The 72089-nt window shown below is 39.9% G+C and overlaps 3 protein-coding genes across 4 annotated transcripts; 1 reads left to right on the plus strand and 2 right to left on the minus strand.

The window, feature by feature from the left end:
* Positions 1–1840: 1840 nt before the first annotated feature.
* LOC104121419 (tubby-like F-box protein 7) lies at positions 1841–6626 on the plus strand. The gene is made up of 4 exons (XM_009633415.4): positions 1841–2332; positions 3392–3479; positions 4202–4331; positions 5861–6626. Exons 1-4 carry the CDS (start codon positions 1940–1942, stop codon positions 6435–6437), a joined length of 1188 nt encoding a protein of 395 aa, XP_009631710.1. The 5' UTR covers positions 1841–1939; the 3' UTR covers positions 6438–6626.
* A 34865-nt stretch (positions 6627–41491) lies between these two features.
* On the minus strand, positions 41492–44558 carry LOC104121418 (multiprotein-bridging factor 1b-like). Its single transcript, XM_009633414.4, has 4 exons — positions 44287–44558; positions 42760–42843; positions 41951–42033; positions 41492–41796 (listed from the first exon to the last, which is right to left on the minus strand). The coding sequence occupies exons 1-4, from the start codon at positions 44420–44422 to the stop codon at positions 41677–41679; spliced, it is 423 nt and encodes a 140-aa protein (XP_009631709.1). The 5' UTR covers positions 44423–44558; the 3' UTR covers positions 41492–41676.
* An 827-nt stretch (positions 44559–45385) lies between these two features.
* LOC104121417 (uncharacterized) lies at positions 45386–49437 on the minus strand. 2 transcript variants are annotated; one of them, XM_009633412.4, is made up of 5 exons: positions 48737–49437; positions 47988–48155; positions 47791–47895; positions 47367–47471; positions 45386–45709 (listed from the first exon to the last, which is right to left on the minus strand). In XM_009633412.4, exons 1-5 carry the CDS (start codon positions 49349–49351, stop codon positions 45635–45637), a joined length of 1068 nt encoding a protein of 355 aa, XP_009631707.1. In that variant the 5' UTR covers positions 49352–49437; the 3' UTR covers positions 45386–45634. The 2 variants fall into 2 exon arrangements, with proteins under 2 accessions (XP_009631707.1, XP_009631708.1); XM_009633413.4 differs by having other exon boundaries at positions 47988–48140; positions 48737–49434.
* Positions 49438–72089: the final 22652 nt, after the last annotated feature.

A 72089-nucleotide genomic window follows, 5' to 3' on the forward strand; every position in this document is an offset into this window, starting at 1 on the left:
CTCAAGAATACTTTAAAATTTTTATTTTCTCAATTGGACGTCCGAATCACGTCAAATCAACTCCGTTTCTCACCAAATTTCACAGACAGGTCTTAAATATCATAATGAAACTGTACCGGACTCCAAAACTAAAATATGGACCCGATACTAACAATGTCAAATACCAATCAATTCTTAAAAATAAATAATTTTCAAACATTTAATTTTCATCAAAAATTCATAACTCAGGTTAGGGACCTCCGAATTCGATTTCGGGCATACGCCTAGGTTTCATAATTCGATACAGACCTACCGGGACCGTCAACGCACGGATCCGGGCCCGTTTACCAAATATGTTGACTGAAGTCAACTAAAATCAACTTTTAAGGCAAAAATTCTTATTTTCATTAGCTTTCCAGAAACCTGTCCGGATTGCGCACGTAAATCGAGGAGGGTAAAATGAGATTTTTAAGGCTTAAGAGCGCAGATTCGAGTTCTAAAACATAAGATGACCTTTTGGGTCATCACATTTCATCTAGCCAGATTTTTGACAATTTCATCCGTTTAGGCAAACAATTTTCATTATCTCATGAAAAATGATTATTCCCGTTTGGACTATTTCCCGTTCGTCATCATAAATATTTTACGAAATATTAATTTTAAGGTGTAGTGCAAGATTTTTTTGTCTCACTTATAATATAAAATTTTGCTAATCAATATAAGTACCTTGAGCACGAAAATATTTTACAATATTGTGTTTTGAAAGTTATATCCTATTTATTGAATTTCGACAGTTGTAGATAAACTACTCATAAAAAAATTTGCATATATCGTGCCGTCAGGGAATAAAATTTTGCTAATATGCTCAACCCTTATTTTTAGTTCAAAATTTTCTTTTGAATCTATATTTGATATTAATATGTAAATATGTAAATAAACTTTTGTTTGGTATTATAAAAAATATGTAAATAAACTGCACTTAAACATTGGGCAAACTTTGAAGAATAATGGGGTATGTTGTCCAACTCATGTGAACCTAATAAATTTTTTAAAATGTTCAATCCTTATTATGAGGTGGAAAAAATATTACTCGTTATGAGTTCAAGTCTATATTCAAAATTTAATTTTTTGTTTAATATTCTATGCACTTTTATTGATAGTGTAAAATTCAAGTTCACTAAAACTAGGGAAAAAAAGAAGGTAAAGTGTAATCTGAATTACTTCGCCCTCGACGTAAGAAAAATAAAAAGGTAACACAAAAAAGTTTGGTAAATAACAAGGATTATTAAACAACTAACTAGAGTTTTTTTGTGCGTATAAGAGATGGAGCCATCTAATTTTGACCGATTCAATTATACTTAAACAAGAAAAAAACATAGTCAAACAAGAAGTAGTCTTTCTTTCTTTTAAAGCATTAAATAAACTATCATAACCCACTAATCTGACATGCGAGTCCCATCTCACATGGCTAAACTTTACAATTTGTTAAGATTTTGTACTTAAAGAAAAGATCGAACCAATAATTTAGAAAACAGAATAATCCAGAGATAGGGTTTTCAAAATTTCACACACATAATACTCTCCAATAACATTTTCAAATTTAAATTTGATTTGAAATAATTTATGTTATGTACAGACTATATAGAATATATTTATATAATTAAATCATTATAAATATTTATAATTAATTTTAGATTTAGAAATAGGTAACCTAATAAAAATTACTATAATTATTTCATTGTCATAAGTTTAAATTGATAAATTATGTAAAAAATTGAGATCCAAATCCACACGCCCATGACTCGTCAGCCAGTGATGTTAGCTTAAATTAGCTTAAACTGACAAACGGTTACTTTATCTTTCCCTTCCCAAACCAAAATCTCTGGCCTCCCTTATTTTCTCAGTCTCTCTCATTTACAGTTTCAAAAAAAGGAGAAAGAAAAGAAAAAATAGAATCAATATGTCACAGCGTCGTTCATTTCTCTCACGAAGAATCCTTAGTCGATCCTTTACATTTTCTAAATCCTTCAAAGAATTCAAACTTCCAGAAACTTCTACTCAATCTGATTTCGCTCTTCTTAGCGGCGGTTCGAACAAATTAGTATTCGGAGGTGAAAATGACGGCGCCGTCGAATCGGATTCCGGCGATGCCACGTCATCGTGGTCAAATATGTTGCCGGAGCTGCTAGTAGAGATTATACAGCGAGTGGAAGCTTCTGAGGACCGTTGGCCACTCCGTCAAAACGTTGTCGCATGTGGATGTGTGTGTAAGAGATGGCGGCAACTTACTGAGGAAGTTGTTGAGTCGTCTCTTCAGGCTGGAAAAATTACATTCCCTTCTTGCCTTAAACAGGTGCTAATTGCTTTTTTTCTCTCAATTTTTGTTGTTTAATGAAAAAATTAAAGTGGGTTTTTAAATATTTTCTGTGATTTTCCGTAATTGGGGGTTCAATTGGATATAATTTTATGTCGTTTGAGCTTTAATCTGTGGTTACTTCGTGAGGAAATTTGTTGTGAGTAAATTTTTTATGTTGTTGTATAGTTCTCATTGTTGCATAAGCTTAATTGTTGTGGTGTTCTGATAAATGAAGCATTGAGGAACGGGAAAGGAGGAAAATTGTGGAGTTGGTACTTGGGAGAGGGGGGGGGGGGGATGGGCCTGAGTAGAGCTGAATAGAAATAGAGGATTCATGTAGCCGTCCAAACTATTCAGGGTCAACACAAAGTTGATTGATTGTAGTTCCGTAGTCGATTGGACTTGTTGCTTTGGAGCCGGGAGCAAGAAACAGATCCAGGATTTAAGCTCTATGGATTCAACCTTTAAGGTTTTAGTGTTGGACCCATTGTCTTTTTTAAATTGTGTTGCAATTTTAGTGGATTTTTACGTAAATATTTGCTACGCGTCGAATGTGCTGGGTTCAAATGAACCCAGTGCCGCAACATTGCATCCGCCTCTGGCTGGGATTTCAACGGGACTTTCTTTTAGGCGTTTGGATTGTCAGTGTTGGCTACATGTTAGTCTAAATCAAATTCTTCCAGAGAGATTAGTTGGTCAATTTTGATTATGGTGTAATTTCAGCGAGCTGAGTCCATTCCGAACTTGATCAACTCATACTACACAGAGTTTCCTGTATGTGCAAAAGCTGCGCCCATACTAGTTCTGATAGAACATAGAAGAAGCAATCCCAGGGGAAAAAAGGGAAATTATTTTACTGTTCTTTTCGAATACTGGGTTTGTTTTCGTAATTATTTCAGTTGAAAGAAATATTGTAGCTTGATCATCTGTGTAATGTATGTAATTAGGAGCTTAGTATACCTCATTCTTGAAGTGAAAATTCTCTATGCATTTGTTGTTTTTAATTCTATAGTATTTTAAAGTGATGTCTTTTCCGTCTCCAATTTTCTACTGCAGCCTGGGCCTCGAGACTCTCCTCTTCAATGTTTCATAAAACGTGACAAGAAAAACGCCACATTTTACCTATACCTTGCTCTTTCACCCGGTGAGTTCTTACTTTGACAAATATTATTTTCAGGAACCTAACTTCGGGAAATTGGCTGCTACCTGCAATAATAGATGCTTGACTTGATGAAAACATGATGGTTGGACTGTACTTTAGGTGTTAATTAGCAACTGAACAGTCATACTCTTTAAATTACCTTTGATTTTTTCTGGGTCAACTGACTTGGTCTGTGTTTTCTTGTTAGACTTTATCTCAGCAGAGACTATTCAACTGTGCATGTGCTATTGACTTATCAATGGAAGTCTCAATTGTCTATTGTCTACGTGCTGACACCTATCTTTATCGTGCTCCCAACTTTCTTTTGTAAAGATTTGAAAGTTTTCCTAATCCTCTTTAATATCTTAATCTTTTTATTAGTATAGTCGAAAACATTAGCAAGTTTCCCTTGCTTAGCAGTTTACAGAGTCCACAGACATTCACCTTCTTTAAGATCTGTTTTTACAAGTACGGTAAAGAAGAATCATTATGCTTGTTTATTTTGTTTTCACATGTTATTAAGACTCCTTGTAATAAAAGGCTGTTGTATTACTGCTATTTTACTTAAGCTATCAGCTTGAAGGATGCTTTGAGTCTAATACTCCATCTACCAATACATATTCTTTTTCAAAGACATATAGAGTCGCCAGTTATAATATGTTGCTCTTAGGTGTTAGAAATTTCTCTGTTTTTTGACTTTTTTTCTCGGTATTTATCTTTTGCAGCATTAATGGACCAGGGGAAGTTTCTCTTAGCAGCTCGGAGGTACAGAAATGGTGCTCACATTGAATATATAATATCTCTTGATGCAGATGATTTGTCTCAGAGAAGTAAGGCGTATGTTGGGAAGTTAAGGTAATAATTGGTTGACCCCTGAAACTGAACACTGAGGAAAGCAATTTCTTTTTTGTAATATGTGCTCATCTTTGCCAGGCTAAATGAGTCTGACGGGCTAAAGCTATGCTTTATCCTAAAATTCCTAACGATCAAAAATATCAAAATTCTCAGTAACATGTCTAGTTTCATATATGTAGCTTGACAAGATGCTGATCAAGGACTTAGGAGAATTGATATTTGTACAAAAATATAACATGGTATGGCTAGAACACTGTAGAGTAAAATTGAAAAATTACATAATTATTTTGGTTCTTTGAGATTGACATAACCTAAATTCGAATGAAAGATAAATAAATATTTATTGTGGTTAAGAGTATCATGTACAAATTGATTTTGTTTCATGAATCACAAGGCATTTCACCCTTCTCTTGCTTCTTCTTATTGCATGTTTTGCTGATCCTCTAAGGTGTCTTTTCACAAAAGAAAGGGGAAATAGTGAAATAACAAACCTTCAAAGTCTGATCCACATAGATGATGTCAAATACTAAAAGATGTTCTAGATGCGCAACATGTGTCAGTAGTATCAAATGTGTTTTTTTCACGATGCGTCTGTTAGATACATACCTTGTTTTCTTGTGAGATATTTGGGGGTCACAGACTAGAACCCTAAAGTGTGAACCCTAAGTTGTTTTTTTGACCTTAAAAAGATTAATTTGGTGCTATTTACTCCTCTCTGTTTTTCAAGTATTACAACTTCAAGATATCCAAGTCTCAGAACACAAAATTGTTTGGTATATAGATGTTTACCCATCTTTGCTGCCATGTAATGGAGAACTCTAATCTTGCCGGTGTTTTACAATGCATTAGTTTTCTGAGTATGTGCAATCATACATTCATACTGCTTCTGATTATTCATACATGGTTGACGTTCCTGTTTAGTTAGTTTTTTCATGAAACCATTACTTTAATAGAAATATGACACATTAATGACAAAGGAAATCTACACTTTCCTATTATAGATTGTCATTAAGGAATCTGTTCAATCATGGATATAGAAATTGATGACGCGGTTAAATACACAGCTTCCCCCCCCCCCCCCCACTTCCCCTTAACGGAAGTGTGCTAATACCCTTTTCATTTAGTGGCCCCAGAGAAGGTTCTTAAAGATAGCCCCGTTAATTGTAATTCTTTCTTTAGGTTTTTGTCCTGGGAGGAGGTTAGAAAGTTGAAAGCTTTACTTGGAGCTTTTTGTTAAGTTCGCTCCTCTCCATGTTTTTTAACTAGATTTTCCATCAGGTCTTGTGTTCAACGTTGGTAGCTGGAGAAACAAACGTAACATCAGTGGAAATACCAATACAACTAAGCATGTCATGTCACTTGTCTGCTGGCGAAAGCTTCTCTTTTCTTTAACTTGCATACCCCACCCCAATACATGTATTTACCTGTCGTTATGATATTCGAATAAGGGGAGAAGAAAAGGTGTGTTCTGATTTTCGTTTTAGTTTGTTCATTCATGTTCTAACAATCCCACCGAATCCAACTAACAGGTCGGACTTTCTTGGGACCAATTTTACCATATATGATAGTCAACCCCCACACAATGGGGCAAAGCCATCAAGCGGCCGGTCTTGTCGTCGTTTTGCGAGTAAGCAAATTAGTCCCCAATTACCAGCTGGTAATTTTGAAGTGGGACATGTTTCCTACAAGTTAAACCTGTTGAAGTCAAGAGGGCCAAGGAGGATGGTATGTTCACTCAAGTGTCCCTGCCCTGGAGAAGCTGTTATGGACAAGTCTCAGGATGCTCTGAACAAGAAGCAGCCTGGTTCTGCAGAAACCAGCGGCACTGTTTTGAAAAATAAAGCTCCAAGGTGGCATGAGCACTTGCAATGTTGGTGTTTAAATTTCCACGGCAGGGTCACCGTTGCATCTGTTAAGAATTTTCAGCTAGTTGCAACACTGGACCAAAGCCAGCCTGGTGGAAAAGGCGACGAGGATACAGTAATCCTTCAGTTTGGGAAGGTAGGAGACGATGTTTTTACAATGGACTACAGGAAGCCTCTGTCTGCCTTCCAAGCGTTTGCAATTTGCCTGACCAGCTTTGGCACAAAGTTGGCCTGTGAATAGATTCTTACTCATAATCGTTGCAAGCATGCTTGTAATGCACAACGGAACGCTTTTCGTTTAATTTAATATTCTCTACTTTTTGCTACCTGTGTAATTTAGTTTTATAATGTAGTAGATGTGTGACGATGTTAGTGTAATCTAACTTTCATGCGAATCCCAACATAGTGTAACAAAAGCTCGATCATTCAATACTGGTGTTTCTATCTACTAATGACAATTCCTTGAAACCCATTCGTGGTCACATTAAATTGTTTCTTTTAATCTGTGGAAACTCACTTTGATCATAATTCGCTGAATTATTAACAAATGAAGTAACAAAAAGATTGTTGCCGGCTGCAAGGAGTTCGAGCTGTTCACTTGTAGCCCATTTTCGGACGCTTCTGAGGCTTAACATCTCAGCTGCTTACTTTCCATTCCGGAGGAAGTGCAAATATACTTGATTTTTGGGTCATCATTGAAGTCTTAACATCTCAGCTGCTTACTTTCCATTCCGGAGGAAGTGCAAATATACTTGATTTTTGGGTCATCATTGAAGTCATACACAGATTGCACAAAAATTTGCAAATTACCCACTTTGGAACACAAAGGTTTCGAAAATTGGCGTATGAGGTTGTCGAAGTGCAATCTCCAGACAATCGGGTCTGGTATTTTTTTCGTAGTGCAAACTTAGGATGAACTATTTTAAAGTTACAAATTTCGGTGTGGATCCATCATAGTATAAACTTTAGAAAAATCAGAGTTTGAAGTTAGTCCGTTCAAGTGCAAACTTTAGATAATCAAGTCTGAAATTCCGTGGTCTGAAGTTTGCTGTCACGACCCAATTTCATTACAGGCCGTGATAGTGTCCAACACCGCTGTTAGGCAAGCCATCACTAATAATCTAGTGGTTTCCACTTTTAATAAGTTTGCACATTGAGTAGCAGTCCTCATTAATAAAAGTTTTAGAAGTTTACAGCTGTTAAGTGATTAAACAAAGCAACTGAGTGCAAAATCGAAGTCATAACAATAACCCAAAATCATAAGTCTACTAGTGTGTGTGTCAAGACCTGGTGTCACAAGTATTCGGGCATTCTAGTAGAATATACAAAAGAATACTAGTCTACTGTCCGAAAGAAATAGACAGAAATAATGATCCAAAAGAGAGACTCCGGCTGCTGCTGAACGGCTCGAAGGGGCAGCTCACCGAGTAGTCTCGTGCTAGAAGTCAAGCATGCGCGACGGACTGGTAACTAGATGCACCTGCCTCAGATCCTGCACATCAAGTGCAGAAGTGTAGCGTGAATACATAAACAACATGTACCCAGTAAGTATCTAGTCTAACCTCGAAGAAGTAGTGACGAGGGATCGACTTTGACACTTACTAAGGGTCAAAAACATAATATTATGAAGTTCTAATTAAGCATGTAATATACAATAATAATAGAGCTCAACACGAAGTAAGTAAGCAAATCCTTCTTTCAGGTAAGAAGCAAATCATTCCTCTTATCTATTCCTTTCACCTTTCAAGTCCGTGAAACATTATTAAATATAAAAAGGGAATTTCGGTATCTCTACGCACGAATTATGTCGAGTACGTACGGCCCGATCCAAATATACATAATAATATACTGTGCACTGTCGAGGGTCGAACGGCCCAAACCATATAATATATCAATAAATTCTGTCGAGGCGAACGGCCCGCTCCCATGAGAGTAGTGAAAATTTACCCCGCTCGCAGAATATATTTGCTAAGCGGTTGACATAGATGTTCTCGAGTTGTCATAATATTTCTCAATATCTTTTGAAATAGAAAATTCAACTTGTAACCTTAAAATATTGAAATATTCATCCTCCACTTTAAAACCAACAAGTAGAAAGCGTAATCAAGCAACGATATCAACAAATTATGGTGTAGGCCTAAAACTACCCGAACATAAGTATGAATAGTAGCTACGCACGGACTCTCATCACATTGTGCGTGCGTAACCCCCCCACAAATAGAAACACATTATGGTTTAAGTTCACCTAAGGGGTTGATTCCCTCTTACAAGGTTAGAAAAGAGACTTACCTTGTTTCAAGGTCTACATTCCGGTCCAAGATTGTGCTCACACCCTCAATTCGGTGCCGAATCAACCCAAAGCTAATCAAATAGTATATTAACTAATCAATACATACTCAAAAGTTTGTATTCCAACTATTTAAGAGGTTACCCAACCCAAAATGCAAGGTTCTTAAAAATTCACCCCGGGCCCACGTGCCCGGATTTTAAAAATTTTCGAAGAAGTTGTTACCCATAACCTTAGGAACAAGAATATATGATTTCTATCAAATTCCATACCATTTATGTGGTCAAATCTCATTTTTACCCAAAACCTAGGTTTTTATCTAATTTTTACATGTTAATCTACCCATAATCTATGTATTTAACTCATGTTGTATAGAAATTACTTACCTCAAAGTGCTAGGTAAGAACCCCCTTCCAAAAGCTCCAAAAATCGCCCAAGAGATGAAGTGAAATGAAATAAATGGCCTAAGTCCCGCATTAAATGAGCTGGGCACATGCCTCTGATGTCGCATTTGCGACACCAAGTTCGCAAATGCGACAAAACGCTCGCAAATGTGAAGCCTGGCCCCAGCTGCTAAGGTCGCAAATGCGGCGGAGAGGTTGCAAATACGATCACTGTTGAGTTCGCAAATGCGGCTGAGGCGTCGCAAATGCGAAAAATCCCCGGCTGAGCTTCATCGTAATTGCGAAGCTCATCTCACAAATGCGAAGTCCGCATTTGCGAACTATTTCTCTCATTTGTGAGACCTGCAACTAGTGCCAAGAAACACCAGAAATCTGGTGTGTTTTTCATCCCTTCCGCACATCCGAAACTCACCCGAGCCGTCGTGGCTCCACACCAACTACCCACACAAGTCTAATACCCTCATACAAACTCATTCGAGTGATCAAACACAGAAATAACATCAAAACTACGAATCGGACGCCAAAACGCATGAATTGACTCATGAATTCAAAAACTTCCAAAAAGACTTCCGCTCGTCCGATTCCTATCAAATCAACTCGGAATGACACTAAATTTTGTGTGCAAGTCTTAAATGACATTACAGAACTATTCCCGGTCTCGAAATTCCATTTTCACCTTGATATCACCAAAACCCATTTCAACCCAAATTTCAAAGAACTTCAAGAACCAACTTTTGATATTAGGCGCTGAAACGCTCTCGGGTCATCCAAAACCCGATTCGGACATAAGCCCAACTCCGAAATTATCATACGAACCTATTGGAACCGTCAAATCCCGATTTCGAGGTCGTTTACTCAAAGTGTTGACCAAAGTTAAACTTGGACTTTTAAGGTCAACCTAAGGAACTAATTGTTCTGATTTCAACCCGAACCCTTCCAATTCTCAAACTAACCATCCCCGCAAATCATAAAACAGTAAAAGCACATACGGGGAATCTTATTTAGGGGAACGGGGTTCTAGAAAGCAAAACGACCAGTCGGGTCGTTACATTCTCCACCTCTTAAACAAACATTCGTCCTCGAACAAGTTTAGAATCATATCTGGAGTTCTTAACAAGTGAGGATATCTACTCTGCATGTCCTCCTCGGACTCCCAAGTCGCCTCCTCGACTGGTTGGCCCCTCCACTGGACTTTACTGCGGAGATCCTCTTGGACCTTAACTGGCGATCCTGTCAATCAATAATGGCAACTGGCTCCTATTCATAACCTAGACTCTCATCTAACTGAATCGTGCTGAAGTCTAACACATGTGACAAGTCAGGATGATACCTCCGGAGCATCAACACGTGGAAAATCGAATGAACTCCTGATAAGCTGGGAGGTAAAGCAAGCTCATAAGCAACCTCCCCAGCTCGCCTCAACACCTCAAAGGGGCCTATAAACCTTGGGCTCAACTTGCCCTTCTTTCCGAATCTCATAATCCCCTTCATCGGCGAGACTTTCAAGAGAACCTTCTCGCCCACCATAAATAATAAATCACGCGCCTTCTGATCCGCGTAACTCTTCTGTCTGGACTGTGCTGCGCGAAATCACTCCTGAATCAACTTCACCTTTTCCAAGGCATCCCTCACCAAATCAGTACCATATAACTTAGCCTCGCCGGGCTCAAACCACCCGATGGGAGAACGGCATCGTCGACCATATAAAACCTCAAATGGAGCCATCTCGATGTTTGATTGATAACTGTTGTTGTAAGCAAACTCGGCCAAAGTCAAGAACTGATCCCACTGTCCCCTAAAGTCAATCATGCATGCTCTGAGCATGTCCTCCAAGATCTAAACTGTCCGCTCTGACTGCCCGTCGGTCTGCGGATGAAATGTAGTGCTAAGCTCTACACGAGTCCCCAACTCACTCTGTACGGCTCTCCAGAAATGCGAAGTGAACTGAGGGCCTCTATCTGATATGATGGAGACAGGCACACCGTGCAACCGAGCTATCTCCCGAATATATATCTGGGCCAACCTCTCTGAAGTATAAGTAGTTGCAACTGGAATGAAGTGTGCCGACTTGGTCAACCTGTCAACAATGACCCAAACTGCATCGAACTTACGCAAGGTTCGCAGCAACCCAACTATGAAGTCCATAGTAATGCTCTCCCACTTCCACTCAGGTATAGTGATCTGCTGGAGTAGGCCTCTTGGCCTCTGGTGCTCATACTTAACCTGTTGGCAGTTTAGGCATCTAGCTACATACTAAACTATGTCTTTCTTCATCTGGCACCACCAATAATGCTGCCTCAGGTCACGATACATCTTCGTAGCACCTGGGTGAATGGAATATCAAGAACTGTGCGCCTCCTCTAGGATATTCTCCCTCAGGCCATCGACATTAGGAACACATAGATGACCCTGGAGTCATAGAACATCATCCTCGCCAATAGAAACCTCTTTGGCACTACCCTGTAGTATCGTCTCTCTGAGAACCAATAGGTGCGGATCATCAAACTGCCGAGCCTTGATCTGCTCCAATAGTGAAGACTGGGCGACGACGCAAGCAAGAACTCGGTTGGACTCTGAAATGTCCAATCTCACAAGTCTGTTAGCCAAGGACTGAATGTTCAAGGCTAGTGGCCTCTCCTCTACTGAAATGAATGCCAAGCTACCCATACTCTCTGCCTTCCTACTCAAGGCATACGCGACTACATTCGCCTTGCCCGTATGATAAAGAATGGTGATATCATAATTCTTTAGTAACTCAAGCCATCTACGTTACCTCAAATTGAGATCCCTTTGCTTGAACAAATGCTGTAGACTGCGATGATCAGTATAAACCTCACAAGACACTCTATATAGATAATGCCTCCAGATTTTAAGAGCATGAATAATCGCGGCCAACTCCAAGTCGTGCACAAGATAATTCTTCTTATGGGACTTCAGCTGACGTGAAGCATATACAATAACTCGCCCCTCCTGCATCAATACACAACCCAAACCAACGTGTGAAGCGTCGCAATATACAGTATACATCCCCGAACCGGAAGGCAACACGAAAACTGGTGTTGTGGTCAAAGCTGTCTTGAGCTTCTGGAAGCTCGCCTCACAATCATCGGACCAACGAAACTGAGCACCCTTCTGGGTCAATCTAATCAATGGTGTTGCAATGGATGAGAAGCCCTCCACGAACCGGCGATAATAACCTACTAACCCCAAGAAACTCCCGATCTCTGTCGCCGAGGTAGGACGAGACCAACTCTGAACCGCCTCAATTTTCTTAGGATCTACCTTAATACCCTCGCCTGATACCACATGCCCCAAGAATGCCACAGAATCTAACCAAAACTCACACTTGGAGAACTTAGCATAAAGTTTCTGTTCCCTCAAGGTCTGAAGCACCACTCTCATATGTTGCTCATTCTCCTCCATGCTACGTGAGTAAATCAAGATGCCATCAATGAAGACAATAACAAAGTTATCAATATAAGGCCTGAACACCCTGTTCATCAAATCCATAAATGTCGCTGGGGCATTAGTCAAGCCGAAGGACATCACTAGAAACTCATAATAGACATATCTATCACGATCTGGCGGCATGCCCGGAAGGTCAGAAGGAAACACATCGGCGAACTACCTAACTACTGGCACTAAATCAATCGTCAAAGACTCTGTGGTAGTATCCTGAACATAGGCTAGATAAGCCAAACAACCCTTCTCGACCATATGTCAGGCCTTCAGAAAATAGATAACCCGATTAGATGTACTGAAAAACGAACCTTTCCACTCCAATCTAGGCAACTCTGGTATCGCTAAGGTAACAGTCTTGGCATGGCAATCAAGGATAGCGTGATATGGAGATAGCCAGTCCATGCCCAGGATGACCTCAAAGTCAGTCATATCAAGCAATAAAAGATCTGCTCTAGTCTCGTAACCACAGAATGTAACCATACAGGACCAATAGATTCGATCCACAACAACAGAATCACCCACAGGAGTGGACACATAGACAGGAGTAACCAAGGACTCACGAGGAATATCCAGAGAGTGAGCAAACAAAGATGACACATACGAATAGGTAGATCTTGGATCAAATAATACTGAAACATCCTTACCGCAAACAGAGATAATACATGTAATCACGACATCTGAGGCCACTGCATCTGGTCTGGCTGAAAAAGCATAAAATCTGGTTGGAGCGCCACCTGGCTGGCTTCCGCCCGCCTGACCCCCACCTTTGGGACGACCTCTACCCACTTTCCCTTCGCCTCTGGGCGGTTGGGAAGCCGGTGTGGCTGATGAGCTATAATCAGGGGCTGCTGACCCTGTTGCATCGCCTTGCCCCGAAGTGTGGGGCGGTGTCTCTTCATGTGACTATGATCCCCGTACTCATAGCAACCTCTCGGAGCGGTGGACTGCTGCCCTGATGGCCTGAATACCCACCGGAAGAACCCTGAATAGCTAGTGGGTGGTATGAACTCTCTGGCATGGCGCTGAAGTAGGCATTGGAAGAAGCCTGATGACCGGAGTACCCACTGGAAGAACTCTGAATAGCTGGTGGCCAGTAAGAACTCTCCGGCATAGCACTGAAATAGGGCCACGCCGGAACACCTCGAGGAGGTGGTGGTGCTGAGTATGGGGGTCTGCTGGGCTTGACCCCTCACAAAATGACCTCTGCCCCCAGCTGGGGCACCTCTAAACTCTCCAGAAAAATGAGACCTCTTGTCTCGCTGCATCTGGTCCCTACCCCTCTGACGGTAGCCCTCAATCCTGTGAGCAATCTCCACCACTAACTGATAGTGAGTCCCCATCTCAACCTCTCGAGCCATGATAGCCTGAATACTAGAGTGCAACCCTTCAAATAACCTCGGCACTCGCTCTGCCTCGGTAGGGAGTATCATAAGTGCATAGCGAGATAGCTCAGAAAACCTCGCCTCATACTCGGTCACTGATATCTGACCCTGCTCGAGCTGCTCAAACTGACACCGCAACTCTTCCCTCTGGGAGGGTGGAATATACCTATCCAAGAATAACTGTGTGAACTGGTCCCAAGTCATGGGAGGAGAATCTGTTGGTCTACCTAGAAGATAAGACTGCCACCACCTACGTGTGCTGCCCTCCAACTGAAAGGTAGTGAAATCCACCCCGTGAGACTCTAATATGCGCATGTTGTGCAGTCTTTCCCTGTACCTATCAATAAAGTCATGAGGATCCTCATGTCGCTCACCCCCAAATACCGGAGGGTGAAACCTAGTCCATCTGTCCAAAAGCTTCTGCGGCTCGCCGGCCGCAGCTAGTCTAGGCTCAAGTACAACTGCTGCTACTGGCTGGGCTCCGCCCACGGGAAGAGTGCCCGGGGTATGATATACAGCGGCTGCATGCTCAAGAGCCTGAACGGTAGGGGTTTGTGCCCCACCTCCCGCCTGAGATGTGACCGGGTCTGCTGGAAGTACACCAGCCTGAGTTATAGAATTCATGAACCGTAGCATACGGCCCAAGACCTCCTGGAAGCTCGATGCTGTCATGAAGTCGGCCGGGGCTGGCTCTGCTGCGGGCACCTCGCCCTGCTCCTCAACTATAGGATCCTCCACTGGATCGGCTGGCGGTGCAACTGGGGCAACTTTGGGATGTCCTCGCCCCCTTACCTCAAAGTGCTATTTGAGAACCCCCTTCCAAAAGCTCCAAATATCGCCCAAAAGATAAAGTGAAATGAAATAAATGGCCTAAGTCCCGCATTAAATGAGCTGGGCATAAGCCTCTGATGTCGTATTTGTGACACCAAGTTCGCAAATGTGACACCAAGTTCGCAAATGCGACAAAACGCTCGCAAATGTGAAGCCTGACCCTAGCTGCTAAGGTCGCAAATGCGACGGAGGGGTCGCAAATGCGATCACTGCTGAGTTCGCAAATGCAGCTCAGGTGTCGCAAATGCAAAAAATCCCCAAGCGGAGCTTCATCGCAATTGCGAAACTCATCTCGCAAATGCGACGTCTGCATTTGCAAAATATTTTTCACATTTGCGAGACCTGCAACTAGTGCCAAGAAGCACCAGAAATCTGGTATGTTTTTCATCCCTTCCGCACATTCGAAACTCACCCGAGCCCTCGGGGATCCACACCAACTATCCACACAAGTGTAATACCCTCATACAAACTCGTTCGAGCGATCAAACACAGAAATAACATCAAAACTACGAATCGGACGCCAAAACGCATGAATTGACTCATGAGTTCAAAAACTTCCAAAAAGACTTCCGCTCGTCCGATTCCTACCAAATCAACTCGGAATGACACCAAATTTTGTATGCAAGTCTTAAATGACATTACAGAACTATTCCCGGTCTCAGAATTCTGTTTGGACCTTGATATCACCAAAACTCATTCCAAAGCAAATTTCAAAGAACTTCAAGAACCAACTTTTGATATTAGGTATCGAAACGCTCCCGGTTCATCCAAAACTCGATCCGGGCATAAGCCCAAGTCCAAAATTATCATACGATCCTATTGGAACCGTTAAATCCTGATTCCACGATCGTTTACTCAAAGTGTTGACCAAAGTCAAACTTGGCCTTGTACGGCCAACCTAAGGAACCAATTGTTCCGATTTCAACCCGAACCCTTTCAATTCTCAATCTAACTATCCCCGCAAATCATAAAACAGTAAAAGCACATACGAGGAGTCTTATTTAGGAGAACGGGGTTCTAGAAAGCAAAACGACCGGTCGGGTCGTTACATTTGCGTTGCACTGATGCAAACAAACTTCAAACACATTAGTCTGAAGTGATGCAACAGATACGAAAAAAATAGACACAGTAAAATCAATGGAACTCCAATCAACCACACAACTCCGCAACTAGAAGATTTAGAAGAAGAAGCTGAAGTAGAGTCCTTTTTTGGGGAGTGTTTTGTTACTGCTAGTCACTAATATCAGTACTTGCACTAAAGACAAAGCATGTGTTTTTCTCGTGATGAGATGAGATCACTTTGTTCGACTTTGTGGGTACATTGAAAGCGAAAGAAGCGGCCACGTCTTGGGGAGACTCAAATAGACCATGATGTAACAAATACGAACAGAATATGGAACTTTAAAGGAGTCCAGAACGGTTATTTTGGACTCAAGCAACACAAATAGATTAAAAACAAATTGGACACCATTTTATATATAGCGTGGTTATTCACCGCACTATACCTTACGGTGGTTTTATCCGTTAAGGTATAGCGCAGTGAATAACCGCACTATATTTGAACTTAAAATGGGCCGGAGGTATAGCGCGCATATATAAGGTACTATACTATAGCGCCTTATATATGCGCTAATGTTTGGCTAAAAATGCATATATTTAACCATTATTGCCTCATATTTTAGTACTTTTAATCGTCTTTTGAGTATTAATTATATTACTTTATACTTAATATTATATTTTAATTGTGTAGGAATAAAGCGGTGTTAAGATAAAAAGATTTGGAGCAAAATTAAACAAAACACGGACGAAAAAAAAAGTAAATTAAACGAATTAAAAAAGAGGAGAAAATGGGGGGACACCCTTTAGTGTTTGTCCCCCAAGTGGAAGACAAAGAAATGCAATTGAAATCAAACAACTAAAGAAGACCTGGCAGCGCAAGAATTGAAGGAGATGAGGCGTGAAACGCTACTGCCTCCAATGCCAGGGCCAGCGCGACGCGCTGCCCTAGACGCTGAGTGACGGAGACTTTTCCTAGTTTTCTCTTGGACAAGGTTATTTCGGTTCTATACGGTCCCAACTCGTATAAATGGAGTCCTAAACATAATTTGGAGGGGAGCCAACATACTTTGAAGGAGAATTCACGTAGAGGAACACACACCACGCTTTGGAGGAGGCTTCTAATTAGTTTTTCTTCTCTTCTCTTCCTTTAATCTCATAGCTTATTAGTTCTAAAGTTTTGGGTGCTACATGAAGGTTATAGTTTAAAGCTTGAATTGTTCTTATTATTTTATCATATTGGTTTATTTATTCAATCTTGCACTTAATTATTTGATTGCTTGATCACCAATTGAATACTATCTACGAATCTAGGATTGAGCTCGGGAGAGGGAATTCTAGATTGCATATAATATTGAGTAGAGCGAGATCTTGAACCTGATTAACGGGGAACAGATTTGCGGTTAGGATAGGGATATACCTAATCGCCTTGTTTGGTTATTATATGGAAATTATAAATGCGTTTGTTAATCCTAATTCCATAGGAATATAGGCCTTAAGTTAACTTGAATAGGCGAGTAGTACTTCGGAAGAAGGCTACGAGTAATATTAACCCTGCTAATCAATAAACTAGATAATTTAATTAGATAATTTAAGTGGAAGACTCAATGGGGTTGTTAGCTAACCCATAACTCTAGAATATCGCCTCTCATTGAATTCATGTCTAATTGCGCCAAATTATTCCTTTAATCTCTTAGTTTGTTACTCCAGATTAGTTGAGTTAATTCTTCATACTTAGGTGTCACGAACCCCAAATCCACTAGGTGTGATGGAACCTAACCCAATCCGCTAGGTAAGCCAATTAACCACTAACTAATTCTAATAACAATTAATAAAGCGATTAAGTAAAGAAACATCTGAATCTTATACATTTTTCAAGGACTGGTAGAACAAATCATGAGCTTCTAAGAATAGAGTTTACAGTAAATACATCATCTATTTGAAAATTACATTAACAGAGTTTTATAGATCTAAGGCTACCATGAACAATAGGCAGCTACAACCGGGACGCAGGTACATCTTCAAATCCATCTCCCATCGAACACAGCAACATCAACAGTCAGTATCTGCATGCAAGGTGCAAAAGTGTAGTATGAGTACAACCAGCCACATGTACTCAATAAGTAATAAACCTTACCTTAGGTTGAAAGTAGTGACGAGCTAACACAAAGGTCGGGTCCAACACCAATATTCCACAACAATTCATAACAGCATAGTACAAGTAACAAAAGAGGTATCTCAAAAATAAAATGCTCAGTTCGTTCACAGTACCAGAAAGATAGGCATTTCTTTTCAAGTATCTCAGTGAAACTCAAATCTTTTACCGAAACGGCCAAAATACGAGTAAGTTTGAAAACTGTGATTTTTCCCAAAAATCCTTTCAACAATAAATAAGATGTTTTATTTTCCTTTCAGATAGCAAGTGTAAGATGTCTCTCAATGCCTATATGTAAAAATGTATGAGAAGTCATAAATGACGTGATAGTATATAGCAGGAGAAAAAATGCATCTCTATGCTTGTATGTCAAGTATGCATGCCAAATACGATGCAAATCAGTGATAAAGATCATATGCATACTCTCAGAGTATCAATTCACTCAGTCCTCCCAGTCACTCGGCACTCGGCGCTCAGTACTCGGCACTCACACTCGGCACTCGCACTCAGTAGTTACCTGTGCTCACTGGGGGTGAACAGACTTCGGAGGGGCTCCTAACAGCCCAAGTACTATAATCTGCACAGACAACTCACGTGCCATTATATCAATATCTGGAATCGCACGGACAACTCACGTGCCCAATCTGACCCGCTGCGGCGTACGGACAGCCAGGCCCTCGGCCTCACTCAGTTATCAATCTCTCCAATCTCTCGGGCTCACAATGTCATGATACTAGCCCGAAAATAATGATAAGCATCAATAAATAACAACAGAGACTGAGATATGATATGCATGTGAATGTGTATGACTGAGTATGTAATGCAATGAAAGCAGATTACTCAACAACAGAAATGACCTCAGTAGGACCCAACAGGATAAGCATATAGCCTAGACATGGTTTCTAATACAATCACAGTTTGATAACTCTAGTCATAGATATTTCATGATTTCAGACAAGTTCAGGTAACTACACAGTACCACAGAAATAACGGAATCACAGCTCACACGGTGCACGCCCACACGCCTGTCACCTAGCATGTGTATCACCTCAACACCAATCACATAACACATATAGTTAGGGTTCATACCCTCAGCCCCAAGATTAGAAGAGTTACTTACCTCGAACAGGCCAATTCCAACACCGAGCAAGCCAAGCGATGCTCCAAAATGCCATCACGCACGTTCCGACCTCCGAACTGCTCGAAACTAACCAAAAATAACTCAAATGCATCAAACAATGCTAAAGGAACAAATCCTGATCGAAATAGATCAAATCTTGAATCAAAAGCCCAAAATCGGCCAAAGCCCAACTCGGGCCCGCGCATCGGAACCCGATAAAATTTATAAAATTTAACAACCCATTCAATTACGAGTCCAACCATACTAGTTTCACTCAAATCCGACTCTAATTCGATATTCAAAACTCAAAATTTCATATTATGAAACTTTAGGCCAAAACCCCCAATTTCCTCTATAAAATTCACAATCCAATTACCAAAACCGAAGGTAGATTCGTGATATAAGATCAAAAATGAGTAGAAAACACTTACCCCAAGTTGTGTGGAAAATTTCCTCCCCAAAGTCACCCAATCCGAGCTCCAAAATCTGAAAATGAAGATAGAAACCAAAGACCTCGAATTATAGGTTCTGCCCAGCGATTTCCGCATTTGCAGAAAATTCGTCGCACCTGCGACAATCGCTTTTGCGGAAAAACATCGCATCTGCAAAAATGGCCTTGCCCAGCAACCCCGCACCTGCGGTATCAAACTCCGCATATGCGAAGACACTCGCACCTGCGCTTCCACTCGACGCACCTGCGCATCCGCAACTGCGCCCTTTTCTCCGCTTCTACGGGCCTACTCATCCAGCTCACATCTCGCATCTGCGACGCCTTTGTCGCTTCTGAGGCCATCGCACCTGCGCAAACCAGCCGTAGGTGCGATCATACCGGAATCCAGCAGCCTTCAGCAATGCAACATGAAGTGAAAATGATCTGAACCTCGTCCAAAACTCATCCGAGACACTCGAGACCCCGTCCGAATATACCAACAAGTCCCATAACGTAATACGGATCTTCTCGAGGCCTCAAATCACACCTAACAATATCGAAATGACAAATCATACCTAAATTCAAAATCAATGAACTTTGAAACTTCAACTTCCACGACCGATGCCGAAACCTATCAAATTACGTCTGATTGACCTCAAATTTTGCAAACACGTCACATTCATCATTACGGACCTGCTCCAGCTTCCAGAATCGGAATCCGACCCCGATATCAAAAAGTCCACTCCTGGTCAAACTTTCTAAAATTTTAACTTTCGTCATTTCGAGCCAAATTAAACCACGGACCTCCAAATCACAATCTGGATGCGCTCCCAAGTCCAAAATCACCCAACGAAGCTAACGGAACCATCAAAATTCCAATCCGAGGTCAAATGTTAAAAACTCAAACTTGGTCAACTCTTTCAAATTTAAAGCTCCCTATTTGAGAATCATTCTTCCAAATCAGTCCCGAATAATCTAAAAACCAAAATCGACGATTCACACAAATAAAAATACATCATACGGAGCTACTTATGCCCGTAAACTACCGAGCGAAGTGCCAATGCTCAAAACGATCGATCGGGTCGTTACATCCTCCCCCACTTAAACATACGTTCATCCTCGAACGTGTCCAGAGTTGTTCTCAAATCCATCAAACTGCCGTATAACCTTACCATGCACATACCCGGGGATGATCCCACGTCACCCTATCCCATACAGGTCTGATAACACTACATAACTAATATTTCTCAATTCAACCTAGCCCACAAGCCTTAGAATCTAACTTCTAACATCCGTAATTTCTTATAAGATCTGAATCTTGCAACCTACACCCTGTATAAGTCTGAACAAGCAGTACCAAGCCACAACCATAACCCAAGATACAATCGCATGATATATCACATAACACAGATACTTGTAGCAATGATTTCTAATCACAGTAGCTGCTCAAAACAACCCAATATCGGTAATAAACCTCATATCAAATAAGACTCTATTCTAAAACCTTTGTACACTGCCGATGATGAAAGAAACACGCAGAACTTATAACATTCATCAGATCAACCAGTCATGAAACTCCCTCTCCTTCGACAAGAACTATAGCAAATTTCTAAGCCGACTTTCGATATTATCCTTCCAACCATGTTGTAATCTATTCCGATAGTATCCATTCTAGGTCCAATGACCTCATCTCATCCAACACGACCACACTAGTGACATGACATACCCATAAAATCTAAAGCCACAACCCGTGCAATCCGTGCACCAATAAGCAACATTCCAAATGTACCCAATCATGGAAAACTGACTCAGACGGGAGAACTGTCCCGCAATCTCAACAAGTACCACCACAACGAAATGCTAAGAACCTATCACACACCGTAGAACCAAAACACGTGAATCTAACACAAGGGGTCATATCTCAACATAACTCCGCTCCAATACGTGACCCTATCCAAACACCGATCCATATGAAATACCTTAGCCACCATGCTCAAAATCAATAATCACGCGCAATCCGACATCAAGTACTCAAAGTGAATTACCATAACTATGGATAAGCAGATGACACAATGTCACACAAAACCCGAAAGAACATAACCCATACGCCATCAACCATGCAATACCCAATTACTCATCTACCTCAAATTATGCTATAAAGCCCAAATAGAACCGCACTATGTGTGCTTATAACCAACGAATCACAATTCCTCGTAGCATGGAAGAGTAACTCACAGATCATTTCAGAACACGAATAAGTTCAATAACAACCGAATGGTATATCCCTCAATAATAGCAGTATGGAGCCAACTAATCCGGCTCGGTGTAGAATACACATCCAAATTGGGCCTACCAATGGACCCCCAAGTCAACTCTGGTCACCCAACAATAGATAAATAACCCTCCGAAGGTCCACAATGACTGAATCATAACACATACTATCATCTGGCTAGCTTCGTCCATGACTTCACAGTCTGCAACCATGAAACAATATGTTTTTGAGAACCCTCAGTCTCCAACTCCATAGAATACACGAATCACCATATTTGATTCCATCTCCACCGCCCGAATGTCTAACACATCTCTCATACACGATCATCCCACGAGGAATACTTCTAAAATTCTTCTGTGCCACCTAGAAAAATTTGAATATCAGCAGTCGATCAACCAGGAGAGTGCCTCAGTATCCGTGAAGTATCCATAAATCAAAACACATTGCCCCTTCTGAAATGTATACTTTCATCAAGCCATGCCGATTAGTAATATCAGTTACCTAGTCATCTGAAACCGTCCATGCTGCCTACGAATCTATGCCATTCCCTTCCAAACTGACTTGTGACCTTGCACATGCAAATCTCAATCCCACACAATACCGCATCTACCATGCCATCCTGTGAAGAGTACAAGAATATCATAATCAACTCTAAATCACAAGCAGAATACATACCCAATCAGTCAGAAACCTTCCATTTGATCTCATCCGAAGAAATCCCAATACGCAATATATTCCTTACGCCGGTAGGAAATATACTCCTCGAACCGTGTTAAAAACCATTGAGAACTCTTCGAAACCCATTTGCACACAACCAAGCTATCACAACTGAATCTTTCTAACTCAACCCAGCCACGCAGGTCGCCAAAACACAAGAGCATGGCCATGAAACACCTGTGGAGGCTAGCCACATCATAAGTACCCAAAGAACCGATTATATCCGTTACCGTGCTGATCCAACCTACTACCACGATGTCCTATTTCTTCAAGTCCCTTCCAAATTACTTTCAAATTGATACTTCTCCTTGCTGGAATACCACGACCCTTAACCAAAATTCACCACACAAGAGATCCTAGTATAAAACCACAACGCCCTAATGCCATATGCCGCCGAATTCCCTTTTAAGTACCCCAAAGCATCACAACCGAGACATCCACTCCGAAAGACCTTATGTGAATTTAAAATTGTTCCTCTTCCCTTTTCTTATACTAAAATGTAGAACGCATAGTCATACAGAATTACCGCAAGTCTCGACACCATCCAATGTAACTCTCAATTTCTAGCCATATACACATCTTGAAAATTCCTAATCGCTACATATAAATCTTGAATCCATTAGAACCATTCTCAAGAGTCATCGACTTTGCTCAAATCTAAATTTCACCGCCCCAAATGGGTTAAAAGACACGTGCCCCACTAGCACAATAACACCCAAAGAAGTAACCCTGCCTTAATACCACCGATCAAATTCATACTCTATGTACACTACATCCTTCGCGAATAACCACTCAATTATTTTATGATTCTCATGATTTTCATATACTCCTAAAGTGCCATAACCCGTATCCAAAAATTTCCTTACTCGAGTCATTCTTGAACTCAACCTTGCAAGTCATAACTAATCCACAAGTATGCCTCAGACCAAAATTAAAATTTAACACATAACCATGAAATCAAACTGTCAATAGCAGGCTCCCCCACTTGTCTCAAAGCCATAAATTAAAACACTCCATAATTCTCAATACCCATACTTTATTACTACCATAATACCGCGGTGAGATTAAACTAAATCCTTCATCGGCTCATGCAACACAAACCATCTAGTACCTCAATCATCTGCAATCTCGCATTCATCCTTGTGATGGTTAAGCCAACTTCCGCAAGCGATCTAAACTCAAATTGCAACATATATCATTCACTAGTAAAGGAGAACTCTCTACAAATCATCATAGGGATCACACAACCTCAGGACACCTCGCATGAGACAACCCACCTGCTTTGCCTCAAACTGACATCTCCTTATACCCTTCCACAGTCACGACTACTACACAATCACTTTATCTTCTCGCTTCTGAACTCATCAACAAGACATGAGAATCTACTTTACTCCATAACTAAAAAACATGAGAGATCCCTCAACACACCCAGAACTCGAGACCATATGCCAAATCAAGACAGGAATCAAACACCTAATAGTCCTTGCTACATATCAAGTAAACTCTTCTCATCATAATCGTACAATCTGAACACATCTCGCAATCACATCATTCTCACCACATAGTCATCCAATCATAAATTCCACTAATGGGGACACCAACGGACCTATAAGTCCCAAAAGCACGTGCTCACATAATCGAAATCTTCGTGCTCAAGCTACCATCAAAACTCGGCCTCAAGTCCTCCAGACTGGCCCATCATCACCACGCCAAAATCATATCTCGCACCTCAACTATGGAATCACAAGCCACCTGCGCATAGCCGATACTGAGCGCTCACATGTGCATATGAATGCGTGGAAGGAATTTAAAGAGTTACGCTTAAAGCTAAATCAATGTTGCACGATAAGGAAAGAAAAATGGGAAGTATATCCTAAATGTCATGTAGCCTCTCGAAGATAGGTATGGACGTCATCACACCGATCCGCAAGACTCTACTAGACACTTGCTCATGACTTGTAGAACTTATGAAACTAGAGCTCTGATACCACCTTGTCACGACTCCCAAATCCACTAGTCGTGATGACACATAACCCAACCCGCTAGGTAAGCCAATTAACCACTAACCAATTCCAATAACAATTAATAAAGCGATTAAGTAAAGAAATATTTGAATCTTATACATTTCCCAAGGACTGATAGTACAAATCATGAGCTTCTAAGAATATAGTTTACAAAGCGGAAATGAAGTAAATACATCATCTGTTTGAAAATTACATTAACAGAGTTTTATAGATCTAAGGCTACCATGAACAAGAGGCAGCTACAACCGGGATGCAGGTATATCTTCAAATCCATCTCCCATTGAACACAGCAACATCAGCAGTCAGTATCTGCACGCAAAGTATAGAAGTGTAGTATGAGTACAACCGACCCCATGTACACAATAAGTAACAAACCTAACCTTAGGTTGAAAGTAGTGATGAGCTAACACAAAGGTCGGGTCCAACACAAATATTCCACAACAGTTGATAACAGCATAGTACAAGTAACAAAAGAGGTATCTCAGAAATAAAATGCTCAGTTCGATCACAGTGCCAGAAAGATAGGCATTTCTTTTCAAGTATCTCGATGAAACCCAAATCTTTTACCGAAACAGCCAAAATACGAGTAAGTTTGAAAACTATGATTTTTCCCAAAATTCCTTTCAACAATAAAGAAGATGTTTCATTTTCCTTTCAGATAGCAAGTGTAAGATGTCTCTATGCCCATATGTAAAAATGTATGAGAAGTCATAAATGACGTGATACTATACAATAGGAGGAAAAATGCATCTATATGCCTGTATGTCAAGTGTGCATGCCAAATGCGATGCAAATTAGGTACCTGCGCTCACTGGGGGTGTGCAGACTCCGGAGGGGCTCCTAACAGCCCAAGCGCTATAATCCGCATGGACAACTCACGTGCTGCACGGACAACTCATGTGCCATAATATCAATATCTGGAATCGCACAGACAACTCACGTGCTGCACGGACAACTCACGTACTACAGTAAGCCAATCTGACCCGCTACGGCGTGCAGCCCGATCCCATAATCATCCTCACAACCAGGCCCTTGGCCTCACTCAGTTATCAATCTCTCCAGTCTCTCGGGCTCACAATGTCATGATACTAGCCCGAAAACAATGATATGATACATCAATAAATAATAACAGAGACTGAGATATGATATGCATGTGAATGCGTATGACTGAGTATGTAATGCAATGAAATCAGATTACTCAACAACAGAAATGACCTAAGTGGGTCCCAACACAATAAGCATGTAACCTAGACATGGTTTCTAACACAATCACAGTTCGATAACTGTAGTACGTAGAGATTTCATGATTTCAGACAAGTTCAGGTAACTACACAGTACCACAGAAATAACGGAATCACAGTTCACATGGTGCACGCCCACACGCCTATCACCTAGCATGTGTGTCGCCGCAACACCAATCACTTAACACATATAGTCAGGGTTCATGCCCTCAGCTCCAAGATTAGAAGAGTTACTTACCTCGAACAAGCCAATTCCAACACCGAGCAAGCCAAGCGATGCTCCAAAATGCCATCCCGCGCGTTCCGACCTCCGAACGGCTCGAAACTAACCAAAAATAACTCAAATGCATCAAACAATGCTAAAGGAACCAACCCAGGCCTGCACATCGGAACCCGACAAAATTTACAAAATTTAACAATCCATTCAATTACGAGTCCAACCATACTAGTTTCACTCAAATCCGACTCCAACTCGATGTTTAAAACTCAAAAATTCATATTATGAAACTTTAGGCCAAAACCCCTAGTTTCCTCGATAAAATTCACAATCCAATTACCAAAACCGAAGGTAGATTCGTGATATAAGATCAAAAATGAGTAGAAAACACTTACCCCAAGTTGTGTGGAAAATTTCCTTTCCAAAGTCACCCAATCCGAGCTCCAAAATCCGAAAATGAAGATAGAAAACCAAAGACCTCGAATTATAGGTTCTGCCCAGCAATTTCCGCATTTGCGAAAACTTCGTCGCACCTGCGACCACTACTTTTGCGGAAAAAAATCGCTTATGCGAAAAATGGCCTTGCCCAGCAATCCCCGCACCTACGGTATCAAACTCTGCATCTGCGAAGTCACTCGCACCTGCGCTTCTACTCGACGCACCTGCGCATCCGCACTTGCGCCCTTTTCTCTGCTTATGCAGGCCTACTCATCCAGCTCTCATCTCGCATCTGTGATGCCTTTGTCGCTTCTGAGGCCATCGCACTTGCGCAAACCAACCGCAGGTGCGATCATACCAGAATCCAGCAGTCTTCAGCAATGCAACATGAAGTGAAAATGATTCGAACCTTGTCCAAAACTCATCTGAGCCACTCGGGACCCCGTTTGATTATACCAACAAGTCCCATAACATAATACGGACCTTCTCGAGGCCTCAAATCACACCTAACAACATCGAAACGACGAATCACACCTAAATTCAAAATCAATGAACTTTGAAAATTCAACTTCCACAACCGATGCCGAAACCTATCAAATTACGTCTGATTGACCTCAAATTTTGCACACACGTCACATTCAACATTAAGGACCTGTTCTAACTTTCGAAATCGGAATCCAACCACGATATCAAAAATTCCACTCCCGGTCAAACTTTTCAAAATTTTAACTTTTGCCATTTCGAGCCAAATTCAACCACGGGCCTCCATATCATAATCCGGACGAGTTTCTAAGTCCAAAATCGCCCAACGGAGCTAACAGAACCATCAAAATTTCAGTTTGAGGTCAAATGCTAAAAAGTCAAACTTGGTCAACTCTTTCCAATTTAAAGCTCCCTAGTTGAGAATCATTCTTCCAAATCGGTCCCAAATAACCTAAAAATCAAAACCGACGATTCACACAAATCAAAATACATCATACGGAGCTACTCGTGCCGTAAACTACCGAGCAAAGTTCCAATGCTAAAAACGGCCGACGGGTCGCTACATTAGGATTCGCTGGAATAGATTAATTGTTTGGGTTTAATTTAGTTGATAGATAATCACAAGTCCCTGTGGGTACAATATCTGGACTTACAATTCTATATTACTTGTACGACCACGTATATTTGCTTGTGCGTTTGGGAGCAACATGCGCGCTATACCTATATAAAAAATAGTTCCATCTCCTTCCCCCACCATACGCGAACCAGCAGACCCCAAAATGTAGTGCACGTAATTGTAATCTAGTGCCCTTTAGCGTAGTAAAATGTAGTGTCCTTTAGCGTAGTATCTTTGTAGTTATTGAAATTAATCATTTCATTATCTCTTAACCCCAAGAATATTTGAAAAAAAGATGATAGTTCAAACACAAACTCTCTCGAATGTTCGTCAACAAATATAAGAAAATAACATAAAAACAACAATATTTGTCAAACTAAGTATTTTTATATCAATACTTATTAATTATATCATGTATAGTTATAAAATAATAAACTAACATATAAAATAAGAAACAAACATAGAAAGTAATAAACAAACATATAAAATAATAAACAAACATATAAAATAATAAACTAACGTATAAAATAAGAAACAAACATATAAAATAATAAACTAACGTATAAAATAATAAACTAACATATAGAATAAATAACTAACATATAAAATAATAAACTAATATATAAAATAATAACCTAACATATAAAATAATAATATAGAAAATGTATCAACTTAAGTAATAATATAGTAAAAATATCGATTAAATATTAATATAAAAGATATTGGAATATATTTAAAGACGTTAAGCAATCAAAAAGAAAAATACTTTAATTAATATTGTTCAATTTACAGACATCGTCATGGAGGTTTCCCTTGTGCATCCCGGGCCTGCATCTCGAGAGGTACTGTTGCTACAGGGCAACCATAGGTCTTCATATATCTGGGATGGGCAGTGTTTGTCCCGGACATTTCTCCCCAAACGTATAGACGATATGTGGGAGTTCATTAGGGACCACCCACTCCATCCCCGTATAGTTAGACGCCTTCAGGATACGGGTTTCTACAGGACCATAGAGATCGGCCGGTTGTAGTTCGACTGGGCGTTGATCATGGCTATGATAGAGCGGTGGCGACCGGAGATACATACGTTTCATCTACCCATCGACGAGGCTACCATCACGCTTGAGGACGTGGAGGTTCTCTTCGGGATGTCGGTTGATGGATTACCTGTAGCTTACCCGCATGCTCTTAGAGACTATAGGAGAGTGCATTACCTGCATATGTTGCAGCGACTCACCGCTTTCTAGCCAGTGGAGGAGACTGCATTGAGTGGGGCGAGTCGATTACAGCTGACGCCCGTCCGGCAGCATCTGGCGGCGATGGATGCGGAGATTACGGATGATTTACCGGCGGAGGATATTGACCGGCACACGAGATTGTTGTTACTGCTAATGTTTGGTGGTGTAATGTTCTTGAACACTTCGAGAAACCTAGTCAGCTTGATATTTCTACATCATCTGGAGTGGCTAGATGATTTACCTTGTTACAGCTAGGGTGCAGCTTTTCTAGGTTACCTGTATAGGCAGATGTGCCAGGCGTGCATGTCACATCTAGTTGCCCATGCACGCCCGGCACATCTGCCTATACATGTAACCTAGAACAGTTGCACCCCAGTTGTAACTAGGTAAATCATCTAGTCGCTCCAGATGATGTAGAAATCTCAAGCTAACTAGGTTTCTCGAAGTGTTCGGGAACAGCACACCACCAAACATCAGCAGCAACAACAATCTCATGTGTCGGTCGATATCCTCCGCCAGTGAATCATCCGTAATCTCCACATCCATTGCTGCTAGATGTTGTCAAACGGGCATCAACTACAATCGACTCACCCCACTCAATGCAGTCTCCTCTGCTGACTAGAAACTGATGAGTCGTTGCAACATATGCAGGTAATGCACTCCCTTATAGTCTCTAAGAGCATGCGGGTAAGCTATAGGTAATCCATCAACCGACATCCCGAAAAGAACCTCCACGTCCTCAAGCGTGATGGTAGCCTTACCGATGGGTAGATGAAACGTGTGCATCTCTGGTCGCCACCACTCTATCATAGCCGTAATCAACGCCCAGTCGAACTGCAACCGGCCGATCTCTATGATCCTATAGAAACCCGTATCCTGAAGGCATCTAACTATACGGGGATGGAGTGGGTGGTCCCTAATGAACTCCCACATATCATCTATACGTCTGGGGTAGAATGTCTGGGACAAACACTGCCCATCCCAGATGTATGAAGACCTATGGTTGCCCTGTAGCAATAGTACCTCTCGAGATGCAGGTTTGGGATGCACAGGGGGAACCTCCATGACGATGTCTGTTGATGTTTGGCTATAATTATATATTTTTAGTGCATTACTTACCTTATATTTTAGGGGTTTAATTCTAAACTATACTATATTTATGTTTAATTGAGCTTATTTTATGTGTAGGTACGTTGAAGACGAAACTGGGAGAAAAGTAGAGATTTTATGTGTATTTTATACACTACAAGAATGGAGGTATGATCAATTAATTATTGGATATACAATGAGTAAAGTGTAACATTACAAAAGAAGACAAAAGTCAATTACAAAAGAAGACAAGAAACAAGAATAAAAGCTGAAGCAAATGTTAAGCAACAAAATGAATTGAAGCAGAGAAGCATCAGGCGAAGCGAGCGAAAAAGATCGCGTTAGAGCAGGCGCCGCGAGGCCTTCGCGAGGTGTTCGCGAGACCGCGTTTCAGGCCTATTTTTGTCTCCTATTTGGTTTTGGACTTGGTTATTTCGTCTAGGCATTTTTCCTACACATATAAATAGTCATTAAACACCATTTTTAGAAAGGGAGACCGACATTAGATAGAGATTTGACCTAAGGAGGCAAGAACACACTAGGAGCAAGGCAGAGAATTCTTCTACGAGTTTTTCACTTCCTTCTTCCTATTTCCATTATTGGTTATAAATTCTAGTATTGTAGTTTTTTATACTATTATGAATAGATAATTTGTTATCTAGAGTTTTGATAGAACCTTTTGTAGGATAAATGCTTGTTATGTTTTTATATAATTGAGCCGTTGGATTTCTCTACTTGTTCAACTACGTTATTATTGTGGTTGGTTGAAGAGCTCTCAATTGATTGTGCCTATTTAGTATGTATTACTCGAAAGAGAGTGCATATTTAGGTAGTTGTTGAACAACATCACTCCTAACGTATATGAGGGATCAATACAGTGGGTTTAAAGGTGGGATTAGGATAACGAAACCTTGGTGCGATCCGAGTGAGCCGTACTTAGTGCCAGCTAGCGTAATTCAGAAGAATATGTCTACTAAATTATGGTAGTTACTCGGGAGAGAATTACGACACTCAGAGCGCTCCTGATCGGTAGAGAAAACTTAGGCAAAATTATAGAAGGCATAGCGGGAAGGATTCCGACAATTGGGAAAATCATAACTCTAGACCTCCTTAGTCTTGTCTCAAATTTCATCCTTGTTAGTTGATAATTTTACTGCTTTATAATAGTTGTTAGTTAATTAATTAGAAATAAATATTATAATTTCTATAATTAGAAAATTATTTGGATTTGTGTTTCTTAGCAATATTGAACAGTTGTAGCTAAGCCTTAGTTCTCTGTGGGATTCGACTCCGGACTTGTAAACCGGATTATATTTGCAACGACCGCTTAGTCCTTTTTATAAGGCATAGTTGGGCGTGATCATCTGTAAATTGAACAATATTAGTTAAAGTATTTTATTTTTGATTGCTTAACGTATTTAAATATATTGCAATATCTTTTATATTAATATTTAATCGATACTTTTACTATATGATTACTTAAGTTGATACATTTTCTATATTATTATTTTATATATTAATTTATTATTTTATATGTTAGGTTATTATTTTATATATTAGTTTATTATTTTATATGTTAGTTAATTATTCTATATGTTAGTTTATTATTTTATATCTTAGTTTATTATTTTGTATGTTAGTTTATTATTTTATATCTTAGTTTATTACTTTCCATGTTTGATTCTTATTTTATATGTTTGTTTCTTATTTTATATGTTAGTTTATTATTTTATAACTATACATGATATAATTAATAAGTATTCATATAAAAATACTTAGTTTGACAAATATAGTTGTTTTTTATGTTATTTTCTTACATTTGTTGACTAATATTCGAGAGAGTTTGTGTTTGAACTATCATCTTTTTTCAAATATTTTTGGGGTTAACAGATAATTAAATGATTATATTCAATAACTACAAAGATACTACGCTAAAGGGCACTACATTTTACTACGCTAAAGGGCACTAGATTACAATTACGGGCATTACATTACAATTTCGGGCACAACATAACACTAAAGGGAACTAAACAATAAAGTCACATATTAATATACGTACAACAATAAAATCTAAATAACATTAATCATTCATAAAATAACAATTTATCAATTTTAATAATCTTTTAGCACATAAATAATCTAATCAGGATAAAAAATAACAAATTAATTTAATCACAAAATAATCAGAAAAATACATATACCACAGTAAAAAAAACAACTAATAAACATTTTTTATAACAACTAATAACATCAATTATTCATAAAACAATAATTTATCTATTTACTAATTCTTTACCACAACAATAATCTAATCCGGATAAAAAATAACAAATTCATTAAATCACAAAACAATCACGAAAAAACATAGATCACAGTAAAAAATAACTAAACGTATTTTTTATACATGAGTTTTAACAAAAAGTAAGTCGGAATATCTCGATTTATAATTTTTTGAAAGGTGAAGATTTGATGATTTGGGGGCCGAAACGAGCAATCCACTACGCGATAACGCCTGAGCTCCGGTGTAAGCTTGCTAAAATACCGAGAAGATATACTTTTTGTGAGACGAGGGGGGGTCCACTGAGTGTTGTTTCTTTAAAAATGAAAGGGGGGCGATTTTTTTGTTTTGGGGTCAGTTGGTTCGCGTCTGGTGGGGGAAGGAGATGGCACAGTTTTTTAAATAAGTATAGCACGCATATAGTATAGCGCCTTATATATGCGCGCTATACCTCCCTCCCATTTTAAGTTCAAATATAGCGCGGTTATTCACCGCGCTATACCTTAATGGACAAAATTGCCATTAAGGTATAGAGCGGTGAATAACCGCGCTATATATAAAATGGTGCCCAGTTTTTTTTAACCTATTTGTGTCGCTTGAGTCCAAAAGAACCACACTTTGATTCCGAATTCAACTTTAAAGTGTAGAATTTCACGGCATTAATTTCTTTTTCCCAATTCGGAACCACTTGCCACAGGGTCTTTTCTAGCATATGAATTCTTACACATGCAGGCAAAAGTTTAAGTGCGGCACTAATATTTAGGGGTCGTTTGGTAGGCGGATTAAATTATCCCAGGATTATATTCCCTGAACTAATTTATCCCACTTGAGAGATGGGATAATATAATCCCAAGTTTGATGGGATAAGGTGGGATATACTGTATTAAGATTGGATTAAATTTATACCATACTAGTTTTAGTGTACGTGCGTTGCATGTGTATTCCGCATCAATTAATAAAATTTGTATACAAGTAAAGAAAATGATTCAGATTTTAATGGTAATAACGACTCTTTTGAGAAAATGTTAAACTGTATGATACCAAATTGGTCAAATTACCTTTTTTGTATTCATCAAGGAGAGTTTGGGTAGGACGAAGAAGGTGGAGTTTTGTTGGATGAGGGGATTATCCGTCGGAGATGGCAGACCTGCTTCCATAATCTCTTGAACGAGGAGAGGGGCAAGGCATTGTACTGGGTGATTTGGAACTCTCCGGGAGTCGTTATAACTTTGGGTATTGTGGGAGGATTAGAGTTGATGAGGTTGAGGGGGCTATGCATAAGATGAGCAGGGGCAAAGCGATAGGGCCGGATGAAATTCCGGTGGAATTTTGGAAGAGTGCGGGCAAGGAGGGCTTGGAGTGGCTCACTAGGTTATTTAATGTCATTTTTAGAACGAAGAAGAAGCCCGAAGAGTGGAGGTGGAGCACGATGGTTCCTATATACAAGAACAAGGGTGATATCCAAAATTGCAATAACTATTGGAGTATCAAGCTGCTTAGCCATACTATGAAAGTCTGGGAGGGTGGTAGAGCTAAGGGTGAGGAAGAGTGTGTCTATTTCTGAGAACCAGTTCGGGTTTATGCCGGGGCATTCGACTACAAAAGTCATCCACCTTGTTAGGAGATTGATGGAGCAGTATAGGGAGAGGAACAAGGACTTACATATGGTGTTCATCGACTTAGAAATGGCATATGATAAAGTCTCGGGGGAGGTTTTGTGGAGATGTTTGGAGGCTAGAGGTGTACTTGTTGCCTATTTTAGGATGAGTAAGAACATGTATGATGGAGCAAAGACCCGAGTGAGGACGGTGAATGGGGACTCAGACCATTTTCTAGTCATAATGGGGTTGCATCAGGGGTCGGCACTCAGCTCTTTTTTGTTTGGCCTGGCGATGGACGTACTAACGCACTGCATACAAGGGGAGGTGCTGTGGTGCATGCTATTTGCAGATGATATTGTATTGATTGATGAGACACGAGGCGGTATGAACGCGAAGTTATAGGTATGGAGGTAGACCCTGGAGTCTATAGATTTCAAGTTGAGCAGGACCAACACAGAATACTTGGAGTGTAAGTTCAGTGGTGAGATTCAGAGAGGAGAAGGGAAAGTGAGGCTGGACTCGCAGGTCATCCCTAGGAGAGGAAGTTTTAAGTACCTTGGGTCTATTATTCAGGGAGGTGGAGAGATTGATGAAGATGTCACGCATCGTATTGGGGCGGGATGGATGAAATGGAGACTCGTTTTCGGTATTTTGTGTGACAAGAAGGTGCCACCGAAACTTAAAGGTAAGTTCTACAGAGTGGTGGTCAGACCAACTATGTTGTATGGGGATGAGTATTATCCAGTTAAGATCGCTCATGTCCAGAAGATAAAGGTAGCAGAGATGAGGATGTTGAGATGGATATGCGGGCACACCAGGGTAGATAGGATTAGGAATGAGGTTATTCGCGACAAGGTGAGTGTGGCCCCTATTGAGGAGAAGATGCGGGAAGTGTAGCTTAGGTGGCTTGGTCATGTGAGGAGGAAGAGCACAGATGTCCCAGTGAGGAGGTGTGTGAGGTTGACATTAGAGGGCCTACGAAGAGGTAGAGGTAGGCCGAAGAAGAACTGGGGAGAGATGATTATGCAAGACATGGCACAGTTTTAGCTGATCGAGGACATGAACCTTGATAGAAAGGGGTAGAGGTCGAGTATTAGGGTAGTAGGGTAGGTAGTCTAGAGTGTTCATAATAGTAGTATTCATACGCAGTCTCGCTTTCTGTTGGTAGTAAGTTTTTATGACTAATCATTGTTTTCTTTCATTGTTGATAACCTTACTATCTTGTTATTTTTATTCTGTTTTTATATGGCTTTTTGGTGTTGTCCCTTCTTGTCTATATTTTCATTAATGTGGTGTTAATGCTTTCCTAAGTCGAGGGTCTATTGGAAACATCCACTCTATCCGCACAAGGTAGGAATAAGGTCTGCGTACATACTACCCTCTCCAGACCTCACGGTGTGGGATAATACTAGGTATATGTAACGACCTGGCCGGTCGCTTCGAGAGTTATAGCCCCGTTTTCCCCATTTCTACTTCTTTTTGTGTTATTTAGTTATATTATGTTATATCGGATTAGTTGGTTTGAGACCGGAGTAGTTTCAGAGTGAATTGAGACACTTAGTCTCTTAAGTAGAAACTTAAGTTGGAAAAGTCAACCGGATGTTGACCTATGTGTAAACGATCTTGAAATTTAATTTTGATGGTTCTGTTAGCTCTGTTAGGTAATTTTGGACTTAGGATCACATCCGGAATATGATTTGGAGGTCTGTAGTCGAATTAGGCTTGAATTGGCGAAATTGGAAATTTGGTGATTTTTGGTCGGCAGTGGAAAATTTGATATCGGGGTTGGAATGGAATTCCCGAAGTTGGAGTAGGTTCGTAGTGTCATTTGCGACGTGTGTGAAAAATTTGAGGTCATTCAGACGTGGTTTGGTTGGTTTCGGCATCGGTTGCCGAATTTGAAATTTTAAAAGTTCTTAGGCTTGAATCCAAGGGTAATTTCGTGTTTGGATGTTATTTTAAGTGATTCCAAGGTTTGACTAAGTTTGTATGTTGATATATGACTTATTGCTATTTTTTGTTGAGGTCCCGAGGGCCTCGGAGTGATTCAAGCTAGTTAACGGATGTATCGAAGTTGGAATGCAGCTGAAGCTGCTGTTTCTACTATTTCCGCACCTGCGGAAAGAAGAGTCGCAGGTGCGGGGCCGCTGGTGCGCAGGGAGGTTCGCAGGTGCGGGCAGTGCTGGGCTAGGCAGGATGCACAGGTGCGAGTTGGAGGTCGCATCTGCGAGCCCGCAGGTGCGAAACCTGGGGCGCAGATACGGAAAGGGGGACGATGGGCACGCTTCGCAGAAGCGGAGGAAACGTGCAGGTGCGCCTTCGCAGGCACGGGGTTTTGGACCGCAGATGCGGAACCTGGGCTCCTAAGTGAGTTCCGCACCTGCAATGAATTTTTCCGCAGGTGCGGTGGCGCAGAAGCGTGAAATTTTCCACATGTGCGAAAAACTTGGGCAGAAACCATAAATAGAACCCTTCACGAATTTGGTTCATTTCCACCATTTTCAAGTCGGTTTTTGGAGCTTTTGGAGTGATATTTGAAGGGTAATTCAATGGCTATTAGTGAGATAAGTTTCTTGAGCCCTAATACTCGTATATATGGTGATTTTTCGTTGTTTAATTATGTAATTAGTGAAAATGAGGGGTTAGGGCTTGGAATTTTTGGAGAGTAATTTAAGGATTTGAAGGACCAAACGATGTCGGATTTTGATGAATTTGGTATGGTTAGACTCGTGAGTGAATAGGCTTTCTAGTTTTGTAAATTTTTTTGGATTTCGAGACATGGGCCCGGGGCCGAGTTTTAGCCAATTTTGGGTTTTTGGTCTAAATTAGTAGTTTTGCTTGTGGAATTCATTTCATTAGCGTATATTGATAGTATTGTACTGATTGTGAATAGATTTGGAGCATTTGGAGGCCGAGTCCAGAGGCAAGAGCATTGCGGGGTAGGAATTTGACCGGTTTGAGGTAAGTAACGATTGTAAATCTAGTCCTGAGGGTATGAAACCCCGAATTTTTGTATCATTCTACTATTTTGAGATGACGCACATGCTAGGTGACGGGCGTGTGGGCGTGCACTGTTGGGGATTGTGGCTTGGTCCATCCCGTAGCAACTGTAAAGTTGCATATTTTGTGGAAATTATATGATACTTACATGTTTTAGAAAGAGTTTCTGTAAATTGGGTTGAATGCCATGTTTGGGCCTTGTGTCAGTGCTATTTGGACCCTTAGGGGTCTTTTCTTACTATGCTCTCACTGTTTTCGATTGAAAATCTATACTCAATAATGGTTATACTTGTTTACTGCATAACTCAGTTTTATGACTCTATTTTTGATGCATATAAATGTTGTTTTGGGTCGAATGCCCCGTTTTTACTTAAATGCCCGAGTGGCTTTAGAGGTTTATGACTGAGTGAGGCCCTAGGGCCTGATTTGTGAGGATATTTATGGGATCGGGCTGCACGCCACAGCATGTTTGATATAGGCCGAGGGCCTGAGTGATTTATGCCATGATTTGGCTTGATATAGTGCTTGGGCTGAAGGAGCCCCTCCGGAGTCAGTGCACACCCCCAGTGAGCGTAGGTAACTACTGAGTGCGAGTGCCTAATGCCGAATGCTGTGTGACTGTGAGGCATGAGTGATTGTGAGGTATTCCCGATTGGCAAGAGTGATGGTGAGGTATGCCCTAGTGGCAAGAGTGATTGTGAGGTATGCCCGAGTGGCACGAGTGACTGTGAGGTTTGCCCGAGGGGCTGCTTATGATTTCATCATTTTTGCTCACCTTTGCATTGAGCCTTTGTTTGAAAATAAAAAACTGTTGAAAAATATTTTTAAATGATTTTTACTGGAACCGGGTTTAAACGAGATGATTTGATTCAAACACTGATTTTTAAAGCATGCTTTACTTTACTGAATTTTTGTGATATGAATATGATATGCTTTATTGCTCGTCACTACTGCTCAGTCTTTATTTATTGTTGTTACTTACTGAGTTGGCGTACTCACGTTACTCCCTGCACCTTGTGCGCAGATCCAGGTATAGCTAGACATGATAGCGGTTGTTGATTATTCTGGTTGCAGATTTTCTCGGGAATAGCAAGGCAGTTGCTTGGCGACCGCAGCCCCTGCTCTTCTCCCTCTTATCTTCCTTTAGTTGTATTTAGTTATTTTCCAGACTATTTTAGTCTTAATATTGTCAGACAAATTAGTAGATGCTCATGACTAGTGGCACCCCGTTGTTGGGCTTTTCTTTTCCGCACTTTCATTTTGATTTGAACTCCTTTACGAAGGTTTTGTTTTTTGTTGAATAACATTGAAACTTATCTTTGAAAGGAAAATATCGGTTTGTTTTGGAAATGAGTTGGCTTGCCTAGTTCCACGATAGGCGCCATCACGATAGGGGTTAGTTTGGGTCATGACAGATTGGTATCAGAGCCTAGGTTATATAGGTCTCACGAGTCATAAGCGGGTTTAGTAGAGTCTTGCGGATAGGTACGGAGACGTCTGTACTTATCTTCGAGAGGCTGCAGAACCTTTAGGAAGATTCCACATTCTTGAATTTTTGTCGTGCGAATCTGTTGATTCTAGTAACTAAACATTTATTGTTTCATTCTCTCACAGATGGTGAGGACTCTTACTACCGGTCAGGAGGGCCAGCCACCAATACCACCAGCCAGGGCCGCGAGAGGTCGAGGCCGCGGTAGAGGCCGTGGTAGGGGCAGAGGTGCAGCCTGTACACCAGCTGGGGCAGTACCTGCAGATCCTCAAACCTGTTGATATGTTCGGGCGAGGCCTCGGGGGCCTCGAGTGTTAACCGGACGAGGATCGGATCAATTTTGGAATTTTGAAGAATAACTGAAGCTTCCAGCTTCTGTCAGAATCGCACCTGCGCATCGGCCAGCCGCAGGTGCGAAGGAGAGGAGCTGCCCAGCAACCGCAGATGCGAAGGAATGGGCGCACCTGCGCTTGTGCAGAAGCGAGCAATTTGTCCGCAGGTGCAGTGCCAGGCCAAAGGAGGAAATGCGCACCTGCGAGAAATTTCCGCAGGTGCGAAATCCGCATGTGCGGTACTCCTCCGCATGTGCGAAAAACCTGTTTGGGCAGAACCATAAAACGGACGAAGCTCAGTCTATTTTTGTTCGTTTTTCTTCCATGTTTGGGCGATTTCAGAGCTTCTTGAGAGGAGATTTCAACTAGCAATTTGGATGTGAGTTAATTTTACACACCTTGAGTTAAATACATAGATTATGGGTAGATTATAACTAGTAAATCTTAGAAATCAAAGATTTAGATGAAAAATCTAGATTTTTATAAAAACGAGATTTTAACCATGAAAATGGTTATGGATTTGGGTAGAAATTATATATTTGAGTTCTTGAGATTATGGGTAACATTTTCATCCGAAAAATTCTGGAATCCAGGCATTTGGGCCCGGGGTAAATTTTAAGAATTTTACTATTTTGATTAGGGTAATTTATTTAATAGCCTAAATTCGAATTATTGAACATGTATTAATTATTTTGTATAATATTTGGATAGCTTCGGATTTTTTGGTACCAAATTATGAATTTAACGCGACGTGGTAATCGGAAAGTGAACTTTGAGACAAGGTAAGTCTCTTGTCTAATCTTGTGAGGGAGAAATTACCCCATAGGTAATTAAATTAATAATTATTGCAAATTGTGGGGGCTATGTACGCACGAGGTGACGAGAGTCCGTGCGTAGCTACTATTAATGCTAAAGTCCAGGTAGTTTAGGACATAAAGTATGAATTACTTGTGCAAATTGTATTCTTTATTGAATTAAATTATTTGATATATATTGTGAATTGTTAGGGAAGATATTAAAAGATGGAAATCTCATATGCTCAATTTTCTGTTTAAATTAATTAACTATTAAAAGAAATTGTTCATCCTCTTGAATTGATCTTTTAATGAATATACTCTCCTTCCGGAGGTACATAAAAAAATATCCCCCTTTCTTGTGAAGCGGACCGAACGCCTCCGCAGGATAGATGCATCTATGGATCGTGTCGCACGTCCCTCGGCAGTGTACACGACACTCTGGATCGGGCGGTACGACCTCGGCAGAAATCGTACCTAATAATAATAATTACACGATACTTTGATAGTTTATTGCAGCTTGTGAATCTAATTAATGGATTGAGAATTGTTGCATCTAAAAGAATTTGATTGATAAATTGGAAATTATTGGAAATTTAAAGAATTAATTATCTCTGCTTGTTAAGAAAATTATTGTTATTCTTGTAAATGAGGCTAATTGATAAATTAGAAATTTATTGGAATTGAAGGATTTTTAATTATTTCTGCTGGTTAAAAAAATCATTGTAAATTCTATAAATCATGTCGATCTAGATATTGCTATTTTTATTTTATTTATTATTATCGACTCTTAGTGAGTGTCAAAGTCGGCCATCTCGTCTCTACCTCTTCGAGATTAGGCTTGATACTTACTGGGTACACGTTATTTTCCGTACTCATGCTGCACTTGCTGCACATTTTATTGTGCAGGTACATATATGTCTAGCGGCCTTGTGGGCGTAGAGGTGTGGTTAAAAATTATGGAGACATAGGTGAGCTGCATTATGTATTACGATCCGCAGCCAACAGAGTCTCCTTCAGAGTTATTATATGTCTAATTTGTATTCTGGACAGATGCTGTATTTTAATTTTTACTCCCTCGTAAATGTTCATGCACTTGTGACATCGGATTTTGGGAATGGTTGTGAATTGTTTAGAAATTTAGTTGCTAAAAATATTTATCATTTACTCTATGAGTTTTTATCTTTATTATTTCATTGAAGAAATCTTGATTTCAAAAAAATACTAAAATGGGTAATTAAGCTAAGTGTGTATTGTTGGCTTGCCTGACAACGGTGTCCGGCGCCATCACGACCTTAAAAGAATTTTGAGTCGTGACATAGAAGGAAGATAAAAGAGAGAAAGGATTAGTAAATTCTTAAATTGCATGTTTGTATGTTTATGCCTTCATATTGGGAGAAGAATTTCTAATATAGTTTCAAAACAGAGTAAAAATGCTACATAAAGAGAATCCTATAGGATGAAAAATTATACTAGTAGTTAATAGACGATAGTGCAAATTCAAGTAATAAGAGAATAATTTGTATAAGGTAAAATTTTGTTCGATTTTGAATTTCCAAAATTTTAGGATGTATTAGATACACAATTCGAATAAGGAAATGTCTAATAACCAAAATTATAGTTGATTTTAAAGTCCTAAATATTAGAAAAATAATTAAATGACTAATTTATCCAATGTAAACTCTTTTTAAAGAGTAAAAAAGACGAACGTCATTTCGCCAAAAACCTTTGTGCTTTTAATATAGCATAGATTTGGTTGACGGTATAAATTTATCCCAAATAAATTTATACCATAAACCAAACATAGTATAAATTTAATCTCACGCCTTATCTCACCTTGCCAAAAGACCCCTTATAGACCTATTCATACCTACCACTAATCTCTAACTTACGTCATTCAGGCTCTGCAGATTTTTAATCTATTCCAAATAATTTTAGATAGGACGTCTCCGACTGTCACAAAAAATACAGGGAAAATCAAACATGATCACAGAAACAGGGTCACCTTTCGCAAGTGCGAGTACCTGAAAAGACTCCCAGCGTGTTTTTTTATTTTTTATGGATTTCTACTACGAGGGAAAACAATGCTCAGACAAAATAATTCCCATATGCCAAACATTTTTTATACAGAAGATAACACTTCGATAGCATAAAATTGCGGCATCAAATTATATTCCATTGCAAATGGATATACTTTGCATATTCCCATGTGCCTATTACGTGTCTATTATATATAAAAGTAAAGAAGCTCTGAAGAACGACTGGGGCATATGATACCACAAAGATTAACCGAGAACAAACTCCAAAGCAAACAGGAAACACAAGATAACACTGCTTGCTAAAGCGTAAACGCCTTATTTTCCATATTAGTAACACCCGTTTAGCCAGGAAATCCACAACCATCAATCCATACACAGGCACAAGCACCGAAGTGGTTACAGAAAGAGGGCTAACAGAGAAAGATGTTCATGTACATGACCACTTTTAGGACTGAAACGGAGATTTGAGAAACCCAAAAGGCACTTCATTTCTTTCCTCTAAGTTTCGCACCAAGAGCTCTCTCCAGTTTAGAGATTATCTGTTGATTTGGAATTGCCTTTCCAGACTCATACTCCTGGATGATTTGCGGCTTCTCATTTATCAACTGCAAAACAACAAGAAGTATCAGAACCATTTTTATACAGATTGTGGAATCACCCACCTGGTACAGTTAATCTGTTCAAGTTTTCCCTTTTCTACTATCTTTTTCAGATTTGGGGGGTTGGTTGGGGAGGGGTGAGACAGAATGGTGTTCATACCTGGGCAAGTTGCGCCTGAGTCAGCTTCTTATCTTGTCGAGCTTGCATGATGGCTTTCTTCAGTTCAGTTGGTACCTTTTGATCTGATAACAAGGTCAAAAATGAGAAATTACAAGCGGATATTATCATAGGAAATAATAAGTTTGCACTGGTACAAAATACCAGTATTAATGAAATGCATACAAAAAAGAGTAGAAATAGAGACAGGAGTCAAAGCAGCTCAAACAACAAAACCAGGTCATAAGTAGCAGGAGATTCCTCAGAGTGAAAGAAAGAGCACATTTAAAGAGAAAAGAGAGAGCACATATGAGACGAAGCTACCCCCAGCAACGAGACATCACAGGCTTAAGAATTGTGTATGTTGAATAAAACATTTTTCCAGCAGGAATGGATAAAGCAGACTATATGTAATGTGTTTCTGAATAAAGCGAATAGATGCAGAGAAAGCGTTCAAGATGATGTTCATTTGACGGGGTAGATCGTGCTTCGAAAAGTTTTTGGGCATTATTTATTCATACTCAGAGACCTTTAGAAGGCATCTTCTTGTCTAACTACTTTTACTTCAAAGAAATTTCAAAATTTCGCAAAAACGTAAGCAGTCTCTGATGAAAGTATGTTTCCGATACATAAAAGGTAGTAATAGTAAGCATAGTGCAGGCAAAATAATGTAGGGAGAACATAAGTACCAAAAAAAAATCAAAGAAGAACTGGAAGCAAGCATGACTTCAACTAAAAGAACACAACATACTTTAAATGTGGTATACTCAATGAAGCATTATTAAATTATAAAAGGTGTTGCTTTAACTTACGAGCCAAATTCTCAGTATCTTCATCAAGTTTCCTGGTGTTCAAGGTCGTACTACTGGAGGCAGCTTTGTTTGTGCCAGCAGCAGCTGCAACAGAAGATAGATGTTGTAAGTACAGATTAGCACTCAATAAAATATACACAAGCTAACCAAAAGGAAAAATAGGCAACATAGAAATTGAAAAAAAAAAGGAAGATTTAATACACAAACCAACTGATGGAAAGGGGGGAAAAGGTACGACAAAAAGAGAATATTCTATTGAGTTCATCGTATTTCCATCCAAGGACCTCATATTTGTAGAAATTTACACACTAACAATAAGGATTCTGAGAGTATTTGTGAATGTAAATCAAGAATGACCAAATGTTAGATAGGTGCCATCAGTCATCTCATCTCCATCAAATAAACTAAAGAATTCCAGTTTCATTGAAGATTAGAAAAAAATCAGGTTTCATGATACAATACTAATGATGCTTGATAGTTCCAAAATGGAAGTCGTCTCAAAGGACCTAAAATCTACCAAAATCCATGCGACTTATCAAAGCAAAACACATGGGATGCAATAAATTCAATACAGACAATATCAATTAGTTGAGATTAAGGCGTAATATTGCAACATTTACATCAGATCTCGTGTTTGCCAAGAATTGTTTTAGTTTAATACAGATTTGTGTTCCAGTGCAAGGATGAATATGAATGTAGAGAACCTCCAGCTTTGAAGAATCCCTAAAGACAAATATTATTGAGTATCTGAATGGGATGGGCTCGAATAGAGCATATTAGCACAAAGGGTTCATATAGCTGACCACAAAAAGTTGGAACTAAGGCATAGTTGCTGTAATTGTCTTCTATCTTCCTCCTGTAGGGGAACGGATAGGAAAGGGAGACGCGTTTAGTATTATACTTCCAATCAACTTTCCTAGTTATGAATATTGGGAAGACATGGAAATTTGTCACTGGCAATGGAAGGATGATAATAGACTTCCACTCACACAAACTTAAGCAGAAAATCTACTAACTGATTTCAATGAAAATGAACAACTTTAGGCATCAGATGAACGTGAACCCCACAGCATATCAGATATTACACCAGGCCTAAAGGTCATAATCACCCACAAAATTTCAATTAAACAAATACGGATGCTTGGAATAGCATATAAAGGCACGTAGAAGAATCAATCAAAGATATACATACAGGTGATAATCTAATACTTAAAAAATGAAAACCCTAGCTGACAGAATTTGCACATATACGTATTTAGATGGCCAAATTGGAGCCGTGGAGAGAGAAATAAAAATCGAAAACACGCGCGCGCACACACACACACACAGGACAGGAGCAGAAATAAGAATCGAGATAAAAATAATTTATCGAAATAAAGTTAAATTGAAAAATCAACAGATATTATGAGCAACCGAAGAAAAGGTTATTATAAAATTAATAAGGCTAAGATCGAAAAATAAAGCAATATTATGTATAACGACGTTGTAGGAATGATAAGAAAGGGCTGGGAATAGGAGGATACGAACATTTTCGGATGGTTTCGATCTCAGCACCGGAGCGACGGGCGGCGTTGACGGCTTTCTCATCCTTGCGTGCGGCGGCGGTAGGCGCCTTCTTGCGGATTACCACCGGCTCCCAGTCTTGTGCTATTCCTCCACTCATCCTTTGTTCTTCTTCTCGAAAAAAAAAATATCTCTATTGACCCTTGCTTTTGTTTCGCTTTGTTACTACGCTCTTTGGAAAATATTCCAGTCTCTGTGCTTGTCCCTTTATATAGAGGGATACTTTAGGGCATGTTTGGTTGCTGGTTAGCATCTTTGCGAATTATGGTCTATCCGAATTGGTTTCTCTTTATTTTCTTTTTTGTAATTTTATACACCTTCTTCTCTTCTTCTTTTTTTTCGATTTTCGAGTACACCTTTTCTTTTCTCTGTTTTCGTCTTACTATATGACATTGTAGTTCAAACGAGACCTCTTGACTATTAGGTAACTCAAATAGGGACAATCCACTAGTATAAATTAAAATTGTGATTGCTTAACTATCGTACTCATTCGCACTGCTTTCAGAGTTTAAAAGTTCTTTCGTTTTTTTATTCTTGTGCTTAAAACCAGATTTAGAGTTGCCTTTGATGATGTCATACAATTTTTCTTTAGAAGCCACTTTCTACGTCAAAATATGAATTGCTTAAAAGAAACTTAAAAACTTTGCTATTACGGACCAATTAAAGAGCAATGCGCACTTGCTCGGCCAGACCATTCTATCATACTGAACTCAGTTGCCGATTTTCAATTTGCCATGTGTTGTTCTTTGAAATAGAAGTTAAAAGCTTGAAAATCACGAAGGAAATATCAGTCATTTTTGGGCATATTGACTCTTTGAAAGCTATAATATCATATTAAAGTAGAACCAAGAGAGTAAACAAAGATGGCACAGTAAGTTGATCGTGATTTGATGTGTTAAGGGTCGGCCAAAAAATAAACGATGTGTTAACATTTTCAATATTTCTTACATCTGCTAACTTAAGATAAATTGAAGAAACCATTGAAGGAAGCATTTCGATCTCTGTGTGTGTGTGTGTGTGTGTGTGTGTGTGTGTGTGTGTGTGTGATGGTGCCCGGACCAACTTGGGAGCACTGAAACATTTAGATCAGTTGTTGTCAATGTAAACATAAGGAGATAAAAGAAAACAAAGATTTTCCATCTACATACAAAACCCATCCTCCCAACTACATTCATCTTAAACTAGCAAAAGTAGACATTACGAATACGACATGACCTAGAGACTAGAACAAGAGATCTCAAATGCATACAGCAACTTGAGACATTAAAACCATTCCACCTAGCATCCCCTATCTTCTACATAGCAACTCCTGTCATTTATGAACATCATCATCCTTCTGACTCTCTTTTTCGTCATTTGCAACAATTGGGCACTCTTTGGAAGGTTCCTGTAATTGAGTTTGAAATTAATTAAAAGCTTAGGATATTATTTGTTACAAGTCCAAAAGAGAAAAGAGAACTAGAGGTTGGGTCAAGATATATGTACTGCAGGACGCACAACTCCCAGCAAAAAAAATTTTCTTATTTGGCAGAGATTGAAGAGTAGTACATCGATCAATCCCCACACAGGTCCTGATACTATGCAAAATCTACCAAGTAAAACTTATGATGACATTTTTGTTTTCCTTCTTTTCGAATTCAATATAGCTTATGAAATTTATGAAAACTCCTTTGAGACAGTGGGTCAGATGGGGTGATGTGATTTACAATGTATGCTTAGATACATTTGATTGTTTAACAAGTTTAGGATGAATTCATGGTTGGAGGGACTAGTGGGTGCAACCTATGGAAAAATCAGAAGAATATGTGAATAAGACACCAACACGGCAGTTAGCAATTTCTGTCAACGGTATCTAGGATTCATTTTTCCAAAAGGCCCATTCAAGTTTGAGAACTAACCCTCTTCCTCACAAGCATACTCGTCATAGGTCACCTTCCTTCGCAATCTTACCCTCTTCATTTGCAAACCTGGTCATTCTTTCTTCTTCTTCTTTTTTTCTTTTTTTTAAAGATAAAGGCAAACCTGGTCATTCTTTAACCAAGCATGCTTGATTAACAAGCCAAAGATTTCTACAACAGTCCCCTCTCCAGGGATCATTAACTTTTTCCTTTTTACTTATATTAGGGCTGCATCAAACTCGACACTTCCATTGAACCATAAAGCATTTTATTCTAGTAATTCACAATCAGAACTAAACTTAGTGTTTGTGATTTGACTTTTCCATGTGATGAGAAATCATTTATACATAAATCTCATACTTAGAAACATCTTCAACAATTACCTATCAAAAAATATATATCTTAAGAAATACAAGCAGCTATATTCATGTTTAAGATATACTTGGTTCCTGGTAGAAATACTTACAAACATGGCCAATCCCTCCATCCCAAGTCAAAACAACTAAATTGCAGTGTGATTTAGGACATGAATTTCTTGATTTTTTTTTCCCGGAAAAAAGCACTACCAAACTTATCTAATACTATTTGACTGGGGTAAGATATTAATTTCACTTGTATAAAATAAGTAGTAGTGGAGGAAATAGTAAAGAGTTGAAATTTTGGTTTGACAGCTAAAATATCAGATCAAGTTTGAATCAGTTAAATGATTTAAGCTCTTTATTGATAAGGTAAAGTAAACAAAAAGATTTGAATTCTTGAAAGTTTGAATCAGTTAAATGATTTAAGCTCTTTATTGATAAGGTAAAGTAAGCAAAAAGATTTGAATTCTTGAAACATATGAAAGTTTTTTAAAAACAATATTATTAATGAAATAGTGTCAAACATTTCGACATTCCAAAATAAAACATATAAATTGGAACAGATAAAGTACTATAAACATTATCCTTATATAATTAAACATATTTTGAAAATAATTGCAAAAATGGTAGCTGCGTTACCTTTTAATATAATAGCGACATATATCATGGCCAGAGGGAGTAGGCCACAAAACTAATCATCTTAGAAACATCAAAATAAACATTGTACAGCAACCTAGTAGAAGATATCCATGGAACATTCAATTAAGAAGTAAAAGCAAAGCCTTACCACCCAATTGGATGCAACCTCTGCATTCACTTTCAGTGCTTCGAGACTTAAACAGCTGAGATCTTCCAAGAGTCCATCAGCCCCGTCTTTGCTCACAGTATTCCCCTAAAAACAAAACACAAGCCAATCAACTGGTGCGAAATTACAGCTCCATAATAATCATAGCATAGAAGTAATATAGAGATACCCACCGGAAAAAAAAATCAAGAGAAGAGATATAAGTCCAGAAACTTCACCAGACAATCCCTGAAACCCTCCCAATTCCCTTTTGGTGTTTCTATAATCCCATTTTAGAGATCTTCACGACATCCATTAGCACTGGCATCAAGTTTATTATGCTAAAGATAAAGTAGAGTTACTAACAGCCACTGACTCTTACTAGCTGGAGATCTCCATGGGAACTAAATGCAAAATAAACACTCACCAGGCAATTAAAGACCCCCTCTGCACTCTCTTTGGTTGTTTCACGAATACCTTTGCTGAAATCTCCCAAGCTTCTATCAGCAGTGGCTTCACTTGGAGAATTGTGCTAAAGACAAAAGACAAGTCAGCTAACACTTAGCATAATCTTAATCAAACTGTCAATTTTATAAATAGCACACAGAAAGCCGTCAAACGAACCTCTAATTCAGTGGAGCCACCACATTTTCCTTGTTGGTTTTCATTAATCAAAGACACTTTCAACAGAGACGCTTCAATACTGCTGACACTTACAGAATTTGTGGTTTTGCATTGACCACTCAAACATTCTTCACCACCATCATCTACATTCCCCTGCAATATGTCAAACTGATAATATATTGGCTTTGCATAGCAGGTAATGACTTAACATCCATCTTTTTTCACTCTGTTTGACATAAGCATTATGAGATAGCTCAAAGCTTCAACAAATGGAACATAAACTCATTAACTATAAAGGGAGTAGTACCTTCGCAAAAAGAAAGAAAAAAATGTAAAGGGAGTAGTAAAACTAAAATCCACCATGCCTCCCCTCCCTTCCACACCCCCCCCCCCCCCCACACACACACACACCCAAACTAAAACTTTTAAACAATCTCAGCATCTTGATATTATGTAACTGCTTATCTACCTATTCGGGATGGGTTTAAGATCAAATTTCACTCAATCCCAAATTAGTTGAGACTTTGAGTTCACTATATCTATGTCCAATTTCTTCTATTTTTAGGCGCATAATGGGCTCGTCCCATTACCCTTCTCTTACTTAAATACCAGGCTTTTGTATGCAGCAGGGTTCTAACCCGTAGCGTGTGCCTAACATAGCCTAACATGCACATCAGGCGCTGTGATCTTACCATTAGACCAAAGCCATCTATGTTGAATTGAAACCAATACGAACAGTAAAAAGTTACCTGAGCCTTATCACCTGCAGAAAGTACAATGGAAGGAAGGCGATTAAAATCCCAACCAAGGATTTCGCAAACGACCTGACAATAAGCCCGATGAGCCCGTCTCTTCTTGGTCTTAGCAATGGTTACGGCATGCTGAACAAGAGCCCCGCAGTTCTTAAACCTCTTCCACCCTTTCTCACGTACTCCACAACACACAAGACAACAAAACTCCCCATTCTCACGATTTCTTTCATAGTACTCTCTCAACCCATCATCTTCCTTGAACAATTTCATGAAAAAATCGTAGTCTTTAAAACCCTCTTCCTCCTCGTCCTCACTGTCGAAATCGTCTTCGTTGTCAGTTATATACTCAGAAAAATCATCTTCGTCGTCGTCTAGGGTGAGTGTGGCTTTTAGATATTCAGAAACAGCGAGCAATGCCGGAAGCTGAGCCTTATTCGCGGCCTCCTCTTCGGCGGTGGGCAAAGGGGTTTGTAACTTTGATTTTGAACTGTCATTTGGCCAGCTGGAAGGCCAGCCTGACGATTCAGCAGTGGGTTTACAGGGCCACTCAACGACACCGGAGTTTGGAAGTGGGTCGGAATTTTCGAGGTCATTTTGGGTTTTCTTTGCCATCTTAATTGCTTGCTTTCTCTGTAGAAGTGGAGGGCTGAAAGCTGAAACAGTTACCTAGTGTTGGTCTTGAGGAGTCCTAGGCGCTATATGGAGTGGAAATGGAGGTAGGCAACTTTTGAATTAAAAAGGGGAATTATTAAGTTAAGAAAATAGACATTGGTTACCGTGATTGTAAAAGTAATTCCACTATAAAATCTGATAGTATAAATTTTGGTTTGCTTATATTGTACTTTCGTTATAAAATCTGGTAGATCCAATAGAATTTTATATTAAAATTTTGTATCACATACAACGTGTGATAACAATCACGATTAACTAACGAGAAAAAGAAGTGAAATAACAAAATTGTTCTTATGCCAAAAGCCCTTTCTAGTTTTTTCATAAAAGGTTAAGATTTAAATTAGAAATCACAATTTATCTAGTTTAAGACTAACTGCACGTTCAAGAATATACACATCATATTTAATTTAATGCAGTACATTAAACAAATCATAAGTACTAAGTAATGAGAGATTAGTAATTTCAATATTACAAACATGATATTATAAATTACAACATAATTATGTTTGCTAACTATAACTCATTTCCTCTGTCAACGTGTGGCCTAACATTTTTACATGCCTAATATTGATATTTAGTGTACGAACAATATAAGTTGAAGATTTGAGTCATGCAAAACGGTAAGTGAAAATACTACTAATTCTCCTTGTATACGGATAAAATCGGATCCAATAAGTACCCTGGTTCCTTGTATACGGGTAAAATCGGGTCCTATGAGCATCCCGATTTTCCGGTGAGGTAAACGTAGCAGAGACGTGACGGTAAGAAAACGGAATCAAACCAGGAGCCTCTCGTATCAGGGCCTGAGCTAAACGCCTACCCTCAGAGCCATTGGGACCATATCCCACGGATCCGGTTCGAGTCCCAAGACTTCGGAGAGCATTACTAAACGATCGCGCGTGACTAACAAAAGGCCGTGATATTCGTGCCCAACCAGATATCACGGCGTGAATCTCGGCCCATATCGGCAGAAAATCAATGATTAGTGAAAAAGAAGATTTTTTACCTTTCTTAGAATTGTACCTAGAGTAAAACTCCCCTACTATATAAAGGGAAAGCTAATTATTCATTAAAGACTGTGTAACACACATACCAAGGCAATATATTTCTATTCTTTCTAAAAGTTATTCAAAGCTCTTGTTTTCGTTCATAAGTTCTTCATAAGTGCTAGCTCGGAACCTAAGGCACGCTCCTTGTTAGGCCTTTAACCGAGCTCGGATTCACTATCATCATTGATTTGGTTATTTATTTTATCTTTTACTTGCTTATCTAATGCCATTAGTCACTTGTATTGAATTAATCCACATATCATTAAAACCGCGTATACATTCAATTGTTATCCGTTTTTAAGGGTAAACAGTTTGGCGCCCACCGTGGGGCTAAGGATAATAGTAGTAATTTAATACAAATTTTCATAATGCACTCTATTTTATGCTTGTTCATTGAGATTTTAATTTCAGGTTAACTTAAGAATGACAAACTCTCAATCTGCGCACTTAAACATTGATGTTGAGTCTGGCCATCATGGCGAAAACAATAATATAGTGCCTAGCAATGAGGTGCCCCCTATTGATCCCAATGGGGTCCCAGTTGCAGAACTGATCGATGCCAACTCGCATGTGGCCATCGATGCGAACCTGTCGACCGACCCCGAGAACAGCGTTTGCGGAGGGACCCGATCAATAGCTCGGGGCACGTACGACGGTGAAGGCGACAGGATCAATCTGCGGGCGATCTTCAAAATGTTACTCAACAAGCGGTGATACCCAAGTTGTAGAACCAAAGTCGCGCCCCCATCAGAGTTGAGTTCGAACCATCCCGGGAAAACACTTAAAAAAATGAACATGTCATAGGAAGGCTGGGTGAAATTGAGCCCGGGCCCAACCCCGAAATAATAAAGATGCTTGAGAAACTCACAAAATGGGTGGAATCCGGGGAGAAGAAGATTGAAGCCAACGACAAAAAAGTAGAGACCTATAACTCTAGAGTTGATCAAATTTCAGGAGCACCCCCGATATTGAAAGGCCTGGACTCCAAAAAATTTGTCCAAAAGTCTTTCCCCCCGAGTGCAGCATCAAAGCCAATCCCGAAGAAGTTCCGTATGTTCGAAATTCCCAAGTATGACGGAATCACGGACCCAAACGAGCACGTGACCTCCTACACGTGTGATAAGTGAGGATTTTGACTACTTATTAGTGCCTTTACGCTTTTGTTTTAGTCTAAAAGAATAAAAAATATTCCTGAAACTAATAAAATATGCAAAATTACAGGAATGCTGGAAGTTGGACTCCCGAGATAAAATTCGACTCAAAAAGGAGTAGTCTAAGTACAAGGCAATAAAGAGCACAAAAACATGCAAAGTGTGGTCTGCAAAATTCCATCTGCGACCGCAACCAAAGAAGGAAAAGTCAGCACACATTCGTGCAAATTGCGAACCGCACATGAATTATACGGCCGCAAAAGATGGGCTTAAGATCAAGATTAGAGAGATGACAAAAATACCAAGTCCACAGCTTCATTGAATTGCGGACCACATAAGATTTGTGCGGCCACAGAAGATTGTTTTACGGCAGCAATCATACTAGTGCAGACCGCATAAGAGTGCTTTGCGGCCGTAGTTCTAAATTTGTGGACCACATAAATGTTGCCTAGCGGCTGCAGTTCAAAATTGTGCGGCTGCAGAATCCCAGCTCCTGCCAGATGAAGAAGTTTGCGGACCGTACATGGAATTGTGCGGCCGCAGAACCTCCTGAGGGGTATTTTTGTCTGATATTTTCAAACATGTATAAATAGAAGAGTTTCACGAAATTATGTCAAGTTTTGACATCAGCAACTACTGTAGCCGTTTTTCTTTGCCTTTGTTGGAAGTTTTCTTTATTTTGGTATATTTTACAATATATTTTATAATTTTAATCGTACATTATAATTTTAATTAGTCTTTCTTCTTCTTTTTCTTTAAACCCAAGCATGAGTAGCTATATTTTTACTATGGTTGTGACCCAACACTAGTGTGTAAACCTTATGAGTACCTAATTTAGTTCTTATTTATGATTGGGTGTATATTATTTAGCCTAGTTCATGCTTTAATTTGTGGAATTAATGGTTGCAAACATTAGTTCATGCCTATTTGACTTAGTCTCTACTTGAGAAAGGGAGACTTAGTCTAGGAAAACTTATCTAACAAGGAATTGGGTCAATCGAGAGATTGATTAATCCAATTAAAGGGTTTAACCTAGAGATAGTAATAAGCCGACTTGAGCTTTTATCAACTGTTTTGTGTGATACCCATTTGGTATTGAGAAAGTCAAATTGGGCAAAAACACTCTATGACCGAGAGGTATTGAGTGGGTAATTGAGATTTGATAGCTATAATATACCCCGATCAATAAAATAAGCAGTAAGATCTTTATCCCATTAGACAAACACTTAGGTAATGGTCACAGCCCTAGGCGTTTTACCAATTTGAAAAAACCTCAAAATCAAGTATTCCTAGTCTTCTTTCTTTATTCTGCAATCTTTACTGTAAAATTAGAAATAGAAATAAAACCTTTTTGTAGAAGTGCAAATCAAGATAATTCAATCACGCGCATTAAAATATATACCCTAACTCCCATCTTAGCTCCCTATGGATTCGACCCCGACTCTTAGTTGGGTTACTATAATTGCAAACGACCGTTTCGTACATTTTTAGAGGTGTGCATTTGGACGCGATAAATTTTTTGCGCCATTGCCGGGGAGTTAAAAACGGTGTTAGCTATATATTTGGGTGTGTTTTTGGAATATCTTCTTTTCCTTCCGTATTACTAACTTGTTTGATAAATCATAGGTACAACCATGGAAAACAATGAGCTCGAAAAAAATTGCTTTGGGGGATGTGGACGTTTAGGATGACCAAGTGTATGAGGTTCCTCTTGAACCTCAAGCCAATAGAAGAGGCTGAGTGCGCATGACAATGTGCCCTTTCCACACCCACCTCCACCACGAGCGGCTCCACACGGGTATTACCCAATGAAGGATATGCAAGTGCAATAGTCCCTCCTCGTATTAAGGCGGGCAACTTTCAAATAACCAACGTAATGCTCACTTTGCTAGAGAAATGAGGGTTCTTCACCGGTGCTCCAAGTCAAAATGCATACAAACATTTGAAGAGGTTTGTGGTCACGTATTGGGGGAGTAAACAAACAAATGTCTCCGAGGATGATTTGAGGCTAAGGCTTTTTCCCTTCTCTCTACGGGGGAAAGCTTTAGATTGGTTGGAACGTTTGCCGAACCATTCCATTCATACTTGGGATGAATTGTTCGAAAAGTGTATTTTCAAGTACTTCTCTCCGAGGCACATTGATACACTTTGGGATGAAATTTTGGCATTCAAGCAAGAGCCAAATGAACCTCTACATGAGATATGGAAACTATATAGAACAATGGTTAAAGAATGTCCCAACAACGATATGACGGAGAACATGATTCAACAAACTTTCTATCGTGGGATCAACACAACCAACCAATGTGTAGTAAACCAACTTGCCAGTGGAAACTTCATGACTACGCCTTATGCGGAGGCGTGTGAGATTTTAGATGAAATGGCAGAAACATCATCTGCATGGAAATCCTGGGTCAATGTTCCACAAGGCGATCCCAACGTGATCCACCTCCACAAAGAGTTGCATGACCATGGGCAAGCCATAGACGAATTGATTACCACCATGAACCAACTAGCAAATGCTCAACTTTAACAAGTGCAAAATCCTAGGCAAGTCAATGCGATGAAGGGAGTAAGCATGATGATGAACAAAATAAGAACCAAGGGTCCACAAATGCAACATAGAGTGGACAATTTTGTGCAAGAAGATAGTGGGTTTGATCAAGACGACTCTTACAATGACCAAGAAGAGGAGGTACAATATGTGAACAACTTTCAAGGGCAAAGAAACAACTTCCAAGGCCCAAGCCAATAACAATTACGACCTCAAAACAATTAAAGCAATTAGAATTCTCACAACCAAGGAAATTGGAGTGGTGAAAACAATTAAGGAAATTGGAGTAACAACAACAATCAAGGAAATTAGAGTGGTGGCAACAATCAAGGGAATTGGCATAACAATAATAATCAAGGCAATTGGGGAGGCAACAATCAAGGCGGATGGAGAATTAATCAAGGTAATCGGGGGTCGGGTTTTCAAAGGTCCCCGGTGTATCAACAACCGAGCAACCTGCCTCCTTATCCTTCCCATGGTCCTAGTTCTTCCAGCAATGAAATGGGGAGTATTGAGAACATTTTCAAGAAAATGATGGAAAATAATGTCGATTCCAATGCCCAACTTGCCTCACACAACACATTGATCCACAACTTAAAAAGTACAAATGGGAAAAATCTCTCAAGCTCTAAATTCTTGTCCTAAGGGGGCACTACCAAGTGACACGGTGGTGAACCCAAAGTATAGGAACAACACGGGGCATGCCATGGCCGTTACTACAAGAAGTGAAAGAGGTGGGAATGCACCCACCTCAAGTCAAAGGCAACTTGTGGATGATGAGCAAGTGGTACAAGAAGAATAGGTCCCGAACAATGTGGTGCAAGCAAATGATGAAGTTCGGATTGATATTGATGATAGAGTGGAAGAGACTCAATTGGAGGTGAACCCGTCTAGGGATCACATTATTGACATACCGGAGCGGTAGTGCAAAAGTCTAAGGCACCATTGCCTAAGCCTACACCTCCATACCCTCAAAGGCTTGCCAAGCAAAATGGCGAGAATCAATTCAAGAAGTTCATTGAAATGATGAAGAGTTTCTCAATCAATGTGCCATTAGTGAAAGCTTTGGAATAAATGCCCAGTTATGCAAAATCTATGAAGGATCTAGTGACAAATAAGCGGTCAATGAATTTTGAAACTATCAAAGTCAATCATCAAGTGAGTGTAATTGTTTATTCAATGGCTCCTAAGTTGGAAGGTCCATGTGCTTTCACAATTCCTTGTACAATTGGAAGTGCCGAGTTTGCTAAAGCTCTTTGTGATCTTAGGGCACGTATCAATTTGATGCCCTATTCGGTTTTCAAGACATTGGGAATTGGGCAACCAAGACCTACTTCTTTGAGATTGCAAATGGACGATCGTACCATGAAGAGACTGTTGGGAGTGATTGAAGATGTATTGGTTCATGTTGATAAATTCATTCTTCTGGCGGATTTTGTCATTCTTGATTGTGAAGTGGATTATGAGGTGCCGATTATTCTTGGACGACCTTTTCTTGCTACGGGGAAGGATCTTTGTGATGTGGAAGTCGAAGAACTCACGTTCCGAGTGGGTGATGAAAAAGTGGTATTCCATGTGTGCAAATCCATGCGTCAACCAAATAGCAATGAGGTGTGTTATTTTGTGGACTTGGTGACCGATGTGATTGTTGATGACACAAGTTCCACGATCAATGTGGGTGATATGTTGGAGGCCGTCTTGTTCAACTTTGATGATGACGATATTGATGGCTTCATGGAGTGTGTGAACTCTTTGCAAGGATGGGGTCGTACAATTATGTACCTTGAAAACTATCCTTGGATCTTAAAAATAGAAAAACTCCTAATTCAAAGCCTTTCGTTGAAGAGCCTCCTAACTTGGAGTTGAAGCCACTGCCTCCACATCTTCAGTATGAATTTATTGGCCCTTGTTCTACTTTACCGGTTATTCTTTTCTTTTGTTTGACTAACATATAGGTAGATTCTACATTGGCGGTGCTACATAAGAGGAAGAAGGCTATTGGTTGGACATTGGCGGATATTCGGGGAATAAGCCCCGCATTTTGCATGCACATGATCAATTTGGAGGAGGATTCCAACCCATCTATTAAACATCAAAGGAGACTCAATGAGGCTATGCAAGAAGTTGTCAAAAAGGAAATTATCAAGTGGTTGGATGTCGGGGTTGTTTACCCCATTTCCGATAGTTCGTGGACTCCTCCGATTCAATATGTCCCAAAGAAGGGGTGCATAACGGTGGTCACCAATGACAAGAATAAGTTGATTCCTACAATAACGGTGACCGGGTGGAGAGTGTGTATAGACTATTGTAAGCTCAACAAAGTCATACGGAAGGATCATTTCCACTTCCCTTCCTTGACCAAATGCTTGATATGTTTACCGATCGTGCTTTCTATTGCTTTCGAGATGGATATTCGGGCTACAACCAAATCCTTATTTCTCCAGAAGATCAAGAGAAAACAACCTTTACATGTCCCTATTTTACTTTTTCATTCAAGCGGATGTTATTTGGTTTATGTAATGCACCGACGACTTTTCAAAGGTATATGATGGCTATCTTCATGGACATGGTAGAGGACTACCTTGAAGTTTTTATGGATGACTTCTCGGTGATTGGAGATGCTTTTGATGATTGTCTTACAAATTTGGATAAAGTGTTGCCAAGATGTGAAGAAACAAATTTGGTGCTAAATTAGGAGAAATGTCATTTCATGGTCGAGGAAGGCATTATCCTTGACCACAAAATCTCAAATAATGGAATTAAAGTTGACAAGGCAAAGATTGAGGTGATTTCTAAACTTCCACCTCCAACTTCGGTGAAAGGCGTGCAGAGTTTCCTAGGCCACGTGGGGTTTTACTGGCGTTTCATCAAAGATTTCTCTAAGGTGGTAAATCTGTTGTGCAAGCTTCTAGAGAAAGATGTTAAGTTTCACTTCAATGATGATTGCATAAGAGCCTTTGAATTTTTAAAGTTCAAGTTGACAACCACTCCCATTATCACCGCTCCTAATTGGAGTATCCCTTTTGAGCTCATGTGTGATGCTAGTGACGTAGCGGTTGGGGCTGTTTTGGGGAAACGCATCAACAAGATTTTTCATCCGGTCTACTTTACTAGTAAGACCTTGAATGGTGACCAAATCAACTATACCATTATGGAGAAAGAGCTGGATTTTCAATGAAGGAGGTGTCATGGTTCGTGGATTTAGCAAGTTTTCTAGTGTGTGGAATCATCCCGGATGAGTTCTCTTCGAACCAAAGGAAGAAGCTCAATTGAGATTGTCAAGATTATTATTGGGATGAGCCATACCTTTTCTAAATTTGCACGGATAGGGTGATTATAATATGTGTACCAGAAGAAGAGCAAAGTTAAATTCTTGGGGCTTGTCATTCTTCGCCATATGGTGGTCACCATGGTGGAGAAAGAACGGCGGACAAAGTGCTAAGTTGCGATTTCTATTGGCCCACTCTTTACAAAGATGTAAGTGATGTGGTGAAAATATGTGATGAATGTCAATGGGCTGGTGGAATCTCGAAGAAGAATAAAATGTCTCACACTACCATTTTGGAGATTGATATCTTTGATATGTGGGGTATTGACTTCATGGGTCCTTTTATGATTTCTTGTGGAAACATCTACATCTTGGTCGCGGCTGATTATGAGTCTAAATGGGTTGAGGCTATTTCTCTACCCAACAATGAAGCTAGAAGTGTGGTGGTGTTCTTAAAGAAAAATATTTTCACAAGGTTTGGGGTCCAACGGGCTATTATACGCGATGGGAGGCCACATTTTTGTAACAAGGCTTTTGACATTTTACTTAGCAAGTATGGTGTTACTCATAAAGTTATGACTCCCTATCATCCACAAGCTAGCGGTCAAGTGGAAGTTTCCAACCGGGAGATAAATAGTATTTTGTCTAAAACAGTGAATGCTAACGGGACGGATTGGTCGAAGAAGCTTGATAATGCATTATGGGCTTATCGGACGGCTTTCAAAACACCTATCGGAATGTTTCCATACCAGTTGGTGTTCGGAAAAGCTTGTCATCTTCCGGTGAAACTAGAGCACAAAGCCATGTGGGCTCTAAAGAAGTTAAATCTTGATTAAGATGTAGCCGCTAACTTAAGGGTTGCACATTTGAATGAATTGGATGAGTTCCGGTACCATGCTTATGCAAGTTCGTCCTTATACAAAGAAAAGATGAAATATCTTCATGACAAATACATTTGGAACAAAGAATTCAAGATGGGCTATCTTGTATTGTTGTTCAACTCACGGTTGAGGATGTTTCCCGAAAAGCTAAAGTCTAAATAGAGTGGTCCCTTTGAGATTGTGGGTGTGACGCCCTTTGGTGCATTGGACTTGAAAAACAAAAACAATGAGGTATTCCGAGTCAATAGTCACCAGGTGAAGCACTATTTGGGAAAAGTTTGTGATGGCCACATCGTGGCAGTGATTCATTTCAATTGATGGTATTTTGCGTCGTGCCGTGACGTTGAATGAGGCACTTCTTGGGAGGTAACCCATGTTTCTTTTTCTTTTCTTTATTTCTTTTGTAGTTAGGTGTTATTTTTTGCTAACTTAATTTGAAGTCTGCTGCAGGGATGAGTGAGCTTTACAGGAATTGTGGACATAAATATGGTTAAGTGTTGAAAGAATTGCGGACCACAGTTGCATTGTGCGGAACGCACAATTATGGTTGCTGCAGCAAAAGGTGCTTTGCGGCCGCACAAGTGGAAGGTGGAAAATGACAGCTCTCTGAAGTTGGTCCATAAGAAAAATGGTCGATATGCGGCCACAACACAAAATCTACGGTCCGCAACAGGTAGTTGTGGCCGTACATACAATTCTGCGGACCGCAAAAACAAAAAGGCACTTAAGCCCCAGGTAACAAAGTGCGGACTGATCGCGTCCAAATACACACCTCTAAAAAGGTATGAAAACGGTCGTTTGCAATTATAGTAACCCAACTAAGAGTCAGGGTCGAATACACAAGGAGTCAATATGGGAGTTAGGGGTATATATTAATGCGCATGATTGAATTATCTTGACTAGGAATAGTTGTTTTTGAAGTTTTTTTAAATTGATAAAAAGCCTAGGGCCGTGACCATTAACTAGGTGTTTGCCTAATGTGATAAAAACCTTAATGCTTATTTTGTTGATTGGGGTGTATTATAGCTATCAACTCTCAATTACCCACTTAATACCTCTTGGTCAGAGAGTGGCTTTGCCCAATTAGGCTTTCTCAAGACCAAATGGGTATCACACAAAATAATTGATAATAGCTCAAGTCAGGTTATTACTATCTCTAAGTTGAACCATTTAATTGGGTTAATCAATCTCTCGATTGACCCAATTCCTTGTTAGATAAGTTTTCCTAGACTAAGTCTCCCTTTCTCAAGTAGAGACTAAGTCAAATAGGCATGAACTAATGTTTGCAACCATTAATTCCACAAATTAAAGCATGAACTAGGCTAAATAATATACACCCAATCATAAATAAGCACTAAATTAGGTACCCATAAGGTTTACACACTAGGGTTGGGTCACAACCATAGTAAAAATCTAGCTACTCATCCTTGGGTTTGAAGAAAAAGAAGAAGAAAGACTAATTAAACTTATAATGTAAGATTAAAATTATAAAATATATTGTAAAATATACCAAAATAAATAAAACTTCCAAAAAAGGCAAAGAAAAACAGCTACAGTAGTTGTTGATATCAAAACTTGACATAATTTCGTGAAACTCTTCTATTTATACATGTCTGAAAATATTGGACAAAAATGCCCTTCGGGAGGTTCTGCGGCCGCACAATTCCATGTGCGATCCGCAGATTTCTTCATCTTGCAGGATCTGGGATTCTGCGGTTGCACAATTATGAACTGCGGGCGCAAAGCAACATTTGTGCGGTCCGCAGATTTAGAACTACGGCTGCAAGGCACTCTTCTTCAGTCCGCACAATTAGGTCTGTAGCTGCAAGGCACTTCTTCTACGGCCGCACAAGAATGTTACGGTCCGCATACTTAAAACTACGGCCGCAGGGCACTCTTCTTCAGTTCGCACAATTAGGTCTGCAGCTGCAAGGCATTTCTTCTGCGGCCGCACATTTCTTGTGCGGTCCGCAATTCAATGAAACTCTGGACTTGGCTTTTTTGTCATCTCTCTTATCTTGGATCCTAGCCCTGCTTTTGATGCCACACAATTCATGTGCGGTCCACAATTTGCTCAAAAGCCTGCTGAGTTTTCCTTCTTTGTTTGCGGCCGTAGATGAAATTCTGTGGATTGCACATTTTATGCTTTTGTGCCCTTTATTGCCTTGTGCTTATACTACTTCTTTTTGAGTCGAATTTCATATCGGGAATCGAACATTCAGCATTCCTGCCATTTTGCACATTTCATTAGTTTCAGGGACTCAATTCAATGTGTTTAGACTAAAACAAAAATTAAAAAATGCTAATAAGTAGTCAAAATCCCCACTTATCAACTCCCCCAAACTTAAGTCTTTGCTTGTCCTCAAGCAAACAAATTAATTCTCACCTCCACAAGTTAAAGGTCATTTTAGCAAGTCAAAGGTGAGCCATTCACACATCAGTTGGGACCAACAATTATCCACACTACTTATGTATTATCAACGAGGCGACAAGTTAAACATTTATGTACATATAGTTCTAATGTGACACTTGAGCATCAAGAGTTGACTTTATTCATCATGGAAGCTCGTTCTCTCATGTGGGTCATTGTGGATCCTAAACTCCTCCTCCTCTACTCTCCATTTGCCTAGCTCATTTAAGAATTTTAGCACTCAGTCCAAAGATTTAAGAAAGGTTCACTCATCACTCTCAAGAGAATGTCGCAAGTACGGCTTCAAGTACCATAGGCTTGCCCCTCATGTAGATCGCCACTAATATAAGCTCACTCAGCTTGAAATCAAGTTGGGCTTCTTTCGAGATGTAATGAAGGCTTTTGGATTAGTATTGGATACACTATGGTTGAGTGGGTTCACCTTTCCTTAAGCACTCCATTTTTCATTCTCGGTTCATACTTTGCCAATTCTTTGAGGCACCTTCTTTTCCTTGGGGAACTATACAGACTTAACATCACTCTTTGTTGATCTTGACGTTCATTTTCTCCCTCTTTGATTTCTCCATGTTTTGGATCATTACCTCTCTTTGAATCCCTTCAACTCTTCCACTTATTCCCTATTTCTTTTTTGCATTTTTCTTTTTGTTATTTTTCTTTTTTGGCCTTTCCTTATCATCATTTATTTTTTCTTTTTGTGCCTTGATACCTCTTTCAAGTTCCTCTTTTCTCCCCTAAACTTACATTTTTAGCCAATTATTTCACAAGAATGTTAAGTAAAAGCTCGGGTGCCAAGAGAGGTCACGACAAAACGGGTAAAGCCTTGTAATGTGGTTATCAAATGAGAAAGGCTCGAGGCTCAAATGGGTTGACTAGGGATAACAACATTGGTAGGCAATAGAAAATTCAAATGGGCCAAGGAAAGCCTATAGTCACTTCTCAAGCCAATCAAAACTTAAGATTTCGCCTTGAATCACATTCGGGGCAAGTTCTAGACCTTTCGCACGCGTACTTGGACTAGCAACAAAGAATCTCAACCCTCACGCAACTGGATTGTTAAATAGGTAAGAGTCGAGGGCCCACAACGACCATATTCAAGATTGAAAAACACTATGGTTCGATTAAACTACTCGATGGTTGCATAAGTCAACACAAGAGTCACAAAAGTCACTAACTAGAGCTATTTCTTTCAAAAACCTTGTTTCTAACCATAAGCACGTAGTTACGTGTGTTGGTAACAAGTGAAGCATGTTTGATTCTTCGAACATGACTTAATTAGGTCTTTTTTATTCATTACTACTACTATTATTACCTAAACACCAAAAATGGACTCAGTCCCTTATGAAAATTGTCACGCCATCCGTCGTTAGGAAGAATCACCCGGTTCACACAAAAACTACCTTGGGAAAGAACTGTGGCATTAAGAAAATCAAATGCTTATTATCTACTAAAACATAAAAAGAAGCTACTAATTCAAAAAGATTCTACTAAATTAAACACTAACTAATAAGAAAACAAACCTAAAGAATCTACAAAGCAAAACTATCGAAAGCATAACGAATATACATAATGAGGAAGAAGAAGAAGATATATACATAATGAGAGAAGAAGAAGAAAATAGTATCGAGTTATTACAAGCCAAATGTCTCAGAATCACCAAATAAGATCAAATAAACTCCACCCCCTAAACAAAAATAAGCATTGTCCCCAATGCTTAGCAAAATAAGAGTAAAAGAGGGGAAAGAGTGAAGAAAACTCCCTATGGATCCTTGGACATCTCTGTGTCTACAACAATGTCACCGCCCTCAGTCTCATCCAACTGGATCTCATCACCCTCAACTCTGGGAGTGATTAGGTTGGTGAACATCTGACGCACTACCTCGATAGTGTCGGCATCAAGGTCTGACTCCTCAGATTGGCCAGTTAGTGCCACCGATGCTGTTGGTGTTGTAGGATCTGGGCTTGGATGGTGTGGGTCAATCATCCTATCAAAAGGGATGTCTCCGGATGCAACAAGCTTAGTAACCTGTCTCCGGAGCTAGTCCACTGACTTCTTGGAGGCCTGGGAATTTCTCATCTTCTTTACTTCTTTGCCCAGCTCTTCAATCACTGACCCATGTTGTACCAATGTAGCCATGATGGTGTTCTGGTTCTCCATGAGCTTCTTCAATGTTTCTTCCACTGATGGGGGCATCTAAGGTGTCGGAATAGAATATTGTGCTGCAATAGTACTGGATAAGTCAGACAACTTTACAATGGTTGTCTGCATCCAGTTATTGAGGCTCGCCAATGTATGTGAGACCCGTATCATAAAAAGTAGAGCAGTAGGCATGGGCATCGGCTTTAAAGCTGAGGTGTAACCTGTGACAAGCAGGGCAGTAAGAACTAAGAATGGTGGTGGAGGCATAGCTGTGACACTAGATGAATGCTCAACCGAAGTGGATGGAGCATCAACTGCCTCTGCAACAACCACTGATGGCTCATCAGACTGGTCTGTGGTGGTAGACGGCTGACCCTTTCTTTAAGGGTTGTGTGCATCCATCAGTGAATATCATGAGAAAGGCTTTTTCGCTCGCACCTTTGTATCAAAATCCATCGGCTCTACCCTCGCATATGTGAGATACTATGTAATAGTGTTGGGATACATGTAGGACGTGTCAGCTTGCCGAGCGACCACAGAGATGTTGGCCGACATCACGACAACCACATTGATAGGGTACCTGGCCATGATGGAAGCAACTAGAACTGCCCGAGGGATCGGAAGATATGTCTCATTCTGGCACGGGGTATAGTCTGTTGCATACAAAGGTTTGCCACCTCTTTGCCTCAAAGATCAGAGTGCTCCTTTGAATAGAAACCCCTGTTGTGATCCATGGTGGTGGTGCCCTAGGAGCTGCTAGAATCTCTACTAGCCAAGGACGAGCTGCATCCCTAAGTGCATATTTCTCTAAGTACTATGTGGGCTTGACATCATCAAATCCCAAGTAGGTATTCAATGTGTGCTGATCAAATCGCACTTTGAGGTTTCTCACATTCGTCACATTTGTCCCTTTCTTGATATGTGCCATTGGCGTAGAATTCTCGGACAAGGTACTCCTTAGCATCCACTATGCTATGGGAAAACCACATCCACCTTTTGCGTTCTCGAAACAATCCCAATACTGCAGGGTTATACCTCACTAGCCACCATTTACGGAAATTGTAGAAGGCAGCCAAGCTGACAAACCGGTCCTCCCATACCTCTTTCTTCTTCGACCTTTCAAGGCCGACAACTATAGTATCACCCCATGTGACATCATCGGGGATGTACTGAATTGATGTCTCTGATGCCTCAGAGCCAGGTGCAGTAGATGGCTCCGAAGCCTGACTAGCATTTTCTGAACCCTCGGAAGTGCTATGAGATGTGGACGACTCGTCCCTGAGCTGATACCTCCATGGCAGCCTTGACTGGACGGTCGACTGCTCATGTACAGAGGTTGATTTTCCCTCTGCCGGTTATAGGTTTCTTTGTGAATGTTCTTTATTGGCCGAGGGGCAACTCACTCTTGCCTCGTCCCCTAGTAGGTTCACCCCTTCCTTTCGAAGTGCCGCCTCTGCCTCTAGATCGAACAATTTTCTGTACCAAGCAAAGACGATTGTTAGCTGCAATTCAAGTTCAGACATACAATGACATATATAAGCACACACCACAAGACACAATGAGGAAACATAGTTGAAACTGTGGTTCGAACATTTTTTATTGCAGTCGTAGATTGGGCCTTGCAGACCGCAGAATTCTCTCTTACGACCGCAGATGAGGATTGCGGTCCGCACATTTTCTATTGCGGCCGCAAAGGAGAGACCAAAATCATGCCAACTCTCTCATGATAGAGAATTGGCTGATATGCGGCCGCAATATATTTTCTGCCGACCGCACATTTTGTTTTGCGGCCGTACATTGAATCACAAATATGCACACTTCTCTGAAGATAGAAGAATGTCTGTTTTGCGGCCGCAATGAAAATTCTGCGGTCCGCACAATTTTCCTTGTGGCTGCAGACTCATGCTTGACTAAAGGTTCCCTAGGCGCAACTTCTGCAGACCGCACAATTTATTGTGCGGCCGCATATTTCAAACAACTACGAACAAGCAGTATTTTTAACTAGGGATTGCAATTTGTTTGCACAATTTTTGACATGGTAACAACATCAAAACATGAAAATACATTTAAGCAGTCCCCAATTAGCAAGTACTAGTTAACCCACTACATATTTACTCCCCCCTCCCTCCCACACACACACACAAGTATGTACAATTAATCTTAACAAACAAATGGCCTAAAATTTGACTAAAAATCTAAAAATTAAAAGAAAAAGATTAACAAGATTGTGAAACATACCAAATGAATGAGTGTGAAGAACTGAGTGATCAACAGTAGCTAGACGTGTGGGCAGATGATTTAACAAAAGATTTCAAATTAGTACCAATTGTATGCTCAGAGAGGGAAAAGGGGAAAAGTGGCCCTAGCCTCTATTTATACCTATCGATTACCCAAGGGAAGGAGAAGTGAGTGCTGCCGCAAAATTTCAATTGCGGTCCGCACTCTGTTACCTACGGGCTTAAGTGCTTTTGTTTTGCGGTCCGCATATTTTTGTGTGTGACCGCAAATCAATTGTTGCGGACAGCAGATTTTGTGTTGTGGCCGCATATCGGCCATTTTTCTGATGGACCAACTTCAGAGAGTTGTCATCTTCCATCTTCCAGTTGTGCGGTCCGTAAGTTAATTGTGCGGCCTCAAAGCACTTGTGCTGTAGCAACCATAATTGTGCGGTCCGCACAATGCAACTACGGTCCGCGATTCTTTAAACACTTAAACCAGATTTCTATCCACAATTTTTGTAAAGTACACTTATCCCTGCACCACAATTCAAATCAAGTTGGCACAAAAATAACATCTAACTACAAAAGAAACAAAGAAAAGAAAAATAAACATGGGTTGCCTCCTAAGAAGTTCTTGATTTAACGTCGCGGCACGATGCAAATTACCATCATTTGAAATGAATCACCACCACAACTTGGCCATCACCAATTTTTCCCAAATAGTGCTTCACCCGGTTACCATTGACTCAAAATACCTCATTGTTTTTGTTCTTCAAGTCCAATGCACCAAAGGGCATCACACCCACAATCTCAAAGGGACCACTCTATTTAGACTTTAGCATTCCAGGAAACATCCTCAATCGTGAGTTGAACAACAATACAAGATAGCCCACCTTGAACTCTTTGTTCCAAATGTATTTGTTATGAAGATATTTCATCTTTTCTTTGTACAAGGACGAACTTGCATAAGCATGGTACCGGAACTCATCCAATTCATTCAAATGTGCAACCCTCAAGTTAGCGGCTACATCCCAATCAAGATTCAACTTCTTTAGAGCCCACATGACTTTGTGCTCAAGTTCCACCGGAAGATGACAAGCTTTGCCGAAAACCAACTGGTATACATTCCGATAGGTGTTTTGAAAGATGTCTGATAAGCCCATAATGCATCATCAAGCTTCTTTGGCCAATCCATCCAGTTAGCATTCACTGTTTTGGACAAAATACTCTTTATCTCCAAGTTGGAGACTTCCATTTTACCGCTAGCTTGTGGATGATATGGAGTCGTAACTTTATGAGTAACACCATACTTGCTAAGTAAAGTGTCAAAAGCTTTATTGCAAAAATGCGACCACCCCCCATCGCTTATGATAGTCCGCGGAGTACCAAACCTTGTAAAAATATTCTTCTTCAAGAATGCCACCACACTTCTTGCTTTATTGTTGGGTAGAGCAATGGCCTCAACCTATTTAGACACATAATCAACAACGACCAAGATATAGGTGTTTCCACAATAACTCACAAAAGGACCCATGAAGTCAATACTCAACACATCAAATATATCAATCTCCAAAAAGGCAGTGAGAGGCATTTCATTCTTCTTCGAGATTCCACTGGCCCGTTGACATTCATCACATCTTTTCGCCACATCACTTGCATCCTTGTAAAGAGTGGGCCAATTGAAACCACAACTTAGACTTTGGCCGTCATTCTTGTTCCACCATGGTGACCACCATATGGCGAAGAATGACAAGCCCCAAGAATTTTACTTTTCTCTTCTTCCGGTAAACATCTTCTAATCACCCCACCAGTACAAATCCGAAAAAGGTATGGTTCATCCCAATAGTAATCTTGACAATCCAGTTTGAGCTTCTTCCTTTGATTTGAAGAGAACTCATCCGGGATGATTTCACACACAAGAAAATTTGCTAAATCCACGAACCATGGCACCTCCTTCATTGAAATGGCCAAGAGTTTCTCATTGGGGAGGGAGTCATTGTTTTCAAGGCCATCATGCGGCCTTCCCTTCTCCTCTAAACGAGACAAGTGGTCCACCACTTGATTTTTACTCCCTCTTCTATCTTGGATGTCAATATCAAACTCTTGTAACAAAAGCACCCATCTCATCAGCCAAGCTTTGGAATCTTTCTTGTTTATAAGATAACGAAGTGCCGCATAATCCATGTGGACAATAACTTTTGCACCCATCACGTACGGGCAGAACTTCTCAATTGCAAACACAATGGTAATGAGTTCTTTCTCCGTAATGGTATAGTTTCCTTAGGCACCATTCATGGTCTTACTAGCATAGTAGACCGAATAAAAAATCTTGTTGATGTATTGCCCCAAAACAGCCTCAACCGCTACGTTACTAGCATTGCACATGAGCTCAAAAGGGATACTCCAATTAGGAGCGGTGATAATGGGAGTGGTTGTCAACTTGAATTTTAACAATTCAAAGACTCTCATGTAATCATCATTGAAGTGAAACTTAACTTCTTTCTCTAGAAGCTTGCACACCTTCCTCGACCATGAAATGGTACTTCTCCCAATTTAGCACCAAGTTCGTTTCTTCACATCTTGAACACTTTGTCTAAATTTGCCAAACAATCATCAAAAGAATCCCCAACCACCGAGAAGTCATCCATAAAAACTTCAAGGTAGTAATGCACCATGTTCGTGAAGATAGCCATCATATACCTTTGAGAAGTCGTTGGTGCATTAAACAAACCAAATGGCATCCATTTGAAGGTGAAAGTACCATAGGGACATGTAAAGGTTGTTTTCTCTTGATCCTACAGAGCCATAAAGATTTGGTTGTAGCCAGAATATCCATCTAGAAAGCAATAGAAAGCACAGTCGGCCAACCTATCAAGCATTTGGTCAAGGAAGGGAAGTGGAAAATGATCATTCCTTGTGACTTTGTTGAGCTTGCGATAGTCCATACACACGCTCCAACCGGTCACTGTTCTTGTAGGAATCAACTCATTCCTGTCATTGGTGACTACCGCCATGCCCCCCTTCTTTGGGATACATTGTACCGGAGAAGTCCATGAACTGCCAGAAATAGGGTAAACAACCTCGACATCCAACCACTTGATAATATGCTTTTTACCACTTCATGCATAGCCTCATTGAGTCTCCTTTGATATTAAATAGATGGTTTTGTGTCTTCCTCCAAGTTGATCTTGTGCATGCAAAATGTGGGGCTTATTCCCCGAATATCTGCCAATGTCCATCAAATAGCCTTCTTCCTCTTATGTAGCACCGCCAATGTAGAATCTACCTGCACGTTAGTCAAACAAGAGGAAAGAATAACCGGTAAAGTAGAACAAGGGACAAGAAATTCATACCGAATATATGGAGGCAATGGCTTCAACTCCAAGGTTTGAGGCTTTTCAATGGAAGGCTTTGTAGGAGGAGTTTTCCTATTTTCAAGATTAAAGGATAGTTTCCGGGTGCATAATTGTACGACCCCATTCCTTGCAAAGAGTTCACACATTACATGAAGCCATCCATCTCGTCATTATCAAAGTTAATCAAGAGGGCCTCCAACATATCACCAACATTGATCGTGGCACTTGTAACATCAACAATCACATCGGTCACCAAGTCCACTAAAGAACACATGTCGTTGCTATTTGGTTGCCGCATGAATTTGCACATGTGAAATACTATTTTTTTATCACCCACTTGGAAAGTGAGTTCTTTGGCTTCCACATCACAAAGAGCCTTCCCCGTAGCAATGAAGGTCATCCAAGAATAATCGACACCTCATAATCCACTTCACAATCAAGAATGACAAAATTCGCCGGAAGAATGAATTTATCAACACGAACCAATACATCTTCAATCACTCCCAACGGTCTCTTCATGGTACGATCGGCCATTTGCAATCTCATAGAGGTGGGTCTTGGTACTTGCCCCAAGATCATAAAGAGCTTTAGCAAACTCGGCGCTTCCAATTGTACAAGGAATGGTGAAAGCACCAGGATCTTCCAACTTATGATCCATTGAATGCACAATTGATCTCACTTGATGAGTGACTTTGATAGCTTCAAAATTCTTGACCGCTTCTTTGTCACTATATCCTTCATAAAATTTGCATAACCGAGCATTTGTTCCAAAGCTTCCACTAATGGCATATTGATAGGGAGACTATTCATCATTTCAATGAACTTTCTGAATTGATTCACTCCATTTTGCTTGGCAAGCCTTTGAGGGTATGGAGGTGGAGGCTTACGCAATGGTGCCTTAGCCCTTTGCACTACCGGCTCTGGTATATTAATAATGTGATCCCTAGACGGGTTCACCTCCTCTTGAGTCTCTTTCACAATGTCATATATATCAACCCGAACTTCATCATTTGCTTGCACCACATTGTTCGAGACCTCTTCTTCCTGTACCACTTGCTCATCATCCACAAGTTGCCTTTGACTTGAGGTGGGTGCATTCCCACCTCTTCCACTTCTTGTAGTAACGACCATGGCATGCCCCGTGTTGTTCTGTCATGACCCAAACCGATGGGCCACGACGGGCACCCGGTACCTTACTCAACCAAGTACCAACATAATTGCGCCGGAGAGACTGTCGTGAGATAAGTAGAATAAAACATGAAGTAATACTCAATATAGGGTGACCCAACATGATATACTGACTTATACATATGACGTACTGGCCTATAAATCCATACAAGTATCCATATACATGACATCTATCTACAAGCCTCTAAGAGTACATAAATATCATAAAGGTCGGGACAGAGCCCTGCCATATAAACAATACATATTCAAATCATATTGACCAAATAGGCAACTCTAGAGCAAGTGGAGTGCACAAACACCTTATGCTGAGCTGATAGCCTACTAGGAGAACTTTCAACCTATCTATTGGGACCTGCGGGCATGAAACACAGTGTCCCCAGGCAAAAGGGACGTCAATACAAATAAAGTACCGAGTATGTAAGTCATGACAATAGTATATAAAAGACATGAAAGAAACATGGAGTAAAGAACTCAACCTGAAATTCTGAATAGCTCTGTGAATCATAAAAAATTATAATGGCATGCATGTGCATATAAATGTCATACCATGCCTAGGTATATGCTTTCATAATATCATCAAGCCTCTGAGTACATCCCATCATATCATCTCGGCCACTGTGGGCAAAATCATCAACGTATACCAGCTGTTCAGGTGGTGGTGCGTATATAACGCCATAACTTTTTTCCATATCCCATATACATATAATAGACGCTTATATAACGTCTTCTGGTCATAGGTCAATGTACATGTATAAATGCACGAAATGCATAAGAAATACGATAATAAGATTCCTCGAATATCATAAAATCAATATGCCTTTCGGACAAACTTTATCAAGTACGTATTTTTCTGAGACCCATGAACAGAGGATATAATAATAATTCACATGGGGAATCAAGAATATAGACACCCCTAGTATTTCTATGAATATAGTCATTTATGAAAGTTGAGTATTTTGCTCGTTTCATTTGTATCATTTGGATCATGCCAAAAGGAAAGATGGGATAGCCTTAACAAACCTTAAATCCGTTGAGTCCTTAGTACCTTCCAAGAAATTCTTCAAACAACTCAATTCAATCTATCACATCATAAGGAGATTCAAAATCAGTGTTGAGTAAAGGCTAAGTCCTCAACTTAAACTAGTACCTCGTTTACGTAAATTTGGGCAGCATCTCCCCTGTAACTAGGCCCTCCTCCAATACCATATACCAACAATAACAAGAAAACAACAATAACAAAATATAAGCATCATTTTCCAACCTTATCTCCGTCACAATATACCACAAAACAGCGCATACACCCTAATCACTTTATACATAAAACGACAACCGAAGTAGTGTCAAACAACTTAAACAAATATAACAACGAATGACTAGCCTACCATTCCGTTATTATGTGGTGTTTATCCACACAATTTATCCTCCAAAATTCCATTAAATAGTAGAAAAATATACAGCCCAAAGGAAACACAAAACAACCCACAAAACAGTCTACTACAAGTCAAATAACCCGAACTCATGACTTTCGATCACCGTCCTGTGAGTTCTAACTATTAGGAAACGAATTTATCAACATTCCTTGTTATTTAAACACTTGAATACAGAAAGTACACATTTTCTTAACTATGAAGTACCTTCCAAAACTCAAACTACAAAGAAAAAGAGAGGCGATATAGCGATACTTACGTAGTAGAGATCGTTTTAATGTTATCGCTTCTTGATTTCGTGCCCGGGATGATAATATTATTTGAAGTTCTTGTGGAGAGCTTAAGAGTAACGTTAGGGGTGTTATTTGGGCGAGCTCTATGGAAAAATGGAGAAAGAAGACGAGATGGGAAGTAAATATCCCTTTTTTTTTAAGTCAAAAAGGTGCTACTTGGTACCCTATTATTGGCCCTTCGTCCAACGCTTATAACTTTTTATATGAATGTCGTATGAATAAACGGTTAAGTAAGTTGGAAACTACATTCCAAGACCTTCAATTTGGTATATAATATGTCCCAAAAATACCTCATATAGCACACAAAATATATTTCTCAAAAAGCTTTATTACATGGCAAATCCTTACTCGGTGTTTCTGCAACTTTAATCTGATTTTCCCAAACTTCATATTTTCTATCCAAACATCACATATATCCATATTATGACTTTAATATCATTTAAATCATGATTAAAAAGTCTCATATTTATTACGTCACCTTGGGACGTACGAGGTGTAACAATCTTCTCATCTTAGAAACATTCGTCCTCGAATGTTAAACTCCCAGAAATCTATAGAAATTTTGGCAGAGTCTCCTCTATAACGGTACTACTGCCAACTTGTCACACAACAAACCCAACAATACAAAGCCACACAGGGCCACAATCATCAATAACACCAATGGCCTCACACGTCCAATAACAATATCTAACATAAGAATCAAGTACCATATATGTACCTAAAG

The sequence above is a fragment of the Nicotiana tomentosiformis genome, chromosome 7 (genome assembly GCF_000390325.3).
Source record: "Nicotiana tomentosiformis chromosome 7, ASM39032v3, whole genome shotgun sequence".
NCBI lineage: Eukaryota > Viridiplantae > Streptophyta > Magnoliopsida > Solanales > Solanaceae > Nicotiana > Nicotiana tomentosiformis.

Coding starts and splice junctions, on each gene's coding strand:
- LOC104121419 (XM_009633415.4), top strand. CDS start 1,940: ATGTCACAGCGTCGTTCATTTCTCTCACGAAGAATCCTTAGTCGATCC. Junction 3,480..4,201: donor ATACCTTGCTCTTTCACCCG/GTGAGTTCTTAC, acceptor TATCTTTTGCAG/CATTAATGGACCAGGGGAAG. Junction 4,332..5,860: donor GCGTATGTTGGGAAGTTAAG/GTAATAATTGGT, acceptor TCCAACTAACAG/GTCGGACTTTCTTGGGACCA.
- LOC104121418 (XM_009633414.4), bottom strand. CDS start 44,422: ATGAGTGGAGGAATAGCACAAGACTGGGAGCCGGTGGTAATCCGCAAG. Junction 42,844..44,286: donor GATCGAAACCATCCGAAAAT/GTTCGTATCCTC, acceptor CTTCTGTTGCAG/CTGCTGCTGGCACAAACAAA. Junction 41,797..41,950: donor CTCAGGCGCAACTTGCCCAG/GTATGAACACCA, acceptor GTTGTTTTGCAG/TTGATAAATGAGAAGCCGCA.
- LOC104121417 (XM_009633412.4), bottom strand. CDS start 49,351: ATGGCAAAGAAAACCCAAAATGACCTCGAAAATTCCGACCCACTTCCA. Junction 47,472..47,790: donor AGGGGGTCTTTAATTGCCTG/GTGAGTGTTTAT, acceptor TTTTGTTTTTAG/GGGAATACTGTGAGCAAAGA. Junction 45,710..47,366: donor AGGTTGCATCCAATTGGGTG/GTAAGGCTTTGC, acceptor ACTCAATTACAG/GAACCTTCCAAAGAGTGCCC.